Here is a 72,089-nt window from a genome sequence, read left to right on the forward strand (position 1 = left end):
TAATTGATGAAACTCTGTTGTTTTTAATTTTAACGCTGGTGAAGCATTTTCTTTTTCCAGACAAAGCAGTAACAAAGTTTTTATTTATAAATTTTCAACAGTATTATAGCAAAAAAGAGCATATGGATCAGATCCAAACAACTATATATGTATATTGCTGAATTTTGTCTGATTTTTTTAAAGATTTTTTTTCTATTTGTTCGTTTTAATTTTGGAAAGGCAAATTCAATGCGATCATGACCTAGGTGCGGGGAAAGCATCTGTATTATAGACAACAATAATCTATAATTTTGTGAGTCAACCAAAACTTTGTGACAGTGTTTTGAGTTTTTTTTAGAAAATAATTAGGTCATTTTTTCAACGAATCATCGTTTTGTATATCAAATCTCATATCATTTCCATGAAAGACTATAAAAACTTTTACTTAATCTGTAAAATCTGTTCTGCAATATGAATACTGTTCTGCAGAGTTTAGGATAAAAATTCGTCGAAAATTATATGAAACTTCTATAATTTCTGCAAACTCAATGCGAAATTATAATAATTAAATGACGATGACAAATATAATGATTATCATGAGGGTGATGATAAATGTATGACAAAGGGATAATTTAAAGGCACCATACCATATTTATCAATTGAAAACGATGCAAAATCTATTGCGTAATAAATTCTGAGCATTTTATGTCATTACTACTGCAAATAGACGAAACCTTTTCATGAATTCGATATTCTTTGAAAAAAATACCGGTTTTACCGGTTTTATCGGTTTTATAAATTACAAATACCGAAATACCGGATTTGAAAAAAACCGGTAAATCCGACCACCCTAGTTGAAACTCACCTTACGGTAGACTGCAACTCAAAAATGTTGGATATAATAGATTACACTATGATCAACTGTTTTTCGCACACAAGACATACTGGAGGAGTTACAATGTATGTAAAGAGTATTCTAAAAATTGAAATTTTGCTCAATTCATTTGAGGAAATGAATTGGGTTCTGGCAGTAAAATTAAGAAAAGACAAAAAACAATTCGTTGTTGGCGGAATATACCATTCTCCGAGTGCAAGCAAGGCTCGTTTTCTGGATATCCTAGAAAATTCTTGGATAAGTGAAATTGTTATAGATGAAATCGATAACTTTTTTTGTGGAGACTTCAATATTAACTACAATAGCGAAGCAGAGTGTAGAGACCTTAAACGTGTTATGAAGGCAAACGGATTAAAACAAGTTGTTAATGAAGACACTCGAATAACTCCATCTAGCAGCACTAGAATAGATTTGGTTTTCACGAATGTGAACGGAGCTGAAGCGGCTGTAATTACAGATTTTCGCGTATCGGACCATGAGACAGTAATTATTTATGCTGGATTTGAAATGGGCAATTGCATATCAGAAATTGAACACACTGTAGATGATTGGAGTCGGTATAATGGCAATGTGTTTCGCCAGCTTCTTGAGGCAGGTATGTCAACCTTGAGAAACACAGACTTTAATGAGTCAGTAAGATGTTTCGATTTATTAATAAAAGATAGTGTTAATGCACTTGTAGTCCAAAGAAAGGTTAAGAAATAACTCGTACTTAATGGTACAGGTTCGAGTGCTAAATGGTACTCCAGAAACCTTAGGGATATGAAAAAACAAAGAGACAATCTGTATAGAAAATTTTTAAGAACTAAAAGCGGAAGAAGTTGGCGAAAATACAAAACTGTTAGAAATGAATACTCGCGTAAAATAAAACAAGCGAAAAACCAATCGATTCAAGATGAACTGGAAAGAAACCAAACAAATGGTAAAGCATTTTGGAAAACGATCAAACGATTAACAAATTCAAAAGCTGCCAGAGAAGACTCCGTCTTGTTCGACGGGATTGAAATCACGGACGAATCTGAAATAGCAGAGAAGTTTAATGACTTCTTCATTGACAGTGTCATGGAAATCCATGACAGCATTCCGACTGGTTCTAATTTCTACGCAGATCAAGTGATTTACAATAGTGGAAGTTTAAGCTCATTTGAAACAATTGATAATGAAGAGTTTTATGAAATCGTAAAAAATATGAAACCCACTGCTGGTATCGACAATGTTTCTTTGAATGTTTTTAAAGATTCTCTACCGGTAATAGCAAATCAGTTGAGACATATTATAAATACCAGTCTACAATTAGGGAAAATACCTTATACGTGGAAGTGTTCGACTGTTATTCCTATTCAGAAAGAGAAAAATGCGAGAGATGCTAGGTTATATCGTCCGATAAACATGTTGGAAATACAAGAAAAGGTGCTTGAACTGGCAGTTAAAAAGCAATTTCTACTTTTTGTTGAGTCAGAAGGAATATTGATCGACGAGCAATCTGGATTTAGAAAGCAGCACTCAACGGAGTCTGCAGTAAATTTGATACTTCGAAACTGGAAGATCAATATGGAAAACGGTAGTTACACAGTTGCAGTATTTCTGGACTTCAAAAGAGCTTTCGAAACAATTGATCGCCTAAAGCTGGTAGAACTATTGGAAAGAATAGGTATCACCGGTACGGCTCTTAACTGGTTTAAGGACTACTTAAATAACCGAATGCAAAGAACAAAATATGGTTCATCCTATTCGCGATTTCGAGAAAATAATCTAGGTGTCCCACAAGGAAGTGTTCTGGGTCCCTTGTTATTCATATTGTATATTAATGATATGAAAAACTGCCTACGATATGGTCGTCTTAAACTGTTTGCTGATGATTCCGTCTCCTACTGGAGTGGTAAGGACTTAGAGCTCGTCATTCAAGAGGCAAATGCCGATTTAGAAAATATCGCAGAATTTCTGAAACGTAGAAAATTGTGTCTAAATATAAACAAAACCAACTGGATGGTTATTGGTAATCGAAAAATTGGAGTTTGTCCAGATTTGCTCATTGATGGATGTACCATCGACAGAGTGCCCCAAGTCAAATATTTGGGAATACAAGTCGATGAAAAGCTTAATTTTATAGCCCATATCGATTATACAATTAAGAAAATCGCCGTGAAATATGGTATACTCTGCCGAATTAGCCGATACATGACTTTCTGGTCAAAAATAATTTATGTTAAATCTGTTATAATGCCACACTTCGACTATTGCGCTACAATACTGCTCAATGCTTCTGATACACAAACAAATCGACTGCAAAGATTACAAAATAAAATAATGCGAGTAGTGATACGTTGCAATCGATACACTCCGAGTGTTTTAATGCTGGATATTCTGCAATGGTTGTCAGTAAAACAGAGGATTGCATACAACAGCTTAATGTTTATATACAAAATGAAAAATGGAATGTTACCATCCTACTTGATGGAAGGCCTACAGTACGGAATCGACATACACAGATACAATACAAGAAGAGCACAAGACTTCAGACTGCCCAGTACTAAAAAAGAGATTAGCAAACGCTCTCTTTTCTACAACGGATTGAAAATGTTCAACAACTTACCGCCGAGCATCAAAGACAGTGTGAATATACACACAAAATTTTCGAGGCCGGAATTTAGCAAAATTTTGCTCAAATTTGACCAGCTAGAAACTTAGCAATCAATTTAGCAAAAAAAAATTACTAAAATTTTAGCAGAATACCAAAAAGCGTCCTGACTAAATGTTTACTAATTTTATAGCAACAAAAAAATATTTTTGCTTAAAATATAGCAATTTTAATTTTTTCAAACAATTACTAGAATTTGAGTAAAAATGCAATGTATTCGTTAGTTTATGTTATTTATTTGTAAAGAAAAAGAAAAATACTGCCATTTTATAAGAATTTTTTTTCAGCCGGTTCATTTCACACTAAAATCTCACCATTTCTTATTGCGCCCGAATATACACCCAAAATAATTTTCACTTAAAAAATAAGTGACATCTGTAGTGAATTCTCGCCATACGTAATTTCATTTGAATTTTAAGTGATGGGTCAAGTGAATTCACTTAAGTGACCGGTCAAGTGAATTAAACTAGGAAATTCGAGTGAAATTTATCTGAGTTTCTAAGTAAGTTTCTCACGCGTTTTTTTAAATAAACAAAGAACATTTATAGAACACCACTTCGATTTCAAATACTTACATTACGCTTTCACCATAAATTTATTGATTGGAAAATTCCATCGTAATCCCAAGGTAGATCGATTACTGCGGATAGTGCGACTTCTAAATCTTCCCTGCTGCAAACCAGAAAATCTTTCCAGTTCAACCCACAAGCTGAAACATGATAACACCTTTAAATAACTTATCCTCACATCACGTTTAACACAAACTACCGTCAAAATCGCCTAGTAAAGAATTGGGAAAATCCAAATCCAGCACAAGCTTTAAACGCTGCTCTTTAAAATTTACCATTTTGAACTCTGAAAATAAACACAACCGACCCAACATTCACTTGAAATTCAAGTGATGGGGGAGTGAATATTTTTTCTCACTTCAAATTTAAGTGACGACTGAAGTGAATGTGGATGAATTCACTTGAAATTTAAGTGACTGCCAAGTGAAATGTATATGTCGCACTTGAATGGAAGAAAATCACTGGATCCTTGTTTTTAAGTGAAAAATCATGTGTATTTTAAGAGTGGATTTGGGTTCAGTGTAGGCTGCATTGAGCAAAGCATTTTCCGCAGATCCCTGTTTGATGCTCTTTGTCCGGACGGTGCTTGTAAACCATTGAGTGTGTTGCCTGCACATTTGTTGGATTACACCGCTATAAATAGCATTATCGTACGGTGATGAAAGCTGAGAATTAAAAGTAGAGAATAGTTTTGATTAATGCTTAATAAATGATTAATTTATTTAAATTCTTAAAAACAATTCTGAGCAAATTTGATTTTAGTACACTGAAACTGCAATTTGCCATATTTAAAATAAATTGTATTGTACATTTTGTTTTTTATAAGATAATGATTTGAGCCTATTTTCATGCAGTTATTCATTCATACATGGATTATAAAACTTTGCATATCAATTGAAAGCTTTGCAGAAAAATTACAATTATTTTTCAATTCAAAAATGAAAAAAATCAATTCATCAACACTGACAACACATTTAATGTGATCAAGACGCTTAGATTCAGAAGGGTGCAAGGATTTTTCGACAACACTAATATAAACAGATTGATGGAAACTAAAATCATACACCAACTTACGTTTGCATGACATTTTTTAAAATTAATATTACAATTATTGATTGAGTGAAATAATATGGGAGAGTGGGGAATCATGGGCCACTTTTTTTCGTTGTTCCATAACTTCTTTATTATAAAAGATAAAATTAAAATAAAAAATGGTTTGGTTTTCTACATTTTTAAGGTATCATAAGGTATTTTTTTAAAAAAAATTATTAAGTTATTTTCCCCAAATTCTGACTGTTTAAAAAAAAGCATTTTTTTTGGATTTTGTAAAATGGTGGGGAATCGTGAGCCATCAAACCCAAATTGACCAAATAACATGCAAAGTTTATGAGTTGACCCAAAACTGTGATTTCCTAATTAATTTCGTTATTTTAAAGCAATTTCAGATGATGAAATAAAAAAGAGAGCTGTGTACGATCGCCTAGATTCCAAAACCTGGCTCGCGAACGTTTTGGCAAAATTCCTTATATAGGATGGACAAAATATTTTTCATAACTCTTCATTTGGCATAAGAAAACTTTACAGATAGGTTAAACGTATTTTAAGTTCTGAATGTGTATAAAAACATAAAAATATAGGTGATTCAAGATGTGTGGCCCACGATTCCCCACAAGCTATGATTTGCAAATTGGTTGCATTTGTGTGACTTATTGATGTTTCATCAAAAATTCCTTTTCCACGTGAAAGATCATGACAAAACTAAGATCATAAGCGTATGAGCATATTTTTGTTATGCACTTTAGGTTCCCCATCGATGAAATTAGCGGATGTTTTTTTTAATTATGAGAGTAAATTTTTTAGCTTGATTAATAAAAGAAGCATATGATGCGTATTTCAGTCAACAACATATAGGAATATATGCTCACGCAAAGCGACGACGATGACAGTTGATTTGAGATTTTTATCTCAACACACATCTGAGATATTAAAAGTGGCCCACGGTTCCCCATGGCCCACGATACCCCACTCTTCCCTATAATTTATTTCTAATCATAAAAATAATAATGGATCATTAAAGTTCAAATATATTTTTGAAATTGTTGATTCATTTCAATACGATTCGACATTTTTTCCTAACATTGTTTATTAGAAGATGTTTGTGATTGATGAATGACATCCTGGTGTTAAAATCTTTATTATCAAATGTATGTATGTATGTATGTATGGTTCCCCCATCGGTAGCAAGGTCCTGCCTATGTCTGTGTGGCTTGGCCTTCGAATTAAATTCTAGGGCTTCCACGGCCGATGGTTCGTCGAAGGAAGGCATCCAACCCTCAGAAACGTACAATGGTTGGCAACCCACTCCGCTTGCAATAGTTTCTTCAGGTTATCCCCAGATGCATTCCCTCTGAAAATATCCCTACCCCAAACGATAGTTATGGCCGTAAGGAAAATTACTCAAAAAGTCTGAATAATACGATTATATGAATGAATTATAAAAAATAGTTATAAATGGTGTTTTGTTTTAAAAGGATACGTGTCTGAAAGGATAAAAGTTAATATGTATGTATGTATAACTAAACCAGCAATTTGAGTACTTTTTCAAGATCCCAATGATAAAATTGAATTTGCGCTTTATGCACAGTTAAAAGTATCAGTTTAATATTTGAAGGTTATTGTCGAATTGTATAAATATATAACGTTTTAAAATATAACATGTTAGAATCATGTGACGTAAGGATAATTACTCAAAATATAGTTATGTATACAGTTGTTTAAAATAGAACCAATATTGTTTATTTAAAAGGATACCGATCTGGAGAGAAACTTTTAATTAGCATATATAAATTTACAAGTGTGCCGACGGAACACCCAAAACCCTTGAAACTGTCGAATCTTATCTTCGATTTATTTCATAGTAAAAACATTTAAAAATTACTAATTATGCGAGTACTTAAAATTTCTACTCGCATAACGGTTTCATATTGTTAGTGATTCCTATCCATAAAGGGCTGTTACGCGAATACGGACAATATAAGCTTTGACTATTTACTGAACTTCAGATAGAGATAATTTTTTATTGATCTTCTGTTGACTAACAAGTTGATAGTCGAGTAATATGTGGGTTCTGTAGAATTAGATATTTTGTGTTGAAATTTAATGAAACAACAGACAGTTACAACTAAGAGTCTCCCCAAAAGAAAAACGAACATCCCTTGTGCAACATTTTAAAGTGTGTTTATAGTTGAAAGAAAAGTTAGTATCAGTTGCAGACTATTGTCATTATCACGTTATCATTTTCAATTGGATCCAAGTTTATAGCCTTTATCAAGTCTCTAAATTCAAATATTTGTCAGTAACTATTTAAACAAGGAAACTATTGCATTCAAAATAAAATAGATATCATCAATCACCCTGCATTTGAACCACAATAATTCCCAGAGTGAATAAAAAGAATCCGAAACGAGAAACTTATAATGTTGTTAAATTGTAAATATTTAAATATTGAATTACCTTCAACAATCTGAAAAATAAATTTGTTAAAAAAGCATATTTATTTTATTCAGTTAATATTTGATAAGAACCACATTGTATGAGCATATCTTTGGAAACGTTACTATAAGGGCAATGGTGCTTTTCTAAATTAACATTCGGTGGGTTTAATTGCTTTAAACAAAAATCTCTGAAATCAAATTTGCAAGTCCCTGTAAGGGTATCCTTTTCCAGTTTAATTTGGGATACATTTTAAATGAAAACTTTTTGCGTTTACTTTCATGAAAAATAGTTTTAAGTTCCAAATTTTTACAGCTTAAGCAAGCAATCACTGTAACTTTAGTCAACAATTCCGTCACAGCTCTTCCGAAACGGGAAAAAACTTCAAAAGTAAATATGAAAAATTGCGCCGGTGAGGCTACCGGAATAATTTGCAATCATGGCCAAAAAGTTCAAAAATTTCACTTAGAATTACAGTACGAAATAAAACAGAGAAATTTAAATGACAATCACGAATCTGGATGAGTATAAGAACAAAGTTCGTTTCTCCTGCTTGCAAGTTGCCAGTGCTCAGGTAGATATGCATGGTATATAAATAATTTTAAAAGCTAACAATTTAGTTTGAAATATTTCAAAGGATACGCCAGAAAGCTGTTGACTTCAGTTGACTTTATCGATGGGTACTTCATCCGCTGGATCTTATTTTCCCAAGTCTCGTCCTGTCTCGACTGACTTAAAAGTTGATCACTGCCATCATCCGTCGGGACTCTTTTAATCTTGTCTCGTGTCGATCGATGTTATCTAATCCATCTAGGTTTCTGTGCTTTTTCGTTTCTCGTTCTACAACCGAATTCCTCAAGTAATGCCGGAAGACGAAAATCTTCAGATTTATCCGTTTTGAATTTCACCCGTACCGACGTAAACGTAAACACAAAACAAAACAGGAAAATGCAACCCATGCAGCAGATAGACTTATCGTTACACTCTTAAAAAATTATCTTAGTAAAACGTAAAATTTGTGCGATGTTTTTTCGATGACTAAGCATTTGTGAATGCTGCATGGGATATTGGAGCAGGGGAAAAATTTTGAACCACGTGATGAAAAAATTTCATTAGGATTTATTCCGGCCATAGAGGATCTGATCAACCGAAAATCGATCCTGATTGCACGTAACATAAGTTCGATCACTGTTTAAACACTATTCGCGATATTAATCTGCACTTTTCCTAGATGAAATAAGGATTTTCTCCATCATCGAAAACAAAAACTCTCAACACCGCCGTGTTGCCAAACTCACTCCTGTTAAAATCTTTATTATCAAATTAAAAAAAAATTGTGATTGATTCAGATTAAGAAAATTGTAAGAATTTCCAAATCTCAAGAAAAAACAGCAACTTTTCTTAAAAAAATATCAACAAATTTTCTTCATTGTCTCACATTAAAATATTGTTTTAAAAATACCATGAGTATTTTAGTTAATGTTGTTTTTAAACATCACTCTTTCTTAGAGTTAGAGAGAGCATTGCCCTAAATGAGACAATCAAAGTATTTTGGTTATTTTCAAAACGTATGAAACTTTAAGGATCTCTTACATAAGATTCTAAATTATTATAAAATTATAAATACTTACCATTGCTGTTAACTTGAAAAATTTCTGCTCAAACTGATTGCCTCGCTGTCCACCCGTATTCGTCGTCCGCACGAATGAATCCATGGGGCCGCCTGTTTCTTCTAAAACAACGAAAACTATTGCTAACATCCAATTCAAAAAGAAATTTGTTATTTACTTTACCTGATACCTGCTAAAGTGAATGCGATTTTTTTTTTAATTTGTTGACATCCATAATCTGGTCATCCGAATCAAAGTTCTGAAAAAGACTAATAAAAACTTTGTGGTTCTTTCAAATTATTTTTTTATTTCTGAAACAGCTGGTCTGGAACAGTGAAAAAATATTGCAGAGATTCCTCCGGAACTATGTTTTCAATTAGCTACCTTCTGGAACAGCGTTCGCTGTACTCCTTTCGAGTTCCGAATCCCTCCTGCTCCTGTTTACGGGCCTTTACAAAATTCATTTTTCCAAACGAAAATTGGAGTCCGTTCCTCGAAAGGAGCACTGCTAACAGTTTTTCCGCTGTTTCGGCTCAGCTGTTCAGGAGCCAGTCAATTCAATCGCACTGAGCACTGCGAACAGCTTTCCCTGTTCCGGTTACTGATAAGATAATCACTTACCTCGTTTACAATTCCGCAAACAAAACTAAAAACGTCGCACCAGAAGCACCGATTCCCAATTTTGCAACTCGTACACCACACAAACTGCGCAAAACTTCTTTTTCTTTTTTGTTTTGATCAGCTGCGCGCTGATCTGACATCTGCTGAAATAAAGCGAAATACGACCGCGGTTCGAGTCCATGCTACCATAAATACTAAATTCAGTAGCAAATGGGTTGTTTTTACTCAATTTGAGCAAATTTAAAGCAGAAATTAGAAAGTGCTAACTCATTAGTAAAAAAAATTTTTTGCTAACGAAAAGTAACAGCTAATTTTTGCTAAGTGGAGCCTCGAAAGTTTTGTGTGTAAGTACCTTTAAAAAACTGACAATACAGCACATAAAACAGACTCTTTGATAAACAGACTAATCCTAAAAAGGATCATACAAAAGTGATGGAGATCTTTCAAAAATCAGATATGAAATTGTACGGTGATGGGCATACGCGGGAGTAAGACGAAAAAGTCGTACAGAATAAGAAAATAAATGCAAAATTTAAATATCCAAAGGATAAAATGTCCCTCCCACTTCTAAAGAAGCGTATGGGGTGGAGGAAGGACCCAAATGGGCCTAAGGGACCATCACAAAAAAAAAAAATAAATCGTTCGCTGAAACTCCCTGTGTTAGCACCATTTCTGCTCGAACCGATTTGAGCCGGAATAGAATGAAGCTGTTTGTGGTTAAATTCCGATTTCGGAGGGGCCAGTACTATGTTTTTTCAAACCCCAAAGGGTGGTCGGTGGTATTATTCCAAACGTGCAACGAGCCACAATTTTTTCCGGCACAGATGATACAGCACTTGATTTCCATTGAGACAGACAGTATCCGCCGTTGGTGTTTGGACTTCTAGCAGAGTAGTCGACATTTTCACTGCTGCAACGTCGATTTAAACTGTTTGTAGCTTAGCTACTGTTAAAATTTCGCTTTTGTTCCAAACAATAGCAGCTATCGACCTGTGGGATAATGGCGTCCAAACTGGAGGAAGCGCGGACCAACACGTTGCGATTTTTTTTATGGACACGGCAAAGCAAAGCCATCGGATAGCGGAATATTTCAGTTCCTTAGACTGAAAATGAATTTGGTGTCTGAAAACCTTTTGGCTATGTATAAGGAGCCGAAAGAGCATTGCGTGTATCTCAAGTTCAAATCCGAAGCCCTGCTGAAGGAGACCTTGAAACGGTTGTCTTTTTCGTTGGAATTCTTCGACGATGAAAGCAGCTCGACAACAGTGACCTTGTCTGCCGCATCTAGTGTTTTCAAATATGTGCGTGTCTTCAATCTACCACCGGAGATAGAAGATAAAGAAATTTCAGATGTGTTCTCGAGATTTGGGACTATCCAACGTATGGTGCACGAAAGATATGGGGCAGAGACCGGGTTTCCAATTTGGAGCGCAGTCCGGGGCGTTCATATGGAGATAAAAAGTGAGGTTCCAGCGACAGTTCATGTGCGGAACTTCCACGTACGCGTTTATTATGATGGGCTTTTAAATAAATGCTTTGTTTGTGGAAGTTCAGAGCACATCAAAGCTAACTGTCCTAAATGTGCAACTGTAAGTAGCCGGATGAATATGCGATATAGTGACTGTTGGGGGGTTGCCGAAATACCTTCCTTTGTTGTTCCTGGTTCCCTTCCGATAGCAGCCGGGGAAGTGTTTTTCAACAATCCAACATCGAAACGGGCGAGGGTTGCTGAACGGGACAATCGATGTATATTCCGGGTTCTTTTCTGGTCCTAGTTGGAGTTCCGGGTTATCACGAACAAATAACACACACGACAGATAAACTCACTACATATATTGAACTTAAATTACAACAGTAAACTTATAAACTAGTGAAATAAACTGGCCAGGCGAGGATTGCCTCAACAAACGCTGACGGTGATGGTTCTATGCAGAGTGATTGCTGCTGGTTTGGGGTGGCGTCGCCAGACCGATGTGCGATGTTTTTTCATCGGCGCCAATCGATTACTCTCCTCTCGGTCGCGTTCACTCACACAGGTCAATGCCGAACATGTCACATGTCAGACTGAAATGCTCTTCGTTGCTCTTCCAGGCCGACTGAGTAGCGTAGAGAGCTTTGGTTATGTTTCATATCCAGTAGCGTACCGAGGGTTGGTTATTTGCTTTCGAACAGTGACGTTGCTGCTGGATTTAGTCACGTTGTTGAAAATCAAGAGATTAGACAGGAAGTTGGCATTTCAATGCCCAAGCCTTTATTGAAAAATGAGGTAGCGGGTGGGTCGTGCAACACATCGGAAAAAAACAACAGCAGCGCTAGAAGATGGCCAGGAACAGTCTACAAACGAGGAAGAAACTCTTCGTTTTGAAGAAACGGGGGAAACTTTCGAGGAAACCGAAGTGAAAGAGCTTAACTTGGCGATAGATGAGAAAGAAGAGGCTTTCACGAAAGTAACTGCGGAGCGGCCGAAACGTGGACGGATCGAATTAAAAACTGACGGTAGAGCTACATCATCCGAAACATCAACAGAATCAGAGTCAGACTCGGTCAAGACAATACCCACGGTTAGTATTTCACTAGCACAGAGTAAGCTAAACCGTGGAAGATCGAAGTCGAAGCAACAAAAAAGCAGTAAAAGTAGTTTTTTCACTTAACTCAATAATGTTGAGTTAATTTGAGATGACAGGAATTTTTGGTTTGCTGTTATTCTGTTAAAAAGTTAAAAAAAAGTGCTTTAGAAGAAAAGAACTGATAAAACTATGAAAATTATACGTTACATTAATAGTGAATAAGTAAATGGAGGAATTTAGTTGGTTATTTGAAAACATAGTTAATAGTGACAAAACACAACTCTAGGTTTAATTATTTGTACTATTGATTAATAATAAAAATAATAATAATAATAAAAAAAATGGCGAATTAGACCTAATGAAATGAAAATGTTATTTAAATATTTTTAAATTGCGACCCAGAGATGGGTCTTGACTCAAACATTCAGTCAGCGAAACTTTTTTTTTTTGTAGAGAAATGAATCCAACTTAGATGAAATTTCAGGGACTAGATAAGAGAAAATCGATGTTGAAAAACATGCGAAAAAAATTCGCCTTGTCTCCCGGTGAGACTTGAACCCACATCTTGCGCCTCTCCGGGGCCCATGTATTAACATTCTACTACAGGAGACCAACCTGGCGTATGAATATTATACTGGTTGAGTGAATAAACAATAACTTTTGACTACGTTTTGTTATCAACTTACCATATTGATTTGTAGCAATTACAGAGATTTAGTGCGCAGCATTTTTCGGGACTATTTACAGCGTCTAGATTGAAATCGGTGGGATCTTTCAGTTGCAAATATGAGATTAAGCTAGAGTTCGGAACAAGCCAATTTGTAGGATTCTGGAAGAGAGAAATTCAATCAGTCAAGCCTGGGAATTTATTTAAAATTAAAGTTACTTCTAACCGCTTTGTTCGTTGTTGCTGATGCCATGTATGTGCTTTCGGGAGCTAATACAGCTACCGTTGCACCCGGAATTGAAGTCTCAAGCATCTTCCGTTTTTTCCCGAGTCCTAATTTTAACCTTTATCTCGCAATGAAATGTAAACAAACTTTACACGCTGTACGTAGTTTGTTTAGCTCAGCATTAAACGGTAGATTTTTTTTTCAGTGCATGTTTGCTCTCGCCCCTTCTAGTGAGCAAATTTGGTGATTTTGTCGGTCCCGACGGCAACGGCCCTATTTTGCTCACCGTCATACTAACCCCCGGTGCGGTATGAAAGTGATTAAACTGATTAAACGCGTGAGCATTTTCACTATACTCGCGATTGCCGCGGATGCCCTGAATCTACTCGATTCGAGGTTTAGCAACCATTGGTGGGCCTGGTCTTAGTGGTAAGAATAAAGTTTAGCAATAGCTTCGGTAACTTTTACTTAGCTCGAAATCAAGAAAAGAAAAAGCCCAATGCATTAGCTTAGTTTGGTATGAATAAACATTTGCTTAGCAGATGTGTACTAAAGTCTTAGAACATAGCTTTTGCTTCGAAAAATAGAGCTATCCAACCAGCAGAATCAGAAGTTTTCTAAAGTAAAATGAAAGAAGACGATCAGAAAACTGAAAAGTACGGCTAAAATAGCCATGAAGTCGACGGTGCGGGTGGTGAGTGTAAGAAATATCGGAGAAGTTTTGGTCAATGCGTGCTCGTATGTTGATATTTAAAGAAAAATGAATGGATATTCGAATATTGTCCTAACTTTAACATTTATCATAAGCTCTCCCACACGAATTCGGATCGGGATAATCCGATGTATAAAAAAAAGGCAATAGGCGCGCATCTTAACTTAAATTTTTTTTTTTAATCTTAGATTTATAAAAAAAATCATATAAATATGAGAGATCTGAATTACGTTTTAAATTATTTCAATTTTTTCCAATTTCAAGCCAATTCGAACTTCTTCCAGTATAGCCGGATTTTTTTAATTTGAAATATTTACTGATTGATTTGTTTAGTTTCATCTTAGACGAATCATCTCATACAACGACAGGAATATGTAAAAAGTTGGGTTATCACCATTGATCACACTGACATGACACTTAAAACTAAATTTCGATCAAATTTTGTCTAAAAACCCCCAACCGCCGACATTGCGCGGCAGCAATTCGAACATAAAATTTTGACACAATAGCATGGACTCCAACCTGTTCAGTCCGTTCGAGTAGTCTGAATAAATCGATATTTATCAAATGTCTGGTTTAATTTTCCAGCCGAGCAACAACCAAGGTTGCGGAAATAAATTATGTGTTTTTAACAAAAAAAAATCTCGAATTCGATGATTTAAACCTCAAATTCTGTGACGGTTTTCTGTGACGTTTTCTATATAGTTCATGGGGAAATCATGTCAAACATCAAGAAATTGGAAATTTATTACAGTTTTAATTGAAAAAAATCAATTTACGTTACCTTATTTTAATATTTTCATGAATTATAGTCAGAAATAAAAAATCGAGAATGACAAAAAAGTTAGAATTTTGGAAATCTGTACAAAATTTATAAAATCTGTGAATTATGTGAAAATTTTAAAAATTCTGTGACCTGTGACACAGATTCTGTGACGAAATTTTTCTCAAAATTCTGTGATAATAAAGTTTTTTCTGTGAGTTCGGCAACTTTGGCTACAACATCGATCGAAGCGCCTCTGGCATCGACATTGCTCGTTAATTTTTCGAGCGGCCAAAAATCGAAATCGAGTGTCCAGTCCGTTTGGTCAGTGTTATCACTTCGACTGTTCTTTATCCATGTTGAAAATGCCTTTTTGAATGGTATTGAAGTTTAATATTGCTAATTTAATAAATTCATGACGTTGTTAAAGAATTTTTTTTATTGGAAAAGTCAGCTACCGAGCATGCTTAGAAAACAAAGCAATTTCTAGGAGATTTGTCGAGCGATTGCTGCATATTTGGGCTTTATTCATACCAAACTAGCTGGTTCTAAAAGTAAAAGCTCTTGAATGAGAAAAGAGCTGTAAAAAAAACTTTATTCATATCAATAGAAGCAATTGCTTTAAGCGACTGCTCGACTGCTTGATTTAGTTTAGCAAAAGCAATTGCTAGGTATTTTTTTTCAAACCACCTAATTAGTGGTAAGAATAAGGTTTAGCAATTCCTTCGGTGGCATTTACTTAGCTCGAAATCAAGCAAAGGAAATGCTAAAAGCATTTGCTTAGTTTGGTATGAATGAACATTTGCTGAGCGGATGTACACACAAAATTTTCGAGGCCCGAATTTAGCAAAATTGTGCTCAAATTTGACCAGCTAGAAATTTAGCAATCAATTTAGCAATATTTTTTTACTAAAATTTTAGCAAACAAGAGAAAAAGTTAGCCGCCGCAATTTTTACTCAATTTTCTAGCAAAATCCGGATAAAAAGACCGCCCAGAAATTTTATTACAAAATTTATAATTTTTCTTTTCAAAACGCAGGAAGGTTATCAGATTTGTTATAAAAAACACTAATTCTTTAACTTAAATTTATTTTTTAAACTTTTTCTGGATTTCCACTTTGTTTCACAACACTTTTTCGACGCCGGAAGAAATAAATAAAATAAAATAATTTCTTCCGGCGTTTGTACCAAGTTGTTCCGGAGGTGGGTATGTTGACCGCTGGTTTCTGGATGTTTTCATCGTCGACCAACATAAAACAGGTTCCCTTTTCCGAGACTTGACAACCTCTTGGGTGAATTTCCGGCTTTGGTGTTGTGTTTTCTGGGAGCGCCAACCTGGTGAAAAAAGAAAATTTAACACATAAAAACTCGAAAAGTTTGTTTGGGTCTAGATAATGGTCTTTACCTGTTTGCTTCCAGTACAGATCCGCTTGGTCGTCGTCCGCTTGGTCACCAAAATCACCGCTAGCACCGAATTACCGTAACCCAACTTATTGTTTTCTTTTCGGCGGTAAAGGCGGCTGTTATTCAAAAGAAAAGCGGCCTACAAAATTAGTTTTTACTAAAATCACAGCTAAAATCAAGCAAATTTACCTTTTCGCTAACTCAACAGTAAAAAAAATATTTTACTAACGGAAAGTAATAGCGAATTTTTGCTAAGTCGAGCCCCGAAAATTTTGTGTGTATACTAAAACTTTAGAACATAGCTTTTGTTTTGAAAAATAGAGCTATCCAATAAGCAGAATCTGTAGTTTTCTTAAGAAAATTAAAATAAAACGATCAGAAAACTGAAAATTACGGCTAAAACAGCCACGATCTTAGCAGTGCGGGTAACAACGATTGAAAAGTATTTTAGGCAATGTATGACAAGTTCTAAAAAGCGCTGGTTGAAATGTTCGTTTGTTGATAGGACAATTCCAACTGGTATGGCAAGCAAGAAACAGTTAGTTTACCTGAAAAACAAAATGTTTTACCAATTTAAATTAGCTAGTTTAAAATCAATAAAAAATGTTTGTTTTGTTAAAATTAAAAAAATAAATCGTTAAAAATTATTAAAATGTTATTCCAAGTTCGGGCCAGTTGAAAAAAAAAAAATGTTTTCACTTCTATTTTTGTTTATCCATGTTGAAAATACCTTTTTGAGTTGTTTTGAAGTGCAATATTGCCAATTTGATGAATTTATGAAAGAAAAAATTCAAAAAATGTGGAGTAGGTTATGGGAAATTGTTTTTTTTTATTTTCGATTTGCCTGTTGTCTAAAAGTCTCCTGTTTGGTCAAAACTAATGAGAATATAGTAAACAAAGAGGCGCCATCTGATCCCTTCTAAAATAATGAGCATGCAACCCTGCTGTAGGGCTGCATAACCAAGCAGTTGGTTTTGTTTAACTTTTTTTTTGTAGCGGCCCACGACACACTTCCCCACACCAAAAGGCTCAATTGAGCCCCCTGGTAATGGACGCTACTTTTCTCAGCACGTCTGGCAGCGAAACAAAGAAACTTCAACGCGAACAAAATTTTAATCATACTGAGAACACAAAAGTTTATTATTTAGTGCGAGGTAATGTATACTATAATTAAACAAGATTACAACAAGCATCTCAATGAAAGAAAATTTCCTTTAAAGAGATCCATTTATTTTTTTTTATAAGATTAACTAAATAATCAAATATTATGCTAGATTTACTTAAGTTTACTTATTAATAGTGAAAAGTACGACAAAAGAAAACTACGATACTACAAAAACAAACAAAACTTGCCTATAGAAAATCGTGACATTTCGTCTCTTTTTGTTGTAACATCTTTATTTGAAACGACTTATACCTTTAGGCTTTAAGACCAAGCCCACCAATGATTGCTAAACCTCGAATCGAGTACATTCAGCAACATATTTATCAACCCATCATCGCACCAACAGTCGCTAACTTGATTCGAGAAATAGCATTCGAGCAGTAGGTTGTTACAGGATGCGTTTATGTAGCAACCCAGTAGCAACGCAGCCGGTCGTCGCTACCAGAAAATAAACAAACACGAACACCGACCTGGATGGCAACAATGGGTGCGAAAATCAGTAAGTAGATGAAAACGCAACCAATCAAAACATCTAAAATACCGACCGAAATAGCAACGCCCGGTGGGTTTGGTCTAAGGAGCCATACTCGTTTTGTTTGTTTACAATTGTGTGCTTGAATCTAGTTAATCACTTTATATTAGAATAGAGAAGAAAATAGATAAGGAAATATGAAGAAAAGAATTATAGACGAAGATCAATAGATTTTAGGAAAAGATAAATTTCGAAAATGTAGTCCAAGTCTATCAGAGCCAGCACATCTCTCACTGGAACATAGGGTGGTTTTCCTCGGGCCCTAAGGGAGTCTATACAATTCGTTCTAGCGTCAAGATAGACCTCGCACGACCAAACACTATGCTCGATGTCGTGGTAACCTTGGCCGCAACCACACAAATTGCTGCCAGCGATATCAAAATGATAGAGTATCGCATTTGAGGAATATCAATTGGACATGTGACGGAAAAATAAACGAATAAAATCCCGACTCAAGTTCAATCTATTAAACCATGGTTTAAGGCCTACCTTTGGTATAATCGAGTGGAGCCACCGGCCCAACTCATCCTCGTCCCATTTGCGCTGCAAGTTGACAAGAGAGTTTCTTCGAACCAAATAGTAAAATTGGTTGAAGCCGATTTCACGTTGATACGTGTCGCCTTCCATCGCCCCCACCTACATTTAGCCTCTTTGCTTACTATAGGCTCGTTAGTCAAAACCAACGACAAAATTGGTCGCTACAGCAGTGACTACAGCTTGACTTATTTCATCTGACGATTTGATCTAGAGCTAAGGTGTTGGATAGGTTATTTAGAGGACTCGAGTTCGATTCCTGGGCGAAATTTTTTTTTTTTCATTAGTCGTTCAGATCGATGGACTTTGCACTTTAGGATGAGTAATGTTTGTATGTTTGAAGAATAAAAATAATTCTCATAAACTCATACATTATTTTCCTGGTGCTCTGTTTGGCAGATGATGCGACTAGCCGTATAATGCAGCAATCAAAATAACGTTCAAAATTACTCTAACCTAAGCTTTCCAGAGAAACGACAAGTATACGGGTCGAGCAAATTCTGGATTTTTTTTTTTCAATATCAGCCAATATCAAAATTTTAAAATTAAAACCGTGAAGAAAAATGCTTGATTTTTGTTTGTCAAAATACATCATTGATTAAAAATCATATTTTTATCTTTCATAAAATTTGTAATTCACATTTGTTCTGATAAAATTAACTCAAAAATTTAAGACGCAAATATATAATTTTAACGACTCAACTCAAATTTTTGTTTGATTTTGCAAATAAAGTGCAAAAACTCGAGCGAATTCTAGGTGATTTGATAAGCGTGGTCTTATCTTGTTAAAATTTGGTATTCGAGACTAAGTTTCTATCAACAAGTTAGATTTTTTTTAACTATAGCAGAAATCTTTTACCACTTTTACTTTGGATAAGATTTCGAGGTTTTTACTTAAGTAGATCCTCATGGCAGGGTGTGGGGGCTTGAAAATTATCCCTTTTTTGTCACTTAAGATAGAAAGTTTGTTTTATAATCTAATAGGCAGGTTTCTTTACAGTTTAGAAAAAATACTGTGTTCGGTAACCAATGGCATCAAATAAGATGTATAGAAAAAGTTTTAATCTTTACTCCAAAATCTAGATCAGAAATCAGTATCTAAAATCGGAACCTGCAATCTGAATCTAAATCTGAATCTCAACCTGAATCTGAATCGCAACTTTGAAACTGAAATCTGAAATCTGAAATCTGAAATCTGAAATCTGAATCTGAAATCTGAATCTGAAATCTGAATCTGAATCTGATATCTGAAATCTTAAAACTGAAATCTGAATCTGAAATCTGAATCTGAAATCTGAATCTGAAATCTGAAATCTGAATCTGAAATCTGAATCTGAAATCTGAATCTGAAATCTGAATCTGAAATCTGAATCTGAAATCTGAATCTGAAATCTGAATCTGAAATCTGAATCTGAAATCTGAATCTGAAATCTGAATCTGAAATCTGAATCTGAAATCTGAATCTGAAATCTGAATCTGAAATCTGAATCTGAAATCTGAATCTGAAATCTGAATCTGAAATCTGAATCTGAAATCTGAATCTGAAATCTGAATCTGAAATCTGAATCTGAAATCTGAATCTGAAATCTGAATCTGAAATCTGAATCTGAAATCTGAATCTGAAATCTGAATCTGAAATCTGAATCTGAAATCTGAATCTGAAATCTGAATCTGAAATCTGAATCTGAAATCTGAATCTGAAATCTGAATCTGAAATCTGAATCTGAAATCTGAATCTGAAATCTGAATCTGAAATCTGAATCTGAAATCTGAATCTGAAATCTGAATCTGAAATCTGAATCTGAATCTGAAATCTGAATCTGAAATCTGAATCTGAAATCTGAATCTGAAATCTGAATCTGAAATCTGAATCTGAAATGTGAATATGAAATCTGAATCTTTACTCTAACACCCTTATTCTGGTTTACGGCGTATCTGCCATTCGTTCGAACGGATACTTTCGATCGAATTCGAAAAGCTATTCTTGTTTTCGTTCGAATGCAATACGTTCGATGTTGGTGTTACCAGATGAACTTCGAAATTTCTAGGCAGCCCTGCTGTGTAAAAATGACAGTTGTTGATTTTTATTTACTTTCTCGTGGCAATTTTTTCATCCGGCAGCGACGGGTAATATTTGATTTCAATTGATTCAAATAGAAGCAAATTATGGCGATTCTATTAAGCGGAATGTGCGGAGATTTGGCGGGTTCCTGGAAAGATCAAACCCAAACTACAGCGTCAACAGTGGCTGGAGCTGATCCCGGCGGCAGCAGCAACATACATCGGCTAATACCAAGGCTGTTTCTGTGATCTAGTTGGTCTCCGATCACAAAAAGTTACCCGTGATGTCAACTAGGAATAATGAAGGCTATTGTAATGTCAGGGGATCGTATCACGGGCAAATCTTTCGGTTTAAAACACCAACACACGACGCATTAAACTTTACTAAATAACAACCGTTTATTGAAATTCCAAATTTAGGAAAACAGAACTTTATTTCACACGTGTTCTAATATAAAAACTTTTATTCTTCTGCTGGTGACCGGTTAGGTGCTGTTCGATCGAAAGATAATTCTAAAGTGAATAACCGGAAATTGCAAAAAAGTGCTTAATACCGCGCAAACTATTGTGCATCGAGATGCGTTTTTCTAGGCAGGGCCGGACTGCAGTTTTCTGAGTAGGAGATGGATTCTGCTTACCGCAGGCAAATTTAAATTCAAATATATAAATAAAGCTAGAACCTATCATTCCGGCCACCTGAAATGCATATTTCACTACTAATACCTAGCCAGAATACAAATCAATTCATTTCCAAATAAAATATATAAACTCACGGCTTCTCTATCAGTCAACATTGATTTCACCTGGTGCGGGGGCGGCTGTCGACGACTCCTCCTCGTCCATCGTAGGCAACGGACACAGCTTGACCACAGCACGCTTGAAGATAGCACCAGTGGGTGTGCGGATGGTAACCACCCGTGTCACACCGTCAGCTCCAGGATGTAGTTCCATAATGCGCACGAGAGGCCAGCGCATGGGGGGTAACGGGTCATCTTGAAGAATCATCACCTGGCCGATTTTCAGATTCAGTCGTTGCAGCTCTTTGAGGTACTCTGTCTGCCAGTGGTACCAAAACAGCTGCTGCTTCTGTTGGATGACCTGATAGCGATTCTTCAGCCGGTTCTCAGGAACGTCCTCTAGGTCGGGGTATGGAAGGGCTTGCAGTTGAGAGCCAATCAAAAAGTGGCTTGGAGTGATGGCTTCGAAATCGTTGGGGTCTTCAGACAAAGGGGCCAACGGTCTCGAGTTCATTGCTCCTTCGATCTGGGACAAAATCGTCACTAGGTCCTCGTACAGTAAAAAGGTGCTGCCTAACTGACGAACCAAATGTTTTTTCGCAACCTTCACGGCGGCTTCCCACAGGCCGCCAAAGTTGGGTGCACGCGGGGGGATCATCTTCCATTGTATGCCCTCGGTTGCGAGAGCGGTAGCGATACGATCTGTTTCCTTGGGGCTTGAGAACATTTCGTAGAGAGCGTGTAGCTCGTTTCGAGCTCCAACAAAATTTGTGGCATTGTCGGAGTAGATGTATTGAGGTTTTCCACGTCTGGCCACGAAACGTTGTAGAGCAGAGAGAAATGAGGCTGTGGATAGGTCCCCCACAAGCTCAATGTGAACTGCTTTTGTGCTAAAGCAGACAAATAGGGCAATATAGGCTTTGGTGGGAGCAGATTTACGGTTCGGGGACTTAACAAACACCGGGCCACAATAGTCAATGCCAGTTGATGCGAAGGGACGACTTGGGGTAACTCGGGCAAGGGGTATTTGGCCAATTGGTTGCTTGAGAGGCTTAGGGTTTGCTCGAGTACAACGAAAACAGGTTCGAATTACGCTGCGCACAGCTCTTCTCCCATTTGTAGGCCAATATTCATTGCGCACTCCACCCAGCGTAAGCGCTATTCCCCCGTGAACCAATTTGTTGTGAAATGACAACAAAAGCATTCGGGTGAAACGGTGAAATCCGGGGAGCAGAATTTGGTGTTTGGTGCTAAAGGTTTCCAAGGACAATTTGAGCCGGCCACCGACTCGGATTATTCCCGAAGTATCAACAAAAGGATTTAACAAACGCAGTGCGGATTTTTTGGGTACCGGTTTCCCTTTTCGTAGAAAGCTCAATTCGGTGTGGTAACATTCTGCTTGAACTAATTTTACCAGGCACTCTCTGGCAGATTCGAGTTCAGGGGAAGTGAGGGTTAAAATGGATTCCTTGAGTTCTTTTCTCGCCTTCCGAGAAACTCGCAAACAATAAGCAGTTGTATGGAGCAAACGGTTGTACGAGAATGATCGAGTAAACAAAGGGTTAAGTGGTGGTGGATTTTGGATAAGCAAGGTGGTGGTTTTGCGCTCAGTGTCTCCATCAATATTAGTGGTTCTCGGGATCTCCAACTTCGGCCAACTTTTCTCTCCCCTTCCAACCAATCGGGTCCATCGGTCCATAATTTGCAGGTCAGAAGCTGGTGCACAGTTAACCCTCTGGAGACGACGTCAGCTGGGTTGTTTACTCCGGGAACATGCTGCCAAGATGCGTTCTTCGTTAGGATGTGGATGTCTGCGACTCGGTTAGCCACAAAGGTTTTCCAGGTTTGTGATGGTGCTCGTAGCCAATAAATAACAACCATCGAATCGGTCCAGTAGTATATGGGTGACGATTTCAGGGCCAGTGTGTCAACAACTCTCGTCGATAAGCGAGCGCCTAGCTGAGCAGCGCATAATTCTAGTCTCGGGATGCTGCGTTTCTGAAGCGGTGCTACTCGGGATTTCGCCGCCAGTAGTACCACCTTCACCTCCCCGTTGGCCTTCTCCGTCCGAGCGTAGATGCAGGCTCCATAGGCTGCTTCGGAGGCGTCCGTGAAACAATGTAGCTGCACCTCCCCTCTGTCAAAGGCAAACCGCGGGATTCGAAATTCAGCTAGCGATGGCAAGTCCTTTACAAAAATTTCCCACCTTGTTCGGATTTCATTCGGGACTTCCTCATTCCATTCGATGGACATCAACCAAAGTTGTTGGATAAATATTTTCGCGCGTACAACGACGGGAGCAATTAATCCCAAAGGGTCATAAAGTTGGGCAATTACGGAAAGAATTCGGTTCTTTGTAATCTTTCCGTCGGTTGAGAATGGGGCAAATTTGAAACAAAATGAGTCATGCTCGGGCTCCCAGGAAATTCCCAAGACTTTCACCACCTCACCAGGTTCGAGGTTTTCAGAGCTAGGATGGGCTAGGTTTTCTGGTGGCACTCCTTCTAAAACTTCAGGAAAATTTGAACACCATTTCCTCAAGGAAAATCCTCCACGGCTCATCAGTTCGTCCATCTCCTTACGCAGTTGGATTGCTGTAGATATGGTTTCTTCACTCCGTACAAAATCATCCATGTAAAAATCTCGCTTCACAGCGGCTGCGGCGAGAGGAAAAGAAACACCTTCATCATCCGCAAGTTGAATAAGTGTGCGGGTAGCCAAGAACGAGGATGGGCCCAAACCGTATGTCACCGTTGTCATCTCATATTTCGTAATCGGGTCGTTCGGGCTGAATCTCCACAACAAACGCAGAAGGGGTCGGTCATCGGGTTGAAGAACGATTTGCCTATACATCTTCTCTATGTCAGCCAACAATACCACCAAATTTTTGCGAAAGCGGAGTAAGATGTCGAAGAGCTCATCTTGGATGACAGGGCCTACTCGGAGCGAATCGTTGAGAGAGAATCCAGTACTTGTTTTTGCCGAAGCGTTGTAAACACTGCGTACCTTCGTAGTGGTGCTAGATTCTTTCAACACGGCATGGTGAGGAAGATAGCATACGACAGTAGGTTCTGGGTCGTCAACAGGTACCTCTCGCATGTGTCCCAGTTGGATGAATTCGGCCATAAAGGCATGATACCTTTCTTTAAGGATGGGATTTTTGTCCAATTTTTGTTCCAAGCTAATGAGACGAGCTTTGGCATTGGAGTATGACTCGCCTATCATCGATTCGAATTCATCTTTTTTGGGATATTTTACGGAGTATCGACCAGTGGAATCGCGGCTTACCGTTTCCTTGAAGAAGTCCTCACAATATTGATCGTTGGGTGAAAGGGTGGGTTTAGAATTTTCAAATTCGTCTATTTTCCAGAATTTTTCGAGGTTCTCGTTGAGGGTTTCCAAAATAGACGGACAACAAACCAGAGCTTGGGGTATGGGATCAAAAGGCACTGCTCCTGAAACAAGCCATCCGAACCTACTTTCAACTAAGTTTAGGGATGGTGGGCCAATTTGCAACCGGCCACCCTGGAGGATTGCATAAAAGTGTTCGGCACCTATTATGAGGTCTACCTTTCGTGAGATGTTGTACTCGGGATCAGCAAGTGTGATGTCGTTCGGTATCTGCCAGTTTGCAGTAGTAATGGTTACAGCGGGTAGATCGGCAGTCAGCTTTTTGAGCACCAAACAATTCAGGGGAATAGAGAAGTCATCAACTCTCGATCTCACTTCGGTGGTCACGGAGCAAACTGCTCGAATGGGAGATTCACCAATACCAAGGATGGGTTGGTCAATACGATGACGAAGCAATCTTAGTTTCTGACAAAGGCGGTCACTCATGAGACTGCTTTGTGATCCACTTTCTAACAGCGCTCGGGCCAAATGCTCATTTCCATAGCCATCTAGCACCTTGACGACAACGGTCGATAGGAAGACGTTCATTCCTCGGGATTCTACAGCGGAGTTGGACGAGATCTCTTCAGGATTTTTTGCCACTGTTGAGGATTCGTTGGCTTTCGGAGGATTCTGGGTGGATACTGATGCATCGAACCCAGGATGCAATAAGGAGTGGTGGCGTTTTTGACAATGCTTGCAGGAGAAGTTGGATTGACAATTCCGGGCGAAGTGGTTTCCCCTGAAGCAATTGCTACAAATCCGCTTCGAGTTAACCAGGTTCAATCGATCTTTAAGCTGCATCTTTTCAAACACCGGACATCTCACCAAAGGATGATAATCGCGGCAAGCTAGGCATTCAGGTTGGGACCGTTCCACTGCAGTGTAGGAGTTGATTTTCGACGATGTAGGATTTTGGGGTTTAGTTTGCCTGACAGGGAGATTGTGCTTTGCTTGGAAAGAAGAAGTGGACAGCTCAGCCGAAATGTGAAGGGATTCTAAAGTCCGGATTTTACGGGTTAGTACTTCGATGAGGTTTTCATACGTTGGTTCGTGATTAGCAGAGACAAATTCTTCCCATTCCTTCAGGGTGTAATCGTCGATTCGAGCGCACAGTAGTTGAACCAAGAGACTGCCCCAATGCGCGGTTGGTTCATTTAGTTGGTTGAGTATTTTGACATGCCGTTGGAAATCCTCTACAACAGCACGTAAACCAGCAGCGGATTTTCCCGAGACCTTCGAGTGGACAATTAGAGCTTGCAAGTGTTTCTTTTTTAATAAGTATGTATTGGAGTAGCGGTTAAGAAGTGCTTCCCAAGCTACCGCGTAGTTGTTTGCGGTGATGGTTAAGGATTCAATGAGTTTTAGCGCGTCACCTCGCAAAGCAGATCGGAGGTACTGAAACTTTTGGATGCATGGGATTTCTGGCGACGAGTGAATCAGTGATGAAAAGGAATCGCGAAACGTTAACCATTCATTCAGATCACCGTCAAATTTAGGCAATTCGATAGTGGGGAGTTTCACACCGGTTACATGAGCAATTGCTGGAGCACCTTGTTGGTTTAATGGATTGGTTGAGATTGGAGGAAGGGGAGGAACCTTGCTTACGAGACCACCTTTTACCCTAAAGTACTGCTCTTCCACCCTTGCCCTTACCTTCGCATTAGCCGCAGCAAATTCTGGTTCATCGTCGTACGTTTCATATTCTCCTTGGATCGCTTCGAAAGTTTCCATCAAGTTATCAAGTCGGGCCAGACGTATCGCTACCTCGTTCATGTCTCGCTCCTCATCGTAATTCGTCAGGAAGTCTTGGATGCGCTGCATGGAATCCAGGATGTTTTTCCGTTTCAGCTCCTTTGCCTTCATCTTCTTCTCCGCCATGATGAGGTTAGGTTTAGATTAGTGCAGGAACGGCTAAATAAACGGAAGACCCAAGAAGCACCTTTTGGATAACGATAAAGAGTTGGAATGGCACTCACCTGTGCCCATTCAAAAATAGGCCTTTGGTTTTATTAAAAAGCAGGAACTCTTGAACAACTGGATGGGATCACTACCAAGTAGGATGATCACGGGTAGGATGTCTCAACTCCAGTGGATGGTTAGGATTGAAATCCGATATTGGATGTGGATTTCCGACCTTCCAGGATTTTCCCCAGGATAATTGTAGGTTAGGAACAGCAACGGTCTCTTCAGGATAGTATACCACAACGGCAATAGCACCGGTATAGGAAAACGGATCGGTGATCCTCAGCAGGAACACGTGGAATTCTGTATTGGGCAAAAGAAGACCCAGGAAGTACCTCTCAAAAAAATAGAATTCGCTGGACAGATACTCACATGGAGCCTGTCTTTAACAGGCCTTGTACTTTTTGAGCAGGTACTGCTATCTGGAACTCCGGGTTGTTGGATGGGATTGGGATTATCGTCGTGGTTGATCCAATGGTACACCCGTGATCCTGGTCACGGCACCAAAAATGTAATGTCAGGAGATCGTATCACGGGCAAATCTTTCGGTTTAAAACACCAACACACGACGCATTAAACTTTACTAAATAACAACCGTTTATTGAAATTCCAAATTTAGGAAAACAGAACTTTATTTCACACGTGTTCTAATATAAAAACTTTTATTCTTCTGCTGGTGACCGGTTAGGTGCTGTTCGATCGAAAGATAATTCTAAAGTGAATAACCGGAAATTGCAAAAAAGTGCTTAATACCGCGCAAACTATTGTGCATCGAGATGCGTTTTTCTAGGCAGGGCCGGACTGCAGTTTTCTGAGTAGGAGATGGATTCTGCTTACCGCAGGCAAATTTAAATTCAAATATATAAATAAAGCTAGAACCTATCAGCTATCTACTATTTTTCCTGCGAAAAGTTGTTCCGTCTCGGGAAGTTTAAAAATATAGGAATTTGACGCTGATCCCGATATTTAAATTTATTATTTTGACTTTCAAATATAGAAATATTTTTTATGCCTAATAAATAATTTACATTCATATCGAATCTAATTCTTTTTTTTTTTGTTATTTTCAAGTTAAAAAAAAGAAAAATTGATCCCCGAGTTTTTCAAAACTTTTAAGCACCCTATAAACCCCACTCCCAGGCTTATCATTGATCAAAAATTACCACAAAAGTTGGCTCAATTCGTTCTGGACCGGAATTTTCATATGATAAGTTTCCAGTTTTCATTTTTTTCTCCCATTTCCTCCTAATGGTGCATAACATATGTTTGAATTATGCAAAAGTATTACCACCCTTATTCTTGTTTTCGATCGAATGACATTCGTTCGAAAGTTTTGAATTTTCGTATTCTTGTTTTCGTTCGAACGAATGAAAACCGTTCGATCTTTCGAACATCGTTCGAACGAACAAAACGTTGCATTCCCGTTTTCGATCGAACGTATTTTTTCTTTGGACTGGCAAACGCGAGTCTGATGCTGCGAACGGCATGCGTAAAAAAGCCAAAAAATCAGAGAATTGTAATTTGTTAGGAAATAAGACAAAAAAATCAGAACACACAACCAATTTTATTACAGGCTGATTCAAAACAAAATATTGCGATAATTTTCGGATTAAATTTTATTCGATCGTTTTATTTGGCAAACAAACGCAAGTCTTATGCTGAGGCTCATTAAGGCGTTCTTAAAGTTGGGTGGCTTAGAATGATAAAATTTAAAATTGGTTCAAAATAACAGAATTAATTCACGAATTTGCATATCTATTGTTTAGGCACCTTAAGAGTTGTATAAATCAATTTTTATTCAAAAGGTTTCAAATTTTAAGTGTTCCGACTTGTCGTCGTCTTACAATTCCTCCCTCTCGGTGGGGGATTTTTAGAGCAGCAGAAGCTTTAGCGGTTCATATTCACTACCCTCTGGCAATAAGGACACCTGCTCGGAACCGGAGACACTTGCGCTTGATCATCTATGGTACAGCTTATTGGAAGGCGTCCGTAACGGCTGCTGACGATGGTATGATTGTCAGAAGCGGCCCCGGCGACTGCTGCTGTTTGTTTTTCAGAGCCTAACGGGATGAGCACGACCTAGATTCACTACCCACCTCTTGGATTGTGCTGCCTAAATATTTCTTGACTCAGACCGATATCAACGAATAAATTTCGTCGAAACTCAAAAAATAAACATATTTCGGCTACAATGTTTACATCTTAAACTGGCATTTTTACACTGGTTGCTGCCATGCAGGGCTGCCTGAAAATTTCGAAGTCAATCAGGCAACACCAGAATCGAACGTATCACATTCGTACGAAAACAAGAATACCCTTTTCGAATTCGTTCGAAAGTATCCGTTCGAACGAAAGCCAGATACGCCGTAAACGAGAATAAGGGTGTACATGCAAACGTTCGCAGTTCGCAGCATTAAACTTGCGTTTGTCAAGCGGAAGGAAAAATACTTTCGATCGAAAACGAGAATGCAAAAATTCGTTCGAACGAACCCAACGATCGATGTTCGAAAAATCTGATCTGATTTTTGTTGTTTTTTATGAAATTGATTACCACTCTGTCAGTGCAATAAGCTCAGTTACCAAGGAAAGGCATCTAAGCCCTTAGGTAGGTTTCATCCCATTTCTAAGCCAAAAATTATCGATCCTTGACTAATTGTTTTTCTGATCTTATGTTTAGTTTATGCATTGCACGTGTCAACGGCGGTTATTTTCAACGTAAAGCGGCTAAGATCAGATTGTTGCCAGAATTTATGCAATCCGCTGGAGCTGAAAAAAAAAGAACACAAGCCAAATAATGACTGAAGCCCTTCTTTTTTCTTTTTGTTTTCTCCTGAAGAAGTGAAGGTTTGAGTGAGTTGGCACATTTCGCCAACTTTGGAAATCTTTTAAAATTATCTCAGTTGGGGGAAAATCTTTCATTGAAAAAAAAAATACATTTTCAAAAGCAGACAAACTTTATTTTAACCGCACAAAAAATTTTATGTTCCAGCTACAAGCTAACTGTCGAAAAGTGAAGCCCAGAATCACGCCATCTTTAGCACGGTCCGCAACAGAAGTAGTTCAACATCGGACTGCGCATCGGACGCTTGGAATCTAAATAAAGCAATAAAATTGGAAATTAGAAATATAGTTAAAAGATTAGGAATTAAACAACTTACAGCATCGAAAACAGTCGACATTGTAACAGTGGGCTCGGCAGGGCGCCTTGTAACAGCATGGTGCCGGAGCTCGCCAAACCGATTTGCAGCAGCGATTAGGGGGAGTGCAATACCAGTTGGTTTTCGCCATCTTTGGCCTCGGGGTGAGAAGGCGGGTGGCTGACCTGATACGAGGGAGCTGTGGGCGGAAGTGGAGGAATTAGTGGGAGGTTATGGTTTCAAGTAATGTATTTAGGAAGTACCGTAGCTTGTCACTGTTCCCCTTTTCAACAGCGTCTCGGTGGACAAATTGGACCCGGAGTCGGTGGACCACAGGGGTTATTGAAGAATGTGGTGCCGGAGGACATACAGCAGTACTCCTTGGCCGGAGGTACCGGAACGATTTGCGGCTTCGGTTGGCAAACCATCGTGGTGCAGTATTCCTTTGGCTCAATGATAGTCCGCGGAGTGCAGACGACCTTCGGATCCGGAACAACTCGGCTGTAGTAGACCACTTTAGGTTCCGGAACGACCCGTCTCTTGAAGATCACACATGGCTCGACTATCGTTTTCGGCTGGTAGATCAACTTCGGTTCAACGATAGCCTTGGTCTGGGGCAGGACGTGCTTATCGATGACGGTCCGGGTGCAGTTGATGACCTTCTTTTGGGCCACCACTCGTGGAGGTTGCTGAACCGTTACGAACCGAGGACCACAGGTCGGTGGAGGACATCCGGTAGGGCACTGGGCCATACACGCCAGCTGTCCGGTGCTGTAGTTCATCGGTCCGCAGCACGGTTCACAGGGATCGAAGGGTCCTCCCTTAAGAAACAGTCAATCATGGCAACGGTGAACAAGCTACGGTTCTAGCTTTAAAAAAAACCTAGAAATACTTACACATGGCCCACAAGGCCCACAAGGCCCACAGGGTCCACATGGAGAACAGCAAGGATCACACATTGTTGTAAGTTAGATTTGAAAATCAGAGGCTTGGTGTTAGAAAACAAAGTCGCTGAGCTGGAACTTCCTCCAAAAATTTTTTTTCAAATTTTACAATTTTGCGTCTGCCTCCCACGAGTTTTGGATCGAAAATGAGCTGTTGGAACTATGCCCACAGTTCGTTTCCTAGGATTTGTTAAAAACTCGATTGCTACTCTATTTTAGAAATATCAAAATGAAAAATTTTAAATGAAATTCTTTTTTTCCATCTCAGCAATCCTATAGTAGTTCCAGCAACAGAACGCATTAAACAAATCCGGACAATCTCGAATCATGATCAAAACATTGAGACCAATAAATTATTTGCTAACCCTACATGGACGAAATTACTGTAATTACGCTCTTCCTTTAGCTCAGGTTAGTATTGAATCCGCAACTTCAAATCTCTCGGAATACGTCCACTTATAGTTGTTATTCCGTTTTTAGAAAAAGTATGCTAGCAAACCGTCTGTCCGAAATGTGCCCAAGCCACCGAAAGACCTGAAATGTTACGAAGAAATTGAAGGTTTCCAGGAATCGGTCTTTAGAGAACACTCCGCGGAACAGGTAAGGTTTATCTAAGTCGTTTAGTTCCCATACATTTGAGCCAAATATTGAAATAACATATCTGTTCGAAATTTGTAAATTCTAGAAAAGAGGCGTTGAGTAACGCTACAAACTCTAGAAAAGAGGAATTGAGTAACGCTACAAATTATCGATTAAAAACTGAGGAAAAGTATAGTTTAAAATTTAAAAAATAATCAACTTAATCAAATTGGGAATATAGAAATTGGTGAGGTTGATAGTAAAAAGGAAACCGGAATTTTAAGATTGGAAGGAAGGATACATAGAAATTAGACTGTATTACAGAAAAAAAAATGAGGAAAGCTCAGATAAAAGCTTTCAACCGAACTCATACTTAAATAAGAAATTATTGCAGGAAAATGATAAATTGACTTCATATTTAAGAGTAAAAGTTAAAGGCTAAAAACCCTCTTAAAATAAACATACAACAACTTCATATTTCGAAAAGTAGACTCTTAGTTATTAGCAGATCCATGCAATTCCACATCTAAGTTTACTCGTTTTTTTTCAACATTCAGTTACAAAGTGTTTTTTTCCACTTTTAAAGAACACAGTATTATTCGTTGATAGTTGAGGAAAGTGCAAATCAACAGCGAAATTCTCTGCATAGAGGGATCAGTAGTTTTCTATGCTCTGAATGTTCTCTAAGTTGAAAAACTAAGTGGTTAAAGTAGAGAGTCGAAATTAGAAAAAAAAAAACTTATAATCCTTACACATTTTTTAACAAGTTACGATAGTTTATTCGTTTTGTGAAAGTCTTTTATAATTTGGAAGTACTACAAATGTGAGCTTGCAATATGAAACCAGGAAAATCCCTCTAAATTTTAAGAGGCCCAATAATCTCAAGTAGTACAATTAAGATCATGAGTGGCCAATATTTTCAACAGGCGGGCCAAATTTTAGAAACGAGATTTGCTCCCATGCTAAAATCCTTTTTTTCTTCAATATACTTGGAAAATAAATAAATAGAGAGGCAACATTTGCATACATTATAAAATAAAGCTGCCAGATTGCCCAGCTTTATCCGGGTTTGCCCAGATATTTATATCAAAATTTGGGAAAAGTCCGGTCCGGCTCGTATTCTTGGATTTCATTGAAATTGCCTGAAATTTGGCCTGGATTTGTTTCCGTCATTTTCCAAATCATATATAAAAAAAAATCAAAGTGTGTTGAAAAAAAATTTCATTAGTGCGTTTAAAAGGAAATGTTTTAAGCAAGTTTTATAAAAATAATCATGAATGTTTTTAAGCTTTAAAAAAGATTTAAAATTTGCTGTTGAGTTTTGTTAACTTTTTTTCAAATCTTTTTTTTCTTGATTTTTGTTGAGTAGTTCTTGGGTTTTGACTAAATTTGCCCGGATTATTGGATGTCAATTTTAAAACCAGTGCCCGAATTTTGACAGATTTTTGAAATAAAAAGGCACGGATTTGACAGGCCCGGGTACTTGCTGAAAAAATCTGATTACCTTACTCTTAAAAAATATTATTTGTTTTTACCTAGAGTTGGGATACATCTTAATAAGTTAATTTGTTCCATGCATTTTTCAACGAAGTGCAATGTATACTGAGTTTAACTTCTTCAATTATTAATCAAATTGTTTTTTATTTCTTTCCAAGGGATATGAAATTTTCCTTTTTTATCTAGTAAATATCAAATAGTGTGATGACAATAGACATTCAGTCAAATTTATAAAATCCAAATTTGAAACAAATAGCCACCCATTTCAGAAGGTTTCATGTTTACCGTTCTTTTTAAAAATCTGATAGCTGTTTCAAATTAAAATTTAAAAAATACTCACAGAATGGAACTGTTCGAAAAATAGTTACTTTCATAAGCACTCCGTAGTGGAATCATTTATTATTAAATCCAGTGTTCGGCATCGCTAACTGACAAATTAGCGCTGCTAATGAAATCGCTAACTCATATAAAGTTAGCGATCGCTAATTAAATACGCTAAATGTGCCGAAAAAGTTATCGCTTTAAGCTTAAAACGCTAATCGCTTACTGTCGACCAACATTAAAGCCGGAAAAAATATCAAATTCTTCTTTAGTCACGCCTTTCCCCTCTTCGATTTTAAAAACTCCCCAAGAAGGAATAAATAAAGTTTCAAGTATTTGATTTAAAATTAGATAAATTGATTGAATTTTCATAAAATAATATGAACTAAACCAAAACTGTCAATGATAGGAATTTAAACAAAGCACTGTGTTCTACAAATAAAAACAACTGAATTCTCGAACAATTACAGGAGCAAAAGAAAAGAATGCGGAAGATGGGAGCTTTATCTCTTTTTCTTTAATTTAAATTTTGGTTAAAAATTTACTCGATTTATCGGTTTTGAGCAAAGTAGATAAAATACAATTTTGTTGCAAACATACTTTTGTACAATTAATTCCATTTGGTTGTTTTGGCATTATTTTACATAGTCCTCACTTAAAATGTTTAACCTGTTTTCCCTTTTTTCAAACTTGCTGGAGTATTGTCATACGCGAACAATTATGCAATTTCTATTTGAACTTTAAACGAAGGCTACAATGGCAATTTTATCGTTTTTTTATATGAACTGATCTGAAAAATCTCTAAAAAACTGTATTGTGAAAAGTAAATATTTCAACAATTTGAAATGAATGAAATGCTGATGAAGCGATGTTTAAAAATAGTTTTATTATATTGTTTAACACCTTTTATTGTTATCTTCTTCTGAAAAGGTTGCCAAAAAAAAGTGCCAAAAGAGAGAAAAATGGCACAAATCTTTTCTCTAACTCAGTACGCATTCCTCCAATGAATTAAATTAAGCAATCAGAATGATGCCCAATGTCACCTTAACTTGATTAATGAGAAAAGTTTATTCTATTACTAAGAATTAAATAGATTCATACACATATATGGGAGTTAGCGGTCTTCAATTTGCGGAACCAAAAAATAGCGGAACTTTTTAATTCGCTGAATCAATCAAAACTTAGCGTCAAAACTAATCCGCTAACGAAAAGTTAGCGGACTAACTAGCGAATAGCGGATTAGCGCTTTTGTGCCGAACACTGATTAAATGCACTTAGGATAAAACATAAATAATATTAATTTTTATTATCACGAACCTTCCCAGCTCTTTAGAATTGAATCTCAAAATTGGCCTTTTCTCATTTGTGCATAACATAAAACTCAATGAAAATTTGTTTCAAATTTTGAATTTTCATTTCGTAAGTGTTTCGAGAGGTGAGTTGTAGAATTCAATAAATTTTGGTTTTTTATAAATATTGTTGCTTTGTTATCGAATTCAACAATTTGTAAAAAAAAAGTTACTTTGATGTTTTCAAACCGGTCCTCGTTAAAATCTAGAAAAATGTTATCCAACTGTTAATTCCATTTAGAGTACATTTCCAATACTAAGCATGTTGAATTTTGTTAATTTTTATCAAATAATGAATTTCAAAATGTTCACTTACAAGAGTTTCAAGTTTTTGAATAATCAATTGTAAATATTTGAAGATGTTTTTAAAACGAAATTCAATTTACGAAATTAATTATGATGTATATTTGATTGTTAAACATTTTTAAATTATTATTGTAATTGTAATTGATCCTTTATTCCGGTGACTTTCTAAAAAAATTTCCTGCGTTTTGAAAAATTCTCGAATTGTCCTGATTTTTGAAAACCGGTTTCTGTCCAATGATATAGTTTAACCCATTTAACCTGTGGTAATCTTCGTTTCAAGTGTTTAAATATGTGTTTTGCGATATGATCAGCCAGCCAAGAAGATGCTCACTTCGGTTGCATATCTTAAGGCGTCTACAGCACCTTTGATTATGCAATCTAATGGTGTTCTGAAAAATTCTGATTTATTCTTCGCGATGTCCTGATTTTTGACAAAACCACCTGGCACCTCTGCTAGCCAATCGCAAAAAGTATTGATCATATCATGTTTTGAACTATGAATTCTGAGCTCAAACTCTGAACTTCTAGTCCAGAACTCAAAACCAACAGTTTTGGACTCTGAACTCAGAACCCCATACTTAGAACTTTCTACTCAGAGCAACAAGCTCAGAGCTCCGAACATTTGACTCTAGAATCTGAACTGAACTCTGTGGTCTCAGATCTAGAAAATCAGGACATGGTACGTTTCATCTACGAACTGTACTTCCAACTATGGTTTCTGAATTAAAAACTCGATATTTACCACTCTGAACTAAGAACTCTGTACCTACTTAGAACTGCGAACTCTCAAGCCAAAAATCTTAACTCAGACTCTAAAACCAAAAGTCTGAACTCTAATCTGTATGATCAGTTCTTGGAATTTTGAACATATACCTCAGAGCTGGTAGTAACTCACAACCATGTTCGTAGGAACGGGAGGGAGAAGAAGTTTTTAGGGTACAACCCCCCCATGAGGGTCCAAAATTGCCATGCGTAATGCTCTTTTCTAAACTCACAATTTCAAATTTTTAATCAAATTAAGATGAACGAGAGTAGACAATCTCGTCTAACAACTAAAACAAAAACCTCTAATACTTATTTCAGGTCAACAATTCTACCACAGTTTTTCTAAAATTTCCACACTTAATGATAGAAGTTTAGTCTCAAATATTGAATTTCAATAAGATTAGACTTAGCTTGTTAGATTGCCTAGATTTTGCCCGAATTGTTTTTTTTGCAAAAAAAAAAAATTAGTTGAATAATTCGAATTATGTATTTTGCTTACTAATTTTTTGAGCAAATTTTATAAAAAATTTACACTAACGATTTTTAGAAGCTTAAAATTTGATTTAGAATTGACTGAGGGATTTCCATAAACAAAAACATTTTTTCAAGTTTTTTTTTCCTCAAAATTTCAATTGTGTTATTTGAGTATTGGCCAAAAATTAGCTTGCCAAAAAATATCTGGATTCTGTATCCAGTTTGTTATTCTTGAATTTCAGTATTTCATCATTGACACAAAATCATGTTTCGATTCTTGGTTTTGAATTTCAAACTTAAACAAGTTGAATTTTCAATATTCGGAACCATGGGTGGCAAAACTCCTCAGATCGGCTTGTCCAGTGAAAGAGAGTGCAATTTTTTTCGTCTGCTCCCCCAATCGGTGCGGGGAGAGATAAATCGCACTGAAATGAAGAGTGAGATTGTCAACACATAAGAGTGAGCGAGAGCATTCATATTCGCTGATGAAGAGAATTCCCTTCTCCGGAAAAAAACTGTTGCGCAATGTGCTGAGGAGAATTCGAGAGCTAACTCAGTTTATTCTTGGTACGTTCACGAGAAAAGATGCTACTTTCCGAATCAAAGCTCCCAGCGCTGTCCTGATTTTCTAGAAGCCGTCCTGATCTTAATTGCAATTGATTTTGCAATAAAAACAGTTTAACCTCTTAAACCAATGGTAATCTTCGATTCAGATGATATTTGAACGTTGTTTTTCGGTATAAACTGAAAGCCACCTAACTTCATATCTCTTCTGCTGCATAAATTAAGGCGTATACTGCACCAATATTTCGCCTTAATTTATGCAATCTAAGAAGAGCTGCATTTCATTTCCTCCAATCTACTGGGGTCCTGAAAAATCCTGGTTTTTGTTCTACGCGGTGTCCTAATTTTTTGATGAAACCACCTCCCGCATGGAACAGTATTATACAATAACGATCCCCATTATCTTCTTCCCAAGACACCCAAAAGATTACCTTTATAGTTTTTGGATTATAAATGAACGATTAGACTAATCTTTTTTTCATCAAATGGAATCGTTTAGACACAAAAAACGATACAGGGAACGGGTTGTTAAGTAAATAAACGATTCATTTTTTTGCTTTTTTCTAGATGCAAAATGTAGCTGAAAGCACCAGAATGATAGATGTAATCGTTATCTTATCATTTTTTTTTTAAGTTTTTATGACAATACTATGTATCTTTCAAAGATCTTTTTACGATTTTCAAAATAAAAGAAAACGTATAACTAGAGATTATTTTATTTTTCAACGTATGGCATTCGATTACTGTATTTATTATATTACAGATTTGATTACAAAACTTGTTTTTGATTTTTGAACATAATATGTGAACAATTAATTTAACATAACATAAATATTACAGATAATAATGTCTAATCATACGGTGCAAACAAAGAGGTTACTTCTAAAATCCCTAAAAATTTGCGTTTCAGCATTTTTTTTAATTCATCTCACTTGTCAAAACCATACTGATATTTTCAGATTATTTTTCATTTATTCTTTGTGGTAGAGTTTCGCGATTCTTGTTTCTCCACTGTGGAACAAGCATCTAAGTCTTAAATTGGTGCTAAACAAAAAGTCTTATAAGCGACTGTACTACTCCATGTTTTTGTATAAACTTACTTGCAGTATTCTATTTTGTTATTTTTCTAGTATGAAAAAATATTCTTATTTATTCCTTTAGGTACTTGTTGCTGATAGATGTTTTTACTTCAGTTTTGAATAACACTTTTCTCTTTTTATCTTTGTTTTTGACTTTGCATTAAAGTTTCTGTACAATTCTTTGTTTACACATCTCAAACTCCGCTTTCTCTTTCACTAACTTCTAGACGCAGCTATTCCGCGTAGTTGATATCAGTTCGATTCTGTTTCGTTTTTTCATTCAAACAACCAAATTCTTTCGTTCTAGGTTTAAATAAATAATTGATACCTATTTACGGGTTGATTGATAACGTTATGGTTATTGCTATGTCACTACTAAAGCAGTTAGTGTTAAAGCAAATGTGTCAATAGTACCTACACTGAAAACAAAATAATCTATTCAATTCCAAATCAAAATCTTCTTCTATCTGTCCTATTGATGCTATGCTATCAGATCATCTTTATGTTTCTTTGGGAAGTGATCCGAACCGGAATCGCAACCTTTGCTACTGCTTGAACCAATTCCGGAAGTTAGCGCAAGGCTCCCATTGATTCATCCCATGCTGCTTCCGACGCAGCCACCCGCACCATCATTTGTAGAAAGCGTCCCCACGCGTATTATTTTCCAGGTCGGACTCTGAGGAGGCGACCCGTCGATGTGGCAAGATCTCGCAACTTCTGGGAAATGCCGGTGCCGAGGGCTTTGTTCGGTGTCGCTATGGCGAGGGGCAGTCATTTCGCCAGATTCTTGCTCCTATACGGCGACAATTGAACCGCTTAGCCAAAACCTTTTCGATTACATTAATTGGCCACCAAACGTTTCCTGAAAAAGAAAACTGTGGTAATTTAACTGGAAATATAAGTGTCCAAAAATCATCCTTACCAGCACGACTGGCTCCAGTTTCTTAATTTGTTGGCAACTTTTTTGTATCATCAACCTTAGCCGGAAGGGAACAAGGCGATTAAAGGGCTTTAATATCCCGTTAATGGTGCTGAAATTATCGTTTCTGTTGAGCCGAAGGTGATGTTTCTATTGTTGGTTCTAAAAATATATTAGATTTTTTAAAGTGTTCAAAAATTACTTGAATAAATCCAAACTTACTTTTAATCATCAAGTCCACTTTCGATAACATTCTTTGTTGTTTAAACTGGCATTTCTTGTAAACTTCTTTGTCCCATCTCACCCACGAAAAAGACTAAATAGTCAGTCTGGCGACGATCCACGATTCACAAACCGATTCCTCCAGTTTTGATCCAGGTTTGTCACAGCTTCTCGTTGACATTGCATTGCAGATGTTGCCATCGTATTTTTTTGCCACGTCACAATGATTCTTTCGGCCCAGTGCACGGTGTTGCAAGTATTTCGCGGGATGAATCTTTTTCAAATCAAAAGAGTTAGTCTTCAATACTAGATCTTAAAGTGCAATCACTAAATCGATGTACAGGAACTACAAGTTGCCCGCCTGGACACTACTTCAACATACCCCATCGTCCGGGGACAGTTTTATCATCCAACCCGGAACAAATTTGTCGGCCTTTTTCCAGTTTACTCTCAGCCAGAAGATTCTGCGGGCAAAATATCTGAAATATGATTAATGATGATGTTAAAAAACATTAAATCTATTAAATTAAGCAAATTATGATTACAAACCACTAAATGGGCTGATTACGGGGTATCTTATGTAGAATTGGTTCAAACATCAGAGTTTGCTCCTTTTGTGCTATTTCTGTAGTTACCACCAGGGAGTATTTTTATTGTTTTTGATGCTGGTTCCGTTTGCTTGTGCAATGACCGGTGGCGCGAAAGATTTTGTGAGGGAACTTCTGTTTCCAACCGCCGCCTGGTGCGCTTCTGATGTGGGAAAAGAAAATTGACTCCTCGAGGCAGATGTTGAACCGGCAGCTGTTGCTGCTGAACTGATTTGTTTCTTGCGGTACAGACGGGAATGGTACCTGCTGCTGCTGTGTTGATGGTTTCTTCCGCCGGAGAGCGGGTAGTAATGCGAAGGAACGCTTCCGACGAATGTCTGATGTTAGATTTGGTAGTGCTGCTGTTAACGCTGGTGTTGGTGATAGCGGTACGATAAGCGGCGGCTGGTTTTGGTTGTCGCAATTGTGGCTGAGGAACTAACTAGATGAGGTTCTTCCGCCAGACGACTTGTGATGAAGTAATACTGGTTGTTCCGGCCCAATGTTCACCTTTTGGTGCTGGATCTGCTCCGTTATTTGTCCGACCGGATGATGGAATTTTTTCATTGCATCCTGTACTTTGTCGAGCTGTACGGAAGAAAATAAATGAAAGTGTTTCAGACGATTTAACGATGGGAAACAGTTTTTTTTACTTACCTTCATTACTTTTCCGGAATCGGCCTCGGGTTTTTTCCTGACTCGACTTGATTTGACTGCGGCACTTATTTTTCCACGGAGTATATTGTTATGTTATTTTCCACCGGAAAACGGGTTGTGGTGCTAGGGAACGCTTCCTGCTGATGTTATATTTGGCGGTGCTGCTGTTGCCACTGACGGTGGTAATGGCGATATAATCGGTAGCTGCTGGTGTCTGTGGTCGGAATCATGGGTGAGGAACTGAACATGTTTTTTCTCACCAGAATTATGTTTACCGCTGCTGCTGTTGACGAAGTTTAGCGCTGGAACTGCTCCCGTGTTTTTCCGGTCGAATAAAAGTTTGCTCTAGATACTTTGTCGAGCTGTACGGAAAGAAAAAAAATAAAATTTTCGCCAAACCAAACAATTTATGACTCACCTTCACCGCTGAAGTTGTTGTCGACCTTGGTGAGATTATTATCAATTCCTACCATTTATGGGTTTTCTGGCCTAATCTCGAAGGTTTTTCCAGAATCGTGCGGGTCCGCAAATGCCTCGTGTTTATTTTTCCTGACGTGACGACAGCAGCAGCGAAGACACATTACACGCATAGGTGCACGAAAAGATTATTTTTCTAGATCATTAATCTTATCTTTCGGAAATCATTTTGTATCATTCCAAGCCAAGACGCAATAAGCGAAGACGCGAAATTATTCGCGACTATTAATGTAATCAGAATCAAATAATTCAGACGATTAAGTGTACCGTATTTGATTATGCGGGCTGTCACCTCTTCTTCGAACGCTACCTTTTGCAAAAAAAAAATTCAAAACAGCTAACAGCAGTAGGCATGGTAGCGGAGTAGAAATTGTTTATATTTTTTCTACGTTGTGTGGTGGGAGTCTAAATAATTTTTTCCTTCTTTACTCTGAGGTGTATGACTGAAACACAGGGCGCTCTTTGTTTAGAATTCTCTTTCTCCCACTCGGATGCAAATGCTCTCACACTTGCCGTCCGAGTCACTTACAGCTCGTGTAAACTCGGGTAACGAGTGGAGCACGATCAGCGAAAGAGGATTACACTCGGAAGCCGAACTGAAAACAGTGTTGGTTACTCCCGGCTCTTTGTTGTTTGAGAAGAGCCGACCAACTCTGTTCGGAACTCTCTATTTCGGAATATAAATAATTATTAATAATTTGGATTTAGAATTTTTATTTTCTACTTTTAAACAGAATTCGAACTTAAGAAAGCTTCATTATGGTGATCCAGGATTAAAAAAGTATCATTATGCGCAATTGTAATTTAAATTCCCAAGTTTAATTTCTGAAATACGTGGAAAAAGATTTATGATTGAAATCTAGAAACTCAGAATTCTTATAAGAGATTTCCAGTTAAGAGTTCTAATACAAATTACGCTTTTTGATTAATTACTAATAAGTAGGAATTATTATCTGGATCTTGGTTCCAGAAAAAAGCGTTATTAAAATTCGAAATTCAAATATTTTTTTAACCTTTATTTAAGACTTGGAATAAAAAATTAAACTCAGATTCAGCTCAAAGTAAGGTTTTATAATCAAGAATAAAGTATCAATATGAAAATTTGGTTAAAGATTCAAATAGCAGGAGTTCGTAATTTCTTAATTTTGAATCAATTTATTCAATCAGAGTCAGTTTTGAACCACAAACAAACAAAATCCAAATAAAAAATAATGTTTAGAATCATTTTTAAGATTTTGTTGTTTGGCAAATCTTGATTTCAATTTTTCTTAAATATTCATTAGGTTCTAATTAAGAAATGAATTATTCATTATAAATTTTTGTTGGTGCATGAACTTGTACTTTATCTTCATGTGAAACCTGGAAATTTATTTTATTGGTATCTTGATCTTCATACTTAAATCCTCAATTTTAATTGAATTTTCAAGAGAAGAAATAATATCTGAATTGAACTGCAAAATGGTTGTTTGTGTATACAAAAATAAGCTCTATATTACTTGCTAATTAAAGTAAATACAAAAAAAATCTGAAAAATTAAACCTTCCAATCTCTTATCTATTTTTTAAATTTTCAATAAAAAATTGGCAACATCTAGAACCTATTTTTTGATAGTTAAGATTCAAAATAAATAACCAAATTTTAATGTAAAGTCACTCAAACCGGAATAATGAAATAAATCCCGTTTTTTTTACTTTAAGTTATGTATGCATTGTTCTAGCAAAAATATTATAGAAAAAAAATTGTCACCAAAACCCTTCCCCCCATGAGCTGCTTCTTCCTACTACCCTGCTCACAACTTAGAACTCAGAACTATGAATTTGGAATTTGGAACTAAAAATTCTGAACATTGAACTTTGAACTCTGAATTAAGAAAATTGGGCTCAGAAAACCGAGACTCAAAACTCTGAATTGTGAATGTTGAGCTCTGTACTCTGAATTTAGACAAATATCATTTTTGGACATAAGCTTTCTTTTTGCTGGCGAAGAAAGCGCTTTTTCTTCCGCCAAACATTATCTACTTGCAAAACAATAATTTGGAAGAGGTGAAATATTTCGCGCGCGCCTTCGCGTACTGCGCCATGTCGAATCCCGCTGCCTCACTTGCTGCTTACTCGCTGGTCGATTACCATGCCTCAGCACATCTTCAGTGTAAAATTTGGTTCAATGCAACCGATTGAGAAAGTTACACTACGGTTGTAGAGCTTAAGAAAAGCGATATATTTTCGACATCATAATAGTTTTATTTGAACTTATTAACAATTCCAAGATTTTGAATCGTCAACATTTTCGAAATATGATACAAAGCTATTTATATCCATTTTTCAGGGCCTCGGACCAATTGCAGCCGTTGACGAATCCGCGAAAACGGGACCGTACAAAAATCCGGAATACTATAGCTATCACCATATGAGCTTCTACGACTTTACGGTGAGCAACGAATGTCATCAGCAACCGCAGCCGGATGCTTACAAGGGAATACACAACCGATTCGAGATTGTCCGAAAGTCCTGTTACCAGGTAGCTAGCAAAAAGCATCGCCCCTCTGACCGGGACCAAATGCCTCCTCCGAATTGTCCTCCGGCGAAAGATGAAAAATCGGGACCAGGCGGCAATTGCGGGAATAAGGAAATTCTTGATGGAAAGCTGAAGTCCCATCCCACTAAAGGAGGAGATCAAAAGTCACCATCGGGAGGAGGAACCGGTCCCAAGTGTGGAAAATCCTAGAATCAAGGGAGTTCCATTTCGGGATCTTTCTTAATTAACCCGTTTAAAATTCAAAAAGAAAAATTTGGTCAGATCGGTTTATTTTTGGATTACCTTTTAGAAAAAAAAAATTAATAAAATGTTCTTCGTCTAAAAATTCCTTTACTTGAAAAGAAGGAAAGGTGTGTGATTTGATGGAAGATGGAATCTTTTCCGTGACAGCCGTTAATCTGCCTTTGAGAAGGGTTTTCAATCAAAGTTTATCGCATTGAAGATAGGCAGGTTTTTTTTCTTTCGTCAATTTGCCCTCTTCCATGGTTGATCTGTGATGCTTGATATTAACCCATTTCGATTACCTTTTTTTTGCACGTCTATTCTTTGGTGTTTTTGGAGAGAAATTTTCTCAAGAACCTGGGTAGTTTACAATAGGCCTTAGCGGACAAATATGCTTTCGAGTTTGTTAGGGAAACGGCAAAAGTATTGGCTGGGCAGCTTTATGTAGGTGAAAAAAGAAACCATTACAAAATGACTACCACAACAAAATGTGTGTGCTGAACGAATGGTGAATGCAATTGAATTCGGTTCCATTTGGTGGTTAACATTTATTTCTGCTGTCAGTTTCAAATTTGTTATGAAATTTTGATTTTAGGTGAATCGGATTAGGGTATCAAACTCCCTTTTGGATTTAAAATTCCTCTAAAGCTTCTTGAAATTTCTAGTTTTTTACAGAACAGATAAAAAAGACAAAAAAAAAATCGTTGTGTTTTTAGTCAAAATAATTCTTTATACTCGAAAAAGTTGATTATTGGCGCTTATTGTGCGACTCGAGTGACGTGTCCCACGAATTTTCATTTCTTCGTCCTGACTCCAGAAATGCTTCAGAAAAAAATTGTTTATCGATGAGCATTAACAGCGAACGAAAATTTCGAGACTAAAATGGCTATTGAAGTCAGCAAAACGATGTGAGATATTATCCCCAAACCTTTATTTTGAGTGCTTTTCTTTAAAAAAAAATATACATTTTTTACAGATTTTCAAAACATTGTAAAAAGTTTCAAATACAATTTAACATATTTCAACAAGTTAATCCTTGAGAATCCATGATTTTATCTAAGGAACTATAAATAGCTAACTTAATAGGTATATATTTGGATTTCGCGCCAAAGTTATCAAAATTAGCTTTCAATTTATTTGCACCTCAGAAAACATAAATTTCATTGTCATTTTTAATTTTATCTAAGAATTAAAAAAAACTTATTTTTCAAAGCAAATGTTGTGTTTTAAATGGTTATGAGTTTTGAGTTATCCTTCAGCATGAACTCCAATAAAACTGTGTTGGAAAACTACCTCGAAATGATGAATATGAAATGAACCCGATAAATCAATATTAGGACTAAGTTTTGTTTTAACTGCAAGATAGACTCAAAACTAGGAAATGTGTGGTTTATTGGAGAAAATTTTTTTTTTTTTGGAAAACTGGAGTACTGTTCTTATTTCGTATTTTTTCATATTTTTTTATCCTTAACGCCATTCGTTTCATTTAAAAAGCAAACTCATGCTTAATTTATCCGTAGCACAATTCAAAACCTATAGTAGAAGAAATTTGTTGATGATTTTCAATCACTCATATTTCAAAAAGCAAAACACATAGTGAAATGCTTGGAATTATTAAGAGCAAATTGCCTGGTGTTGGGAAAAAGTGATAGAAAGTTTGTCACTTTTTGCACATTTTAAAAATTGTGCCATGCAAAAACATTTTCAAGATCTTTGGCCTTCAGGTTTTTTAACAACACGTGTTGTAGTTTCGCATGCTGTGATGCAAAAATAGCAATATTTCTATCACATACAAAATGGAAACAGTGCTGTAAAAAAATACAACGCCCAATGATCTTGAAAACACTTTTGCATGGTAAAATTTTCAAAATGTCAAAATTTGTATCACTTTTTCCCAACACCAGTGAACTTGCTCTAAGTGAGCTGAAATTAGAAGCTATATGTTGCTCATTAGGAAATATTTTTTAAATTTCTTGAGATCATGGCTACCAAAAATGTTTAACAGTGGTATAAAAACCGTACTTTTTAATGAATCAACTGCCAAAGCTTTTCCAGTCACAGTAGAAAATTATTTAAAAAAAATCAAAATTGACGAATTACACTAGTTTACAGCATTTTTGAACTCAGTAAACTGAAAGTCATTTCTAATGTGAAATCGGGCGCTGAATCCGAAAATGAAATTCAAAAAAACCTCAGTAGAACCGTTTTTGAGTTATGCTCCAAATATGAAATTTCGGAAAAATTAAAAAAGTTCCAGTACTTAGATTAAAATATCTCGGACGCCATCACAGTAATTTGAAATCCCTCTCTTGCATATTGAAGGTGAATAAATTTTCTGCGTTTGACCAATAGTATTGTTGATATTAGTGACTTTATGAGAAAAAAATTGCGCTTAAATGTTAATTTAAAACAAAGATTTCAAGTGGTTATTTATCAAAATCGGTTGAAAATTGAAGAAGTTATGGCTACTTTATCATTACAGTGATTTTTGAAGTTCTTAATAATATAACGAACCAAACCAGTATTTTTCGTTCCTCTCGGGCAAAATAGCTTAAAATTTTTAAACTGTGACCCAAAGATGGGTCTTGACTCAAACATTCAGTCAGCGAAACTTTTTTTTTTTTTTTTGTAGAGAAATGAATCCAACTTAGATGAAATTTCAGGGACTAGATAAGGGAAAATTGATGTTGAAAAACATGCGAAAAAAAATCGCCTTGTCTCCCGGTGAGACTTGAACCCACATCTTGCGCCTCTCCGGGGCCCATGTATTAACATTCTACTACAGGAGACCAACCTGGCGTATGAATATTATACTGGTTGAGTGTCGATGTCTATCGGAATGAAGGGAATAGTTCTCCCATGTGATCATAATCATTTTTCTTGGTCTATTTCTATTCCCATCTTTTCATCTTACGGTAGTTGGACTCAAATTTGGATATTTTTTAGGCACGGCGCAAGATGTGGGTTCAAGTCTCACCGGGAGACAAGGCGAATTTTTTTCGCATGTTTTTCAACATCAATTTTCCCTTATCTAGTCCCTGAAATTTCATCTAAGTTGGATTCATTTCTCTACAAAAAAAAATAGCTTAAAATTTTATTCACGTTTGAGACTCAAGCAACCCCTCCTTATGGTCAGATCTTCCTGAAACTTGGCATGTGACCTTCTGGTAAGCTAATAAATAATTTTGACTTAGAGCGAATGAGATTTACCATGTGATATTCTTCCTATACTATGATAAGTGTACTGCGGTTCGTTAAATTATTAAAAACTGCAAAAATTATAGTTATGGTAAAGTAGCCATAACTTCTTCAATTTTCAATCGATTTTGATAAACAACAACTTGAAATATTTGTTTTAAATTGACATTTAAGGGCAAAAGGAAATCAGATTTTTGAATGCTACCATTGAGTCTAAAATTTTCGTTGAAACAAAATTTCCTCTAAAAAAATGCGTTTTTTATATTTTTTTCTCTCGTAAAGTCACTAATATAAACAATTCTCTTGGATCGATAGAAAATTTATTCACCTTCAATATGCAAAAGAGGGATTTCAAATTACTGTTATGCCGTCCATATTTGGAGCATAACTCAAAAACGGTTCTACTGAGATTTTTTTGAATTTCATTTTCGGATTCAGCGCCCAATTTTACATTAAAAATGTTGGTCAGTTAATCAAGTTCACGATTTTTTTTTAATTTTGTAAACTAGTGTTATTTATAAATCTACATTTCCAGAAACTATTCAAGCACCTTAATTTGGCTTTGCAATGGATTTAAAGAATATTCACGCAAGCTTTTCACAGTCAAACTATTGGTGTTGCGATGCTTGACTGAAATGTGATATGAATATACAAAGTTTCGATATGTTTAGTGTTAAACTAAGTTAAATGTTTGATATTTTTTTAAATTATTGATCAAATTGTTTTGCAGTTTTCATCAAAGTTGTATAATGAGTCATAATCTTGAATATAAATGCTCAACGATATTTCGGGATGATGTCAGAAATTGTTGTTATGTTACCTCTTAAAATTAAACTTAAACTGTAGAATTTAATTTTTCACAGCGCTGTATCTCTGAAACAAGAATATTTAGGTAAGATCTGAATCCTTGATTGAATGCAGGATAATAAAAAAATTTAAAATCTATTTTGAATTTTTATGTAGATGAATTAGTTAATCAGTTTTATAAGACCGATTTTAAAATCTCCATATCTTCAAAACTGTCAAACTCTGACAATTTATTTAAAGTTAGGTTAGGATGCCAAAATCATACAAAACCAGTTCTAGAAACATATGCACAAAGAATCCTGATCCCTTTAATCCTAGATATGCTCTGGATTTGTTAAATTAGGAGTCTAAACGAATTTTTATCAACCCTCTAAACTCAACCATTTATTTCATTTGAAAATTCATAACAGGTTAGTTTTTTTTTTTTTTTTTTTTTACAAATCGTTTATTTGAAACTGCTCAAACCACTTAGTTTTACGGAGCCGAGGGACCATTATTTTTTGAACAACAGTTGCTTAAGTTTAATTAACAGGGATTTTCGTATTGTTGTCCATATAATCGTTTTATGGATTCAAGATATTGAGTTCGTCGTTCATTATTCAAAACTATGATAGACAAAAAAGAAAAGGAGAAAGAGGAAAGGGATAGTTAAACGCGTAGATCGATAGATTTAAGATAAAAGTATATTTCGAACATATAGTCTAGGTCTACCATAGCCAACACATCCCTCACTGGAACGTAAGGTGGTTTACCTCGGGCCCGAAGGGAGTCAATCAAATTTGCTCTGGCGGTAAGATGGTCCTCACACGACCAAACAATATGCTCGATGTCATGGTAACCCTGACCACAACGACACAAATTGCTGCTAGCGAGATTCAAACGATAGAGTATCGCGTCTAAGAAATAATGATTGGACATGAGACGGGAAAATGTTTTAATAAAGTCACGACTCAGGTCCAATCTATTGAACCATGGTTTAAGGCTCACCTTTGGGATAATCGAGTGAAGCCACCGACCCAACTCGTCCTCGTTCCATTTGCGCTGCCAGTCGACGAGAGCGTTTCTACGGACCAAAAAGTAAAATTCGCTGAAAGCGATTTGACGCTGATAAATTTCACCTTCAACTGCACCCACCTTTGCTAACGAGTCGGCCTTCTCATTGCCCACTATTGAGCAATGAGACGGCACCCAAACAAAGGTGATGGAATAGCAGCGTCTAGATAATGTATTCAATGATACCCGTATCTTCTCAAGGAAGTACGGTGAGTGTTTTCCGGGCCTTAATGAGCGAATAGCCTGAACAGAGCTGAGGCTATCCGTAACAACGATGAAGTGTCCAGTAGGTCTTGCTGCTATACTTTTTTTTTTTTTATTAGTTGATCACCCAGGTGGTAAATCCTTTTTACGGATTGCATTCCAAGGCACGGCGAGCCACCGCATCCCCCCAGTTTGCTACTCTGGGTCCATGGGTGCAATTGGACGACTCATGATACTATGTACCCCTACGCCATAAAATCCACCTGGGGCCTCTGGCCATAATTCCCATCCGGACCTAGCAACGAAGGCTTTACCCATGATGGGAGACCATACTCGCGCAATGCGCTCCACGGCAAATACTCGTTTTATTCGTACTACACCAGCAATCTCAACCACTCTTTGTCACGATTCACGACTTACGGGTTGGCAGTCCGTTCGCCGCTACTCGTGACTCGAGTCCCACATGCGGCCTCTTGTCGCAATTCGTGACGTCATGACCCGCCTCTCCTCACGACTCGAGACCCTCTCACACTCATCCTCTTGACACGATTCGAGGCGACTCTACCACCTCTCCTCGTGTCTCGGGAGCCCTCAATCGTTTCGTCTCTTGACCCAATTCGAGACGAGAACAACTCGCCTCTCCTCGGGTCTGGAGATAACCACACATATCCTTTTTCTCCATCTCGACTCTTCGAGACCCAACCTGAGGCCCATCCACTGGGCGCCACATGTTACGGCACAAGGCCCCTCTGTCTGTCGTGAGTCAATCGTATCCGCGAATCGGGGCCAGGAACCTCCCCGAAAGGCAGATCGATCGAAACTCGCCAAACATTTGGTCGTCCCGCATATCGGGGTCGCGACTACCCGATACACGTTACGACCCCTCCCTCTTGCAACTGAGCACTGGTACCAGGGTGCCCAGTCGCACCACGTTTTTGCCACACTCGGCACGCAGCTCGTCGCAACTGACTGTACCAAGTGTGACGTGTAGTTCTCTTGGCCGTACATCTACAGCTGGTCAATTCTGTAGACACGTTTCCACTCTGCACCACGGGGAGGTGGAACTATGTCGCATAGCTGCTATACTGTCCAGTGCCCAATGTATAGCTGCTAATTCAGCGATATACACTGAGCATGGATACTGAAGTTTGTAGGAAGCGCTAGAACTTTGGTTGAAAACTCCAAACCCAGAGCACTCGTCGAATAAAGAACCATCAGTAAAGTACATTTTTTCAGCATTGACGTGTCCATACTTTGCTTCAAAAATCCTGGGAACAATAACAGAACGATGGAGTTCCGGAATCCCACGAATTTCAAGCTGCATGGACAAATCAAACTGGACAGAAGAAGTGTCGTAATCAGGGTGAAAATCACGAATGGGGGAGAACGATGAAGGATTAATTTGCATAGACATGAATTCATGATATATAGTCATATATCTAGTTTGAAAATTTTGCTCCAGTAGCTTTTCAAAATTTGCAATCACCAATGGGTTCATGACCTCATGAGGAACCGGAGAGATAATGAATAAAACCTATCTCTCAGTGGGAGTACGCCTGCCAAAACCTCGAGACTCATGGTGTGTGTTGAGGGCATACAACCCAGCGCTATTCGAAGACAACGATATTGGATACGCTCGAGTTTAATGAGGTGTGTTTTGGCAGCTGATTGGAAACAGAAACTGCCATACTCCATCACTGAGAGAATAGTTGTTCGGTACAATTTGATAAGATCTTCAGGTTGTGCTCCCTACCAGGTGCCGGTAATTGATCGGAGAAAATTTATCCTTTTCTGGCATTTTCCTTTCAGATACTCAATGTGGGTTCTCCAGGTACTCTTGGTATCAAACCAAACCCCAAGATACTTAAAACACCTCGATTGAGTGATTGCTCTGCCTAGGAGTTGAAGCTTAGGTTGAGCAGGTCTGTGTTTCTTAGAGAAAACAACCATCTCCGTTTTCTGTGGAGAGAACTCAATCCCAAGCCCCAAAGCCCAGGAAGACAATCTGTTTAAAGTATCTTGTAAAGGCCTGTACAGATGGGACTCAGTATCACCTGTTATAGATACTACGCCGTCATCTGCAAATTGTCTTAAAGTGCAGCCTTCAGAGAGACAACTGTCGATATCACTTACGTAAAAGTTGTACAAAAGTGGACTCAAACATGAACTCTGCGGAAGGCCCATGTAAGAGATCCTTCTAACTGCAATATCTCCGTGAGCAAAGTTCAGATGTTTCTCACAAAGCAAGCTGTATAAGATGTTGTTCAATAGAGGAGGCAGACTTCGGGAGTGCAGCTTGTCTGACAAAACCTCTATTGAGACTGCATCAAAAGCTCCCTTTATGTCTAGAAACACTGAAGCCATTTGCTCACGTTTTGCGTACGTCATTTGTATCTCTGAAGACAGCAAAGCAAGACAATCGTTTGTCCCTTTGCCCCTGCGAAACCCAAATTGAGTATCTGAAAGGAGACCATTTGTTTCCACCCATTTATCCAATCGGAACAAAATCATTTTCTCCATCAATTTACGAATGCAAGACAACATCGCTATTGGACGGTACGAATTGAAATCTGACGCAGGTTTCTCAGACTTTTGGATGGCAATAACTCTCACTTGTCGCCAATCTTCGGGAACAATGTTATGTTCCAAGAATTGATTAAATAAATTCAACAAGCGAAATTTGGCGGCATCCGGAAGGTTTTTCAACAAGTTGAATTTTATTTTATCAACTCCCGGAGCTGAATTGTTACAAGAAAGGAGAGCAATTGAGAATTCCATCATTGAAAAGCTGGAATCCAGATCACATCTGTTCGAAGACACACTTCGAGTGATTTTTTGCACAGGGGTGGAATCTGGACAGATTTTCCGTGCAAAATTGAAAATCCATTTATGCGAATGTTCTTCATTTTCGTTCGTGGAAGAACGATTACCTCCCACAAAATTACGCCAATGCGCACGTTTTTTCCCCTTGATCAGGTTTTTAAATTGCTGCTCAAGAGAAAAATACGTGTTGAAGTTATCCAGGGTTCCGTGTTTCCGAAAAACTTTAAAGGCGTTCGATTTGTCTTTGTAAAGTTTGGAACACTGACTATCCCACCATGGATTGGGAGGTCTTCGACGAACAGATGGATTTCGGATGGGATTGGTTTGAGCACCAACCGCACAATCAAAAATCAAATGAGAAATAAAAGTGTATTCCTCCAACGGAGGTAACACATCCATAGAATTGATAGCTGAAACTATTGTGTCCGAGTACTTTTTCCAGTCGATGTGTCTTGTAAGGTCATATGCCATATTTGTTAAATTTGAAGTGTTGACCCCATTGGTGATTGTTATTTTGATAGGCAAGAGATCACTACCATTGGGATCAAGGATTACCTCCCACTGGCAATCAAATGATAGGGAATTTGAGCAGAGTGAGAGGTCAATTGCACTTTGTCTTGCAGGAGGTTTAGGTACTCGTGTTTTTTTACCCGTGTTCAAAATAGTTAAATTGAAACTGTCACAAATGTCATAGATAAGAGTTGAACGACTATCGTCAACTTGTTCTCCCCAGACAGTTCCATGAGAATTGAAATCACCTAGGATCAACCTTGGCTCAGGTAGTACTGAGCACAGGTCCTCTAGGTGACTCCGATCCACTGCAACTCTCTGAGGCCAGTACAAACTGACAACACATAAGTCCTTACCTCTTATAGTTGTATGACAAGCAACCCGAGCAGACTTTGATGCCAAAATCGATAGCAAACTAAGACCATAATAAGGTTTCAACAGCAAACTGATAGCATATTTGGCTGTTAAATTGTGTATGCGAGTAAAATTAGGCATCACTTGGGTTTCAAATATTTCTAATTGACAGCAAACCTAGACCACATTAAGGTATCAACAGTAAACAGGAAGCAAAATTTAGTGTTGAATTCAATTTGATAGCAAAACTAGGCATAATTAAGGTGTCTATTTTTTTTCTTTTAAAATTAAAAACTTGAGACTAGAATTATAGCATCATTTGCTTTGTCATCAACCCAATAGCAAAATCTGCCATCATTAGGGCATCCATAATTTTGACTTAAGGGGCCGTTCACATACCACGTGGACAACTTAGGGGGTGGGGGAGGGGGGGTATGGAAATGTCTACGCTTGTCCACGGAGAGGGGGGTAGGGGTTTGGGTCATGTCCACGTGGACATACTTACTTTCAAAATATTTTCTAAAGTTGAATAAATATTAAGATGTTTAAATCAAAATCTTAAAATTTCAAAGCTTTCCAGTTTAAGTTTATACAATTAGTAACTACTTGAAAGCATGTCATAAATATGATAATTTAGAAATTTGAAATTTCTAAAATTATTTTATATCAGGAAATGATTAACCGGTTTTTTTTTTTCAAAATCCGTCATTTTAATAACAAAAAAGCAAAAAGTGGTGTTTTCTTTTTAGAAAAAAAACAATTCTAATCTGTCCACGTGGACACCCGGGAAGGGGGGTAGGGTTTGCCAAATGTCCACGGAGGGGGGAGGGGGTCAAAAATCTCATTTTTCTGTCCACTTGGTATCTGAACGGCCCCTAATAAGAAAAACTAAATTCAAAACATAGAGCATTCTCTTAAAAATTTTATTCTTTCATTTCTACACAGAAGTAATAATTGATAGCAAAACTAGGCATAATAAGCTCTTTCTTATTTTTTAAAAACAATTTATTCTTCATGTTCATAAAGCAATACAAACAACGGTTACTCAAATTTTAATATGAAATTTGTTAAATGTGATTCCGAAATTCGAGTTTTCCTAAAACTCTGATTTTTTGGGCATAGAGTAAATCCTGCAAAAAAAACGAGGAAACCATATCTAATTCTTTGTATGAGCAAAATAATACGAATCAAGAAAACTGAAACAAGTAACTTGGCAAAATGAATGACCTTATTTTAAAGTGCGTATAGCAGTTTTCGATTCAGTAGAACATATCATTTTAAATCGAATACTATAACTGAAAAGGTTTAAAAGAGTTATTCTGAATCTCATGAAAGTTATAGCTCATCAAAGTTAAAAAATATTCTTTGAATTTATAATTATCATTCGAAAAAAAACCGCTCAACAGAGCTACAAAATTTATTTTGCAGGGAACTTAATCACAAACAGTTTAAAAAAAATTCATAGTTAAATTTTAGAATGATTTTCATTTAGGCCGATGACATGCGCTGCGAATTGGCGAACGCGACCAATGCGAACTCGAGCGCTGGAACAATTTGGAAACTCCTGCGCTGCACCACGTTGATCATGCCAGGTTTAAGCGATTCACATACTTTTTCATCAAAATATGTGTTAACACATTGAATCGCATTCGCCGGATCGCATCGCATTGCACTCACTCTGTCATCGGCATCATATTGAACTCTTTGTGTGAGCTTCACCTAAAAAACTTCTTTCGTAATGATTGTGAAATTGCTTTCTAATAAAGACTTTACACCACCTTCTTCCTTCAAATCGGTTGAAGAATTTTCAACTTATCTGCAATTATTATTTATGTGAAAAAACAACCGTATTCTCTACAGAAGTAATGAAGCCAATAAAACGCGGAGCTTAGAAAGTGTTTATTTTTGGACCATAAATGAGTTATGAAAATCGAGCGTGTAGCGCAAATTAAAAACAAAACAAATTGTATCATGCAGCAAGCGATCACCGTTCGTTCCTTTTGCCGTTCGTTGTCGCGTCGGGAGTTCCACCCGCAAGGGAGTGTCGCGGAATCGACAGAATGGTTACCAGTTACGAGAAATCTGTCATGGAATCGCGCAGGATTAGGTAGTACAGCTGTCCTCGATTCACAGGTATGGATGGTGCAACAATTTGATTGGAAAGAACGTCTTAAACATCTAGAATGATGTTCGTCTTTCAGGCAGTTGAATTCAATTGTTTTCCTTAGATGATGCTACCCTCGGATGCCCATTCTTTTTGGCCTGGACTCGATGTACCTATCGCAAGAAAGCCGCCAGCCGCAAGAAAGTTCTGAACATGCCACCGGAGCAGTTAACTTCGACCAAAAGCACCTGCCCAATATGCCGATCATCATTTGGATCGAGTTTCCAAAAACATTTTTTGGTAACAACTGATCGAATTGAGTTATAAAAATCTATTCCAATTTTGTTCTATTTTTGTCTTCCAGTTATTTAGTTTTCAGTGCTAAAATTTTAGGTCCACCTGCTATGATCTGGAAACGTCATCGCCTCCGGTCACACCGTTTTGGTGCGCAACATTATCAAGGAGGTGTTTTTGTCTGGCCTATAATGAGTGTCCTGCTAAAGAAGAATCCCCTGATAGTGCTGACAATTAAGGCGTTAGCCTTTGAAATGAGTCGGATACTGAAAATTCCGACAGTACAACCAATTCTAATGCCGATGGGAAAAACCAGGAATTATTTCATAAATCTAAGATCTAAACTTGATATTGGACTGTTAACAATCACCCTGACCATCATCAGGTGGAGACGCTGGTTCCAGGTCGTCAACAATGGAGATCTTTTATTTTTGGCCTATGAGTCGGAGAATCTGCTAGGTTGCTGAGTTAATAAAGTAAGGTAAGACAAAAGAGATTTTTTAATCAAGGTGGTTCTAATGAACAACCTGACCTAAATTCTTCCCATGAGAAGTTTGGCACACTATGATGAAAGATATTATTTATAACAATAGTACCATGCTTCTACTAGCAATTGGTAGGAAGTTCAATTTATGTTAAGATTTCCGATCTAAAGCAATTGATAAAATATTTACATGAAAACAATTGATAAAACATATCATGAAAAGTTAGCATCGGTTCTTATGCTTCAAGCATAAATGAAGTCATAAACTGTATACTTGAAAGCCGATGAGATAGTGAGAGCGTTGCGATGCGAATTGGCGAACGCGGTCAATGCGAACTCGAGCGGCCCAATTTAACATCTTCTTCGCCGCGTTTAGTATGTCAGGTTTGAGCGATTCACATACATGTTCATCAAATGTGGTTCACCGCATTGAATCGCATTCGCCAGTTCGCATCGCATCGCACTCACTATGTCATCGGCCTTAGGCCTGTCGTGCTGTCGTTGCTTCTATTATTAATATCGCTTAAACCATTACTTGAATAATTAAAGACGATATTTCATTCTCACATAATTAATTTGTTTTTGTTGTCACAATTCGCATAACATTCTCATATGCGTTTTCATCATTTTAAATTATTATTATTATTATTTTTCCTTTTAAACAAAAACTATCATCCGTAACTAACGTGCAAATATTTATAAAATTTAACGAACATTTTATAATTCACATAGTTCTGAATGATATTTCTTGTTAAATTCTCAAAATGTATGTATATTGTATATTGGTTATCCACCATGGGTGCACGGATTCACCGCATTTTCTGGCTAAGTGTGTGCTCTCGTGCATTCTTAGATTATTAAGTTCGACAAATCTCCAATGCAACGCCTTTTACACCATACTCATACCTCATTACTTCCTATGAACTCTCATGGAGTAATAAATTGTGTGTTGATGTAGGTATATTTTAGAAAACGAGTCTATCAGGTGTGCTAGTTAACTTACAGGTATTCCGGCACCCGGCCAGCTGACATTCTTTGTATATATTCAGCTATAGGAGGAAACACATCTTACCTGTCGGCCACTTATGAGATTGGAACCCAAAAGTTTTCTTGCTGATAACGGGAATGGAACTCACTACGCCTGGCATACAAAAACCAGACTCTTGCCAGACCACATCGACGCTTCATTTTTCGTTAAATTCGCATTTTTCCCGGTAAAATATTTTAACATATGGGACAATTTTGCTTGTAAGGGCAGTTAAGAGGAAAAACAATTCGAGCCATTTGAAGTCATTGGGGGATAAGTGCAAAACTGGTAAATTTTGGGTTAAAACCAATATGGAAATTAACCAAAAAGTTCTTCTTATTTCTAAAGATATTTGATGAAATTTTCATTTTTTTTTCTGCACACTTTTATGTTCGAATGGAAGCTACAACTTTTTGAAAAGTATATGGGAAACTGTAAAAAATAATATTTTAACTTGTTTTCTCGAAAGGAGCATTTATGCACATTTTTACATAGGTAGATGTACCTTTTTGGTTCTGAGGGCCTTATTTGCTTAACCGAAAACGGTTTTCATATAACACTTGACCATATGTACATCGCATTTAAAAACATCTCAATGCATCTATTACATAATCTAGAAAATATTTGTAATAATTATGTTGATGGAAAATATCTGACCTTTTTTTTATTTTAAATTTTTCCAGGTGATGTTAAATTATTGTATTGTATATGATTATCTATTATCAACCGATATTAATATTTTTGTTTTGTTTTGTTTTATTTTAGAGGCTTGCTGTTTAGATTCGCTACTGAAGTATTAAGAAGTAAGTCATTTATTATAATTTTGTTTATTTATTTTCTATTTATTAATTAACAGTTTTCTAGCCGTTGGATTAGTCTGAAGACTGTTACGCCTCCATTTCGGATTGCGTAAATGGAGGCGATTTTCAAAACATACATGATAAACAGAATAGATACATTATTCTGTCTGTGTAGTGAATACCGCCTGCAATCATGCAATCATATGAGTAAACTTTTTGGCTAAATTTTAGCAAATTTTGCTATCACGCACTGAGCGTCAAATTTGCTTTCATTTTGCTTGATATAAGGTGGACACAGTAAAAATGGGAGCAACATTTTCGTACTTGGTTGGCAACGTCATACCTAATTTGGCTAAAACTGAGACCTTATCTACACCTTATTTTTCAAAAGATTTGAAAGCATTATGATGCCTAATTTTGCTGTCATTGTAAAATATGTGATACCTTATATTGGTATCATTGTGCTTTCCAAGCTCTCGGAAAATGAGGTGTAGTTAGGCTCTCAGTTTTAGCAAAATTTGGTATCACTTTGCTAACCAAGTATGGAAATTTGTGCTCTCATTTTTGCTGTGTACCACCTTATGTCAAGCAAAATGAGAGCAAATTTGGCTCTCAGGGCGTGATAGCAAAATTTACTCTAATTTTGCCATAAAAGTCTACTCGGGAACAGCTTCAATTTCGCCTGATAATGGAAGGTGAATTCTATAAAAGGAATGGCGCTTATTGATCCCCAAAAGCACCATAAGAATCGTCACGATCCAGACGGATAATATTGAAATCGTGGAATGAGATGTTAGATTGAGAAGAAAGCCAAGTTTCGGACAACGCAAAAAAAATCACAACTAGTTTTGTGAAGCAAATCATTGAACACATCAAGTTTTGGAATGAGACTACGACAATTCCACTGTAAAACAGTGATATCTCTGACCTCTCGTGTTAAGTTAGTCATCAAGAGAGATAAACCCTGAAAGAAGGGGCCAAGTTTGCATCAATTGCTGAAATAGTGTCTTTAGAATGGGAAGCATCGATGTAAAAATGCTTCTAACAGAGTCAGAAACTTTAAAGAATGTTAAAATACTGTAAATAATGTCAGAAAACTTGAAAAACCCTGAAGAGTTTGTTGATTTTGAATTTGAAATGTTAGAAGAAAGAGATGTTCCTGCAGCTGATGTGTCTTTGAGAGATGTTATTTTCATACGGAATCCTGGGGGGACTTCTTTATCTGTAGCAGCTGATTTATTACCAAAGTTGAATGCAGAACTAACTGGGGAGACTTTCCTTCCAATCTTGGCAGAAGGCCCTTTGGTACGCTTCCTGGAATTCTCTAGAACGACGAATGGAGTTCCTTCATCAGATGAATCCGTATCAACTTCGTCAACTGGCAGAGCAGCAAAAACATTACTGGATTGAGGTTGGACCGGGGGAGAAGCGTTCTTTAAAATGGCAGCATATGAACGATTAGATCGTTCTTTTAAAGAGCGCCTCCCCGAGCAGACTTTGATGCCCAAATTGATATCAAACTGAGACTATAATATGGCCTCAACAGCAAACTGATACCATCTTTTGCTGTTAAATTTTACACGAGAGTAAAATAAGGCATAATTAAGGTGTCATATATCTTCATTTGACAGCAAGCTGATGCCACATTCGGGTATCAACAGCAAAAAGGAAGCAAAATTTGGTGTAGAATATTATTTGAAAGCAAAACAAGGCATAATTCAGCTATTCATTTTTTCTTATAAAATAAAATTCTTGGATCTAATTTGTGAATTTGTCTAATGCATTGTTTGCTGCACAACTTATCAAATAGCAAAATAAGTCGTGATTGGAGTATCCTTAATTTTGAAAATATTTTTACAAACTTATAATTCATCTGACAAGGGTAATAAGTTCTAAAGAAAACTTAAGTTAAACTTCCATTCTAAGTGCCAAAAGTGTAGTTAAACACTGAACTTGCTTTTAAATATATATGCAAAAATATTTGTTAATAAGTACAGACTCCGCTCGTTTTTGGAAACATTCGATTTAGGCACGGTTCAATTTTGGCATAAGGACCAAAATCAAACGGTTTTTTTTTAACTACATCACTTTTTATTTTCCGCTTTTACAGGAGCAGTATAACTTATACAAACACCATCAATGTGATTTTACGTTCTTAAATGTTGATAAAATATAACAGCGATAATAAAAACAATAAAAGTTGCATTGAGTAATCAAAAATGATAAAAATTTGATAACTTTACAAAACAAACACAACTAACAGACTTAAAATTCAAAAAATAATTTAAAAATGATGCAGAATGACAAAAAATACAAACATGACAACGATAACAAACATTTGTCACAAAAAATGTTAAATGTGTCTTCATTACAATAAAAGATAATGAAAACGAACAAAATTTAAAAAAAAAAATATCACATAAGGGGCCGTCCACATACCACGTGGACAACTTAAGGGGGGGAGGGGGTATGGAAATGTCCACGCTTGTCCACAGAGAGGGGGGTAGGGGTTTGGGTCATGTCCACGTGGACATACTTACTTTCAAAATATTTTCTAAAGGTGAATAAATCCTAAGATGTTTAAATCAAAATCTTAAAATTGCAAAGCTTTCCAATTTAAGTTTGAACAATTAGTAGCTACAATCGATAAATATGATAAATAAGGAATTTAAAATTTTTAAAATTATTTTATATCAGGAAATTATTATTCAGTTTTTTCAAAATCAGTCATGTCAATAACACAAAGGCAAAAAGTGGTGTTTTCTAACTGTCAAATTATAGGTATATAAAAAAAACTATTTCAAATCTGTCCACGTGGATATCCGGGGAGGGGGGTAGGGGTTTGCCAAATGTCCACGCTTGTCCACGGAGGGGGAGGAGGGGGTCAGAAATCTCATTTTTCTGTCCACGTGGTATCTGAACGGCCCCTAAGGTTAGGCCATAACTGAACCACAATTTGTTCGGGAGTGTTGCCAAAATCGGACGTGGTATGTATGTAAGCCTTGAATTTAATATGTTATTTTTAATTATCAACAATTTTATGCTTTGTTTGAAATTTGTTTCCAAAATATTTTTTTATTCAGTACACATTTTTATATCAAGGTCATCCATTTAACATTAACATAAATATATAACACAAATTCAATTCTTCGTGATTGGATGTCAAAATTATTGCATCCAAAAAAAAGTAGTTATTAGTATAATAGTCTAGTATTTCGATATGTGTCAAAACCGCAGTAATAGATATATTATAGAAAAAATAGAAGTTATGTAAAGATGTTATATAACATTAACTTAGGGAGCCTTCATTTATTTTTAGAACATTAATGATGTTATTCAAATCTATAAAGGTAGATTAGAAATGTAATCTATCTGAATGGATTATTGTTTTTTAAACTTGATATTGTTCTAGATTTGTTACTAACTTTTGTAACGCTGAAAGTACCGTATTCAAATTTAGAACCTTCTAAAGATTATGCAGTTCAACGTTATACTTTATGTGAAATCATTTTCAGTTACTTCATATGTTTTAACTGGTCGAATATATAAATGGCATTTATAATTTTATAGACCCATCTGCTGTGCAATTGCATCTGATGAAAACCCTTATTTTGTTTATTTGAAATGAAAAAAAAAACTCGATGCCTTTTTCCTAACAAACAAAAGTATCATAAGCCATATAAACCTTGTTACTGATCCGTGGTCATCAAACCACAAAAAAGTAAACAAAAAACAGTAGAAAAATTATCCCGAGAAAATTGTTTAGTTGTTTCGCGTAGTATATCCCTGTTATTCCGTCGTTTTCGTGAGAAGGTAAGTAAATTAAGTGTATAGATGTCGAAATGGTTAACTTGGATCTATCCCTCAGTTTCGCCAATCTCACTGCTCATGGAAGTCTTCCGGAAGAGTTGCTATGTAATTCTGCGACGTTGCGACAATGATCTGGCTAAAACTTTATGTGCTTGGACGAATTTCCAAAATTCAACAGAACTGGAGGACAATCCATTCGTCGGAATACTATACTGGACAGGTAACCAATGTAATGTTTTATGAAATCGTAGAGAAAATCCGGCGAAACTCATTTTAGGGAACCCAGCTAGCAGATTTTGATGTACAGCTTAAACGACTGCAGGTAAGTTTTTTTTGTATTACTAGTGGATAAGATACTCGAGGCTCTAGAATCAATGAGGCACAAGTACTCGAAAATACTCGACAAAATGCGTGTTAAAATTACCGAGGTAAAAGCTGATATTTTTTTACTTGAAGTTGTCCCTCTTGTTGGACCGCTAGGGCCAAAGTTGGCCAAACTCACGTAAACGTTTTGTTTGCACTTTATTAAGAACATTTGGAAAAATCGAAAAGAGCAACAGAATTTATCCAATAACCTAACAGGGCTTAACAACGCATTTTAAATGCCTGTACAAATTTGGTTTTTTCACTTCTATATATGCGTTTCTTGGCGCTTGTAGTATTAATGCTTATGTTCTTGATAGATTAAATTCAGACGTTTAGCCAGACAGAATAATGCACTGGATTTATTTAAAATTCAATTGCCATTGAAATTTTCAGATGTGAGTATTATCTCCTAGAGAGCAGTTCCGCAGTTCCACCGGAAGTTCAAATGACCACTGTTGTCTAAGGTGTTTAATTTTATGTAAATCTGCCCTTGAGTGTCATCGCGACTAAGAAGACTGCTACGTTGCTCAAATTGCTACTGTTGGTTTCAATAGTTATCCGACGATGATTGATATAATCACCAGCCTATTCGGTTGGCCAAAAGAATTTGTAACGACTTGAAATTTATTTAATTGTAACTTTTATTTCATGTCTGACTGGATGTTAAATTTTGATTTAGAGTATGAATCAAATTTTCTATCAATTTTATGCTTGAGTCTAGGGTTTGATTTAATCTATAATTACTGTAAACTCGCTAAAAACTCTTTTAGCCCACCGCCCCCATAGGAGTATTTTTAAACAAATAAGTATAGAAATACAACAAAAATTGCTAGCTATGAGCTTTTTCACTGCCCCCTTGTTGGCTCTAAACGACCCTTAGGGGGCGGTAGGGACCACTTTGAAATTTAATGGTGTAACTATTTAATTTTAAATAAATTCAGCTACGGGGAAGAATGAGTAATGGGTTGAATGCTTATAAAAAGGAAACCAAATCTAGTGCACTATTCTGTCTGGCTAAACGCTTGAATTTGTACTATAAAGAGCACGCTATATGCCCCAAGCAACGCATAGATTGACGAGAAAAAACGAAATTTGTTGTAATTCAATATGCTTGACTATATACAGGCGTTTAAAATGTGCTGTTGAGGTGATTGGGCAAATAACAAATTCTGTTCCAATCATTCGTATCACTACAAACTGTCAAACATGAAGTGCAAGCAAATGAGGCCCCCAGAGTAAGAGAGAAGAAACTGCCAACCTTTTTCAAATTTTCAATTGATTTAAATGGTTTCATCAAATCTTTGTTTATCAATGAAACGTCACAGCATGTTAAATATAAATATGTATTCGAATTCATAATTGCTAACACATTGCATAACTAAGGGAGACTCTTCTCGACCAACTTTTTTGACAAAATGAAACAAAATGCTATCACGTTATGATAGTCAAATTTGCTTTACTTTTGGTTGACTTAGGTTGTAGACAGCAAAAATATGGAGAGAAAAAAATCAATCACGGAGAGCAAATAAAAGCCAAATTTTGTTCTAATTGAAATTATAATCATCGCTCGCTTTGCTCTCGTTTTCTAAAAGTTTTGAGAGCAACATAATGCTAAATTTTGCTATAATCGATAATAAAATGATGCTTTATATTGGCATCATTGTGCTCTCCAAGCTCTCAAAAAACGAGCTGTAGTTAGGGTCTCAGTTTTAGCAAAATATGGTATCACTTTGCTAACCAAGTATGAAAATTTGAGCTCTCATTTTTGCTGTGTACCACCTTATGTCAAGCAAAATGAGAGCAAGTTGGGCTCTCAGGGCGTGATAGCAAAATTTGCTATAATTTTGCCATAAAAGTCTGCTCGGGTCTCCTTATCCCAGCGACTCTTAAATGCCTCGCACACAGAGATATCATGAGGTGAGCCCCCGCAATAGACACATTTCTGTTCTATTGCTGAGCACGCTCCTTTCTTATGAGTTTCCCCGCAACGAGCGCAGCGTGCCTTGTTGCAGCAATGGGACTCCGTGTGTCCCATTTTGATGCACTTTTTGCAGCTCATTGGGCGAGGCACAAAGAGACGCACGGGAAGCCTTAACATTCCCTCTAACAAAACATAGTGAGGGAGGGCGGTACCCTCGAAGGTCACCCGAAATGAGCCTGACGCGGAATACTTTTTATCTCCGTTTTCAGTGGTGGCAAATGAGAGTTGGCGGCAATCCAGGATTTTGACCGAAGTCGAATCAAGGCCTCTGAATTTGCCTACCCCTTTAGACATTATGTATTCAGCCGTCAGGCTCATTTCTGAGATCACGCCCTCTATCTCTACGTTTCGAGAGGGAACAGAAACGTGGTACTCTAATCGGAAAAAATCACTAGCAACAATTTCATTTGTGGCCTTACGATTTGCCACAACAGCACGCAATTTGTTTGGCCTGACCCGAGACACTTCGGTTACGGAGGGCCATCTTGCCAGATCTTTCATCATCTGAATGACATTTAAGGGTTTCAATTTGGGCCGGAAATAGACCACCCACGGACCAGAAAAAGTTGGGTCCTCTGGGTAGACCCTGAGTCGGGAGGACTTCCCAGCAGTTTTGACAGAGTTCTCCGAAACATCCATCAAAACTGCGGGGTTTGACCTCCCGCCTTCGCTCATATTTTACTACGGAGACTAAATAGCCTGTCGTAATAAAATATCAACGAATCTATAATAATTTCGAATAGATAAAATGATAGAATTATAGTAAAAGAGAAATGAAAGGGAGACAATAAATAATGAACGAACAAACTTGAATTCCTCGTTTCCTTCGTGGGGTTCCTTCTATGGCTCCGCTGAAGTGGACCTCCAAACGATGACGACTTCCTCTTGACACTTTGGTAGTGTTGCGCCAGTAGTGTCGTGGTGACCAGTGCCTCCGTTACCCGATGACGACGGTGTTCAGATCCGGATGGATCGGGTGCCCCGGCGGTACGCAGCCCGGATGTGTGGAGCGAACAAAGCGCACGTTCTTAAAGACGATGGTCTTGATGCTGATGATGGTGGCAAAACTTAATATGTGCCAATTGGTGCTGATCGGCAATTGACGACCGAACCAGTAAAAACCACTCCTAGTGGAAAAACTGCAATTTTTTTTTAACAGGTTAGTTTTACGATTACAAAAAACTTTTGTTCCACTAATAAATTTATAATTGAGGACAACTTTTCATTTTTTTTGTATAACCACAGGGATTAAGAAAACTTAATTTTCAGTACTGTTCAGGTTCAAATTTTTGTTTGACCAATTTAGGCTTTTTCCTTCATTTTGAAGTATATAAAGACTGAAGAGACTGTAAACAAAGAGGCGCCATCTGATCCCTTTCAAAATAATGAGCTTGCAACCCTGCTGTAGGGCTGCCTTTAAGATTGCTTGGTTCGGCTCGATTGGAATGACACTGACAGAAAATGAAAAATTCCAATCGTGACATTTCGCCTCTTTGTTTACTATAGGCTCATTAATAAAGACTGCTTTATAGCCTTATTTTTAAATAATTTTTGCTATTAAATTTCCACAAATAACTGAAAAAATCCAGTTTAAACGTAAAATAAGCTAGTTTATACAAATTTTATAATTCATCGTTTCTACTTTTTTAGGATAATTCTGTATGTTTTGAATTTCTTCAATCAGTTTTTTTTTTTTTTTTAAATATGTCTTTATTTGTACCAATTCATCATTACATTTATATTACATTATTACATTAAATTAGGTGTTCAGTTCAATGATGAACTGTCCAGAGCCCTATAGTTTATTATTCACTATAATTTATTTATTTGCATTAATTTTGCTGAGTGCAATCAAGTATTTTTATGTAGGAGAACATCCTGTAATGTCAAAAAATATTTTAAACTTACTACTAAAAACTAAGACTATCCTATATTAAAACTAATTATAGAGAGAACGAATCTCTGCGATGGAAGACTGCATCGATTTGCCTCTGAAGTTGGAGATGATTTTGTTGGCCATCTCTTCGATCGATTCAATGCCCGCAATCCGATGAAGATCTTCGGTGCTGTGCCAAGGTGGAAGCCGCAAAATCATTTTCAGAACCTTGTTCTGAATCCTCTGGATGGCCTTCTTCCTTGTCGCGCAGCAGCTAGACCAAATCGGAACTGCATACATTATCGCTGGTCGGAATACCTGTTTGTAGATTAACATCTTATTTCGCAGACACAACCTAGATTTCCTGTTGATGAGAGAATAAAGAGATTTAGTATATTTATTACACTTAGATTGAATATCTTCTATGTGATTTTTAAAAGTAAGATTCCGATCAAGTGTGAGTCCCAGGTACTTCACGTGATCAGACCATTCTAATGAAACCCCATTAAAAGTTATGGAATGATTTTCATTAGGTTTTAAAAATTGAGCTCTTGGCTTATGGGGAAATAAAATAAGTTGAGTTTTGGAAGCGTTAGGAGAAATTTTCCACATTTTCAAGTAATTCAAAAAGGAATTTAAATTTTGTTGCAATCTACTGCGTACCACCCGTAAATTTCGACCTTTGGCTGAAAGCAAAGTATCATCAGCAAATAATCTTCTACCTTTTCCTTCTGGTACATCAGGAAGATCAGAAGTAAAAATATTGTATAAGATTGGCCCAAGTATACTACCCTGAGGGACACCAGCTCTAATGGGTGTCCTTTCAGAGCATGAATTTTGATAGCTTACTTGCAAAGTTCGGCTAGTCAAATAATTTTGAATAATTTTGGTGAGATATACAGGAAAATCAAATCGAGCTAATTTAGCTACTAAACCTTTGTGCCAAACACTGTCAAAAGCTTTTTCAATATCAAGAAGAGCAACACCAGTTGAATAACCTTCAGATTTGCTAGCGTTAATCATATTAGTTACACTCAAAAGTTGATGTGTAGTAGAATGTCCATGACGAAAACCAAATTGTTCATCAGGGAAAATAGAATTCTGATTAATGTGAATCATCATTCTATTCAAAATAACTCTCTCAAATAGTTTACTTAAAGAAGGGAGCAAACTAATTGGTCGATAACTCGAAGGCTCTGAAGCATTTTTTCCAGGTTTTAAAATTGGAGTTACTTTGGCATTTTTCCATTTATTTGGAAAATAAGCCAAGTGAAAACATTTATTGAAGATTTTAACTAAAAAATTTAAAGTGCTTTCAGGCAACTTTTTAATAAGAATATAGAAAATCCCATCTTCCCCTGGGGCTTTCATATTTTTAAATTTTTTGCAAATCAATTTAAGTTCATCAATATTTGTCTCATGAGAACTTTCAAATACATTTTGTTTAGAAAGAATATCATCAAATTCAAGGGAAATTTGAGCATCAATTGGACTTACAACGTTTAAATTAAAATCATGAGCAGACTCAAATTGTTGGGCTAATTTTTGAGCTTTTTCTGCATTCGTTAAAAGAAGTTTATCCCCGTCTTTCAAAGTAGGAATTGGCTTCTGGGGCTTTTTCAGAATTTTAGTTAATTTCCAAAAAGGCTTTGAGTAGGGTTTTATGTCCTCTACTGCTTTGGCAAAGTTTTCATTACGAATGAAATTTAAACGACGTTTGATCTCTTTTTGAAGGTCGCAATAAATAAATTTCAAATAAGGATCCCTAGTACGTTGATATTGGCGTCGACGAATGTTTTTCAGTCGTATCAAAAACTGAAGATCATCTTCAATTAAAGGTTGATTGAATTTATGTTTAACTTTGGGTATTGAAGCGGCTTTAGAATTGACTATTGAAGTTGTCAAATTTTCTACAGCCAAATCAATATCGTCTATTGAATTCAGTGGAACGTTTACATCTAAATTACGTTCAATAAAATTCTTATATCGCTCCCAGTTAGCCTTTTGAAAGTTAAAAGCTGATTTTAAAGGGTTTTCAATGGGACTTTGGGATAAAGAAAATGTTACTGGAAGGTGGTCTGAATCGAGGTCCGCATGAGTAACTAATTGACTACAATGCTCGCCTAAATCCGTTAGAACCAAATCAATTGTGGAGGGATTTCTAATTGAAGAAAAACAAGTATGCCCATTAGGATATTCAACAGTATAATAACCTGCAGAGCAGTCGTTAAATAAAATATTCCCATTTGAATTTGATGAAATATTATTCCAAGATCGGTGTTTTGCATTAAAGTCACCAATAATAAAAAAATTAGATTTATTTCTGGTGAGTTTTTGTAAATCTCCCTTCAAAAAATTTTTCTGTTCACCGCTGCATTGGAAAGGCAAATATGCGGCAACAATTATAATTTTCCCCATAGAAGTTTCTAATTCAATTCCAATTGTTTCTAAGACTTTTGTATTGAAAGAAGGAAGAAGTCTAAATTTGAGACGACTATTGATGACAATAGCTACACCCCCACCTTGTCGATCAAGTCGATCATTTCGTAAAATTTTAAAGAAAGCATTGCTTTTCAAGTTATTGTCTGGCTTTAAAAAAGTTTCAGTGATGGCAGCAATATGTATGTTTTGAGTTTTCAAAAATAAAAAGAACTCCTCTTGGTTAGCCAGCAAAGATCTAGCGTTCCAATTCATAATATTTAAACATCTATTTGGATCCATGAGGGAATCGCAAAGTCATAATAATTTTGTTAGCATAATTAAAAGAAGTTTGGAAAGCTTCAAACATTGAATTTGCTTTCAACATAAGTTGCATCATTTCCATTAAATTTTGATGCAAAAATTTTAATTTTTCCTCAGTAATCTCACCCAAATCAACAAAATTGTTAGGATCAGAAAAGGAAGGAGAAGAAAAAGTACTTGAATTTCGGGGATTTTCCCAAGCCTTCGCATGAACGTTGAGACTTGGTTTTTTCCCATTTTTATTAGTTAAACCTGAAGAAGGCAACCCATTTTCAACCACCTCTGAGAACGATAAACAACGAGTCTGGGGCGCAGAATCAGCCCAGGTAACATTAAAATCACTTCGGGTATTACCCAGCCGTGATTCCAATGTAGGCCGAGGCTGACTGCGAACAGGCAGGTTGTTTGCCGGTCTGACGTGTGTAGACGAAAAAGAGGAAGGAGGAGAAGAAACTTTTCTGGAAACTTTGGGATTTTTCCTAGAAGCAATAATTTTTGCCCTGATGGGACAGTCTAGCGAATTCGAGGAATGATTACCTGCGCAATTTGCACACTTAAAAAATTCTGTTTTTGGCTTATCACCACCAAAAAGGCTTTTAGATTTTTCATGATCGAATGAGCCGCAAAACATGCATCTGGCATTCATTCTACAATTTTTAGTGCCATGACAAAAAGCTTGACAACGACGACATTGCGTAATATTTTGAAGAAAATTGGTAGAAGATTTACGAAAAGGTTCGAATTTGACTCGGCAATGAAACATAAGACGAGCCTTTTCAAGAATTTGCAAATTATTAACCTGATCCTTTTTAAAATGGATCAAATAAAGTTCAGGAGCAAAACCAACACTACTGGTATTATTCGTGTTGGTTCTTTTCCTCATTTGAATTACTTGAATTGGAGAAAAACCTAACAAAGAATTTAATTCAGCTGTGATCTCATCCGGTGTCTGATCGCCGGTGAGACCACGAAGTACAACTTTAAATGGACGATCACTTCTAGTATCGTACGTAAAAAATTGGTGTTTTTTATTATTCAAATAATTTAAAACCTTTTGAAAATCATTAAAAGATTCCGCCAATATACGAGCAGTTCCCCTTCGACCGATCTGAAAAGAAATCTTCGCATCCTTGACGGAAGTGACGATTTCCTTTCGAAAGGCATTGAAGTCGGGAATCGTGACCGTTATTGGTGGAATCTTTTCGTTTTTAAGAGTATAAGAAGAAGAAGGTTTCTTAGTACTCTTATCAGAATTAAATATGAATATTTCTTCATCACCGATGTTATGAAGGACATCGAATGAATTGGAAATTTCAACTTTTTTGGGCGATGGACCTGAATTAGGTTCGGCAATCCGTTTTCTACCGGCCCTTGAGCCGGCCGATGACTTCCCCATGCTGGAAAGAAAAGAGAAAATATGAATAAAAGAAAATGAAAATAATTTTAGCACTGAAAAGTGCTGATTGAAAAACAGGTAAGCAAAAAGTAAATAATGTAAAAATGTTCCTGCAGGTACACAGCAACGATACGATGCTCCGGCGTACGTGTTGACGGCTCAACGGTACAGATGGAAGTGATTCTTCTTCAATCAGTTGCTTTTTAAAACTGCTCGTGACTCGTACAACAGTTGCCATAAGAATGAATTATAAGAAAAACATGTTTTGAAATAATTCAACATATTTTCTTAGAAAGTTGATACCCAAAGCATTTTTTGTGTTCATAAAGAACTTATACACCATTGAAAAGCTGAGTTCTTCAGCTTTCTTTTGCTTTTGAGGAAATCAAATTCAACCTACAAAAAACGGGAAACATACAGATATAAAGTTCTTTTTAAATAAAATCACAAAAATGATCTTTTGATGAATGCTTATAATTTTTCTTACTACACGAGTTTAACTCAAAACTATTTTATGTTCGTTACACAAAAACTTGGTAAATGCCAACTGCTGCCAGGATGTCAAAGTTTTGAGTAATTTTTTTATAATGTAGGATTTATAAAAGGGGTGAAATAATTCTATCCACAGAGGTGTCAAACACTCTTTTCATTAATGTTTTCGTTTTAATTTGGAAAATGTTGAATTTTCGATTTAGAATCTACAAGTGGCTCCAGAGAGTAAACTTCTTATAGTTATACATATGTCGGTTCAGAGTTAGTTGACAGCAAATCTGGGTTAGGCAAGTATTTGACAAAAGCTTTTCAATGCAAACTTCATCTTTTGATCTATCATATTTAGTCATAACCTATCTATATACTGTTAATGGTAACCCTTAATGCGCTCGTGAGTCTCAATATGACACTATTGGAAGTTTTAAGTCTTATGATGACTTTATTCGAGTGCATCCAAATGAAAATAATTCTTCGAGGACCCTCACAACCCTCCCCTTCGAAGACGCACCCTAAAATCCCAAGAAAAAAAAACACCCTTATCAGACCATGACTGTCCATTTGGCACTCCTCGCTTAAAACCGCTATATCTTTCTTGTATGTATACCGATTGTAACACAATTTATAGTTCAAGAAACCTTGTAATATAACTGAAATATGTTTGTCAGGCAATATTCAGCTAAAAACACTCCAGTTTTCCGTTATTCAAAGTCTAAATAGGAAAAAAATCGAAAAAAAATGCTTCGGAACAATTGGACTCTAGATCAGCTAAGGAATGCTAAAAAAATTATATATGAATGTGAAGTATCGCAGTATTTATAATAGAAATCTTGCGTGAATATACACAAAACCCAGTGTAAAGTTGAATTTAAGTCTCAAAAAATCTGAGAAATTGCAAAATGACTATAGGTTCGAAAAACAGCTCCCTTGAAAAATTTGTCAAAAATTCACTGTTTCGTATTTTCAAAATCTAAAAAAAAACAAAAAAAGTGCCAAAATTTGAAACTTTCCAAATCATTTTTCAAAATTTATCTGGTGTGACTACTACAATTTTGACGATTCATTGATTGAAAAGTATGATTAAACACCACTTTTAAAATATTTAAGTAAACACTACATACACTAAACCCCCTCACCAAACAGACACTCCGACAATTTACTTTCGACCACTATCCAACTGGTCGAAGAATCTGTAGAAAGGGAATGAGAGAAGGAGAGAGAGCACGGAAAATTGGGAGATGGGAGGTAACGGTTATTCAAAAAGTAAATTTAAACCAAAAATCAAATTAGTTGCTGACATTGCTTCAGGAAAGGATCAGGTGAGATATATGAAAGTGAAGGGGAAAAGAAGAACCGAGGGTTTAAACCTTATGATCCCTCAGGACCCGTGATTATCGTCTAGGCTGAGCTGGAAAAGCTATTCCCGAAAGGGGGACCGGCCGAGATATTTCAGCTCGGTTTCCGGACAGCATCAATGATCCACGCCACGTTCATCCTGTGATCCGTCGCCACGAATCGCATAATCTCGCCAGAACAGCTTACCCGCCACAAATTCACCATTTTGTGAATGGTATCCGCCACGTGCAGCCCAAGGCAAACAATATTCACCAACAGCAGATCCCGCAAGTTTTTGGACCCGGAAGTCACCCTACCTGCTCTCGGCCCGAAAAACTGAGCAAGTTTTCATAAAATCCGGACATTGGATTTCCAAAGTGACGACCATAAATCCGGGCAAATATTCTCTTAAGCCGGAAACTTCTAAACAAAAATCAATAACAAAAATTGAAAAAAAAAACTTTTTTAAAATTAAAACTCATCGGAAGATTTTGAATTGTATTTAAGGCTTCCAAAAAAATCCCTTCCATGATTGTTTTTATAAAACTCGCTACAAATTCTTATTGTTAGAGGCGTTCGTTGTTTTTTTGTTTGATTTCTCAAATGAAGTGAATGAATCCAGATAAAACCGGGCAATCTGGAAATCTTAGTTTAAGCTAAATGTATTCTCACAAACATATTCGTGTTATATTACGAGGTTTTCGAAACTATAAATTTTTAAAAATAGGTTAGGAAACAAGAGTGATATATTGGTTTAAGTCAGAAGCAACAAATTGATACTCCAGGGACTTTAACAGACAAAAATTTTTGAGGCAGATGAGGGTTAATTGAACTGCGCACGTCCCTGTTTACAACGCCTTAAAATCATTAAAATACTTAAAACCACCATTAACCGATTTCAGTTCATTTAAACACTCGCTAAACCTAAAAAACCCTCGCAAAAACGCGTTTGGACTGGTCTGCTCGCTTTCTGCGAATTACAAACATAATGAATGAATTAACCACTTCAAATTATTCAAAAATAGCGCACAAGATTTTCATAAAAAAAGCGGATAGCAGAAAACGTATTTTGTTTATTGAAATTTTGCATCATGGATCCCTCTGTGGGCTGTTTGTGTAACCCGGGGTCTATAAAATGAAATACCTTGTGAACCGTGGGCCATAAAGTTTTAGTTTGTCCAAGACCCCAAACATATGCAATCATGATTTTATGAACATTAGACTTATTAACTTTTCGACTTTTTTCCGCAGATCAAAGTCGGACTTTAATGGGTT

At 36.7% G+C, this 72,089-nt stretch overlaps 4 protein-coding genes and 1 long non-coding RNA gene across 5 annotated transcripts; 1 reads left to right on the plus strand and 4 right to left on the minus strand.

The window, feature by feature from the left end:
- Positions 1-21,218: 21,218 nt before the first annotated feature.
- Positions 21,219-22,376, minus strand: LOC129752516 (uncharacterized). The gene has a single exon (XM_055748288.1). The coding sequence runs from the start codon at positions 22,374-22,376 to the stop codon at positions 21,219-21,221; it is 1,158 nt and encodes a 385-aa protein (XP_055604263.1).
- Positions 22,377-22,627: 251 nt separating this feature from the next.
- LOC129752517 (uncharacterized) lies at positions 22,628-26,443 on the minus strand. Its single transcript, XM_055748289.1, has one exon. The coding sequence runs from the start codon at positions 26,441-26,443 to the stop codon at positions 22,628-22,630; it is 3,816 nt and encodes a 1,271-aa protein (XP_055604264.1).
- A 3,281-nt stretch (positions 26,444-29,724) lies between these two features.
- Positions 29,725-30,740, minus strand: LOC129757684 (keratin-associated protein 16-1-like). The gene is made up of 3 exons (XM_055754968.1): positions 30,561-30,740; positions 29,928-30,485; positions 29,725-29,863 (listed from the first exon to the last, which is right to left on the minus strand). Exons 1-2 carry the CDS (start codon positions 30,621-30,623, stop codon positions 29,952-29,954), a joined length of 597 nt encoding a protein of 198 aa, XP_055610943.1. The 5' UTR covers positions 30,624-30,740; the 3' UTR covers positions 29,725-29,863; positions 29,928-29,951.
- Positions 30,741-30,881: 141 nt separating this feature from the next.
- On the plus strand, positions 30,882-43,219 carry LOC129756933 (uncharacterized). The gene is made up of 3 exons (XM_055754001.1): positions 30,882-31,019; positions 31,089-31,208; positions 42,730-43,219. Exons 1-3 carry the CDS (start codon positions 30,936-30,938, stop codon positions 43,126-43,128), a joined length of 603 nt encoding a protein of 200 aa, XP_055609976.1. The 5' UTR covers positions 30,882-30,935; the 3' UTR covers positions 43,129-43,219.
- Positions 37,462-40,482, minus strand: LOC129756934 (uncharacterized). The gene is made up of 6 exons (XR_008739573.1): positions 40,346-40,482; positions 39,928-40,289; positions 39,233-39,858; positions 38,684-39,162; positions 38,465-38,623; positions 37,462-38,404 (listed from the first exon to the last, which is right to left on the minus strand). It is a non-coding gene; the product is annotated as an uncharacterized LOC129756934 (long non-coding RNA).
- Positions 43,220-72,089: the final 28,870 nt, after the last annotated feature.

The sequence above is a fragment of the Uranotaenia lowii genome, chromosome 3 (assembly GCF_029784155.1).
Source record: "Uranotaenia lowii strain MFRU-FL chromosome 3, ASM2978415v1, whole genome shotgun sequence".
Lineage (NCBI taxonomy): Eukaryota > Metazoa > Arthropoda > Insecta > Diptera > Culicidae > Uranotaenia > Uranotaenia lowii.

Excerpts from the sequence above, each read along its gene's own strand:
- LOC129752517 (XM_055748289.1), bottom strand. The coding sequence starts at position 26,443 with ATGGCGGAGAAGAAGATGAAGGCAAAGGAGCTGAAACGGAAAAACATC.
- LOC129756933 (XM_055754001.1), top strand. The coding sequence starts at position 30,936 with ATGATCAAAACATTGAGACCAATAAATTATTTGCTAACCCTACATGGA. Across the intron at positions 31,020-31,088 it reads ACGCTCTTCCTTTAGCTCAG|AAAAAGTATGCTAGCAAACC; the intron begins GTTAGTATTGAA and ends TTCCGTTTTTAG. Across the intron at positions 31,209-42,729 it reads GAGAACACTCCGCGGAACAG|GGCCTCGGACCAATTGCAGC; the intron begins GTAAGGTTTATC and ends TCCATTTTTCAG.
- LOC129752516 (XM_055748288.1), bottom strand. The coding sequence starts at position 22,376 with ATGCTTTTGTTGTCATTTCACAACAAATTGGTTCACGGGGGAATAGCG.
- LOC129757684 (XM_055754968.1), bottom strand. The coding sequence starts at position 30,623 with ATGTGTGATCCTTGCTGTTCTCCATGTGGACCCTGTGGGCCTTGTGGG. Across the intron at positions 30,486-30,560 it reads GTGGGCCTTGTGGGCCATGT|GGAGGACCCTTCGATCCCTG; the intron begins GTAAGTATTTCT and ends CTGTTTCTTAAG.